This window comes from Gossypium arboreum, chromosome 1 (genome assembly GCF_025698485.1).
Source record: "Gossypium arboreum isolate Shixiya-1 chromosome 1, ASM2569848v2, whole genome shotgun sequence".
In the NCBI taxonomy this organism is placed as follows: Eukaryota; Viridiplantae; Streptophyta; class Magnoliopsida; order Malvales; family Malvaceae; genus Gossypium; species Gossypium arboreum.
The window spans coordinates 12996530-13068618 of NC_069070.1; the positions used below are offsets into that span (position 1 = coordinate 12996530).

The 72089-nt window shown below is 35.5% G+C and overlaps 1 protein-coding gene and 3 non-coding genes across 6 annotated transcripts in view; 2 read left to right on the forward strand and 2 right to left on the reverse strand.

Moving 5' to 3' along the window:
- LOC108486464 (uncharacterized) overlaps window positions 1-5686 on the reverse strand; it is a 14544-nt gene extending 8858 nt beyond the window's left edge. Inside the window, exons 1-4 of one of the 3 annotated variants that reach the window (XM_053027412.1) lie at window positions 5304-5679; window positions 4421-4799; window positions 4181-4337; window positions 3957-4001 (exon numbers count right to left, since the gene is read on the reverse strand). In XM_053027412.1, coding sequence (XP_052883372.1) covers window positions 3957-4001; window positions 4181-4337; window positions 4421-4799; window positions 5304-5486 — 764 coding nt within the window. In that variant the 5' untranslated portion in view covers window positions 5487-5679. Of the gene's footprint in view, window positions 1-3956; window positions 4002-4180; window positions 4338-4420; window positions 4800-5303 lie in introns of all 3 variants that reach the window. The other 2 variants (XM_017790523.2, XM_017790525.2) reach the window with 2 other exon arrangements.
- Window positions 5687-34349: 28663 nt separating this feature from the next.
- Window positions 34350-34455, forward strand: LOC128281574 (small nucleolar RNA R71). The gene has a single exon (XR_008271812.1). It is a non-coding gene; the product is annotated as a small nucleolar RNA R71 (small nucleolar RNA).
- Window positions 34456-46418: 11963 nt separating this feature from the next.
- Window positions 46419-46525, forward strand: LOC128281977 (small nucleolar RNA R71). The gene has a single exon (XR_008272287.1). It is a non-coding gene; the product is annotated as a small nucleolar RNA R71 (small nucleolar RNA).
- Window positions 46526-69576: 23051 nt separating this feature from the next.
- On the reverse strand, window positions 69577-69683 carry LOC128282571 (small nucleolar RNA R71). The gene has a single exon (XR_008272898.1). It is a non-coding gene; the product is annotated as a small nucleolar RNA R71 (small nucleolar RNA).
- Between the last annotated feature and the right edge of the window lie 2406 nt (window positions 69684-72089).

A 72089-nucleotide genomic window follows, 5' to 3' on the forward strand; every position in this document is an offset into this window, starting at 1 on the left:
TCCAAGAACCGTCTGGGTTACCTCCTAACCGCAAATGTAACCATCGTATAACTCTTAAACCAGGAACGGGACCCATTGTAGTCAGGCCTTATCGGTATCCACATTTTCAAAAGGATGAAATTGAGAAGCAGTGTGATCAAATGTTACAACAAGGAATCATTCGACCCAGTAGATCACCATTCTCTTCTCTTGTACTCTTGGTAAAGAAACATGACGGGTCATGGCGTTTTTGCATTGATTATCGAGAGCTTAATGCTTGCACTGTTAAAGACAAATATCCGATTCCTGTAGTTGATGAATTGTTGGACGAACTTCATGGGGCATAATATTTTACAAAATTGGATTTATGGTCAAGATATTTTCAAATTAGAATGGCAACTACAGATGTGGAAAAAGATAGCCTTCCGAACCCACCATGGACACTTTGAATTTCTTGTCATGCCATTCGGGCTTACCAATGCCCCTTCCACATATCAAAGTTTGATGAATGACATTTTTCGCCCTTACTTACGTAAGTTTGTTTTAGTCTTCTTTGATGACATTAATTTATAGCAAAACATGAATTGAACACATGCATCATGTAAGATTAGTTTTTGAACTCTTACGGGATAACATGTTGTTCTTAAAGAAATCCAAGTGTTTCTTTGGAGAGTCTCAGGTAACCTACCTCGGTCATGTCATCTATGGTAAAGGAGTCGAGGTTGATCACACTAAATCAAAGATGTCATCGATTGGCCAACTCCAAAAACTACCAAGGCTCTACGAGGCTTTCTTGGGCTGGGAGGATATTACAGAAAATTCATCAAGAATTATGGACAAGTGGCTGCACCCTTAACATCTCTTCTAAAGAAAAATGCTTTCACCTGGACTAAGGAAGTTATGTTGCTTTCACCCAATTAAAAACTTCTCTTTCAGCAGCCCCAGTCTTGCAATTACCCAACTTTGAGGAGGAATTTGTGGTAGAATGTGATGCTTCGGACAGCGGGTTTGGAGCCATACTGCAACAAAAGGGACACCCCATTGCCTTTTTCAGTTGCAAGATTGCAGATCGACACTCAAGTTGGCTGCCTACGAACGTGAATTAATTGGTTTGGCAAAGGCAGTGACTCATTGGCGGCCCTATCTTTGGGGAAGGCACTTCCTCATCCGTACTGATCACTTCAGTATTAAATACTTGTTAGACCAACAACTTATGACATCCCCACAACAGCATTGGGTTAGCAAGTTAATGGGGTTTGATTTCCGAGTGGAGTATAAAGCAGGAAAGTTGACTAGTGCTGCAGATGCTTTATCTAGAAAAAACGAAGACTTACCACACTTCATGACTGTTTCATTCCCTTAAGTTGAAATTCTTAAATCCATCAGACAAGAAATAGAAGCTTCCCTATAATTATCACAACTCCAACAACGAATTCTACAAGGAAAATTGGGGTCCGATTGGGTCGCACAAGATGGGTTGATTTTCTTCAAAGGGAGGTTGTACCTTTTACCTACCTCACCAATTATTCCCACTATTATTTCCTCTATACATGCTATGGCACATGAAGGGGAATTGAAAACATTGCATCGTCTTAGTCAAGATTTTTTTTGGAAAGGAATGAAGCTTGCAACCTCAGAATTTGTGCAACATTGTTTAGTATGCCAACGCCACAAATGGAAAAATTTACAGCCCACAAGTTTACTTCAACCTCTTCCAATACCACAACACGTTTGGGCTGATATCTCTATGGATTTCGTGGAGGGTCTACCCAAAGTAAAAGGGAAATCTATACTTATGGTGGTTGTGGATAGACTCTCAAAGTACGCTCATTTTTTACCTTTGTCCCATCCGTTTATTGCTATATCTGTTGCTACCGTCTTCCTTGCAGAGGTATTTCGACTTCATGGCTTGCCGGAATCAATAGTTTCGGACCGTGATAAAGTTTTCCTCAGCCTGTTTTTGAAGGAATTATTTCGTCAAAGTGGTTCTAAGCTCGCTTTTTCTTCAGCATACCACCCCCAATCTGATGGTCAGACAGAGGTAGTTAACCGAACAATAGAAATGTACCTACGATGCCTCTCTAGTTATCGTCCACGACAGTGGGTCGATTGGGCTCCATGGGCTGAGTATTGCTACAACACCTCATATCACACTGCCCTAAAAGCCACCCCTTTCCAATTAGTATACGGTAGGGATCCCCCTCGACGTCTCTCCTATTCAGCTGGTTCTACAAGGCTTGAAGCTGTGGATAAGGCTCTACAAGATAGGGATGCACTTTTACAAAATGCTCGGGAAAGACTCTTGCAAGCTCAACAACGAATGAAGAACACTTATGATTTGGGGCACAGAAAGTTGAATTTTAAAGTCGGGGATTGGGTTTGGTTACGGCTTCGACAATATCGACAATTGACGATAACTAAACAGAAGCATCACAAGTTGTTGCCAAAATATTTTGGTCTTTTTAAGGTCTTGAACAAAATAGGAACAGTGGCCTATCAGCTTGAATTACCTACAGGCAGCAGAATACATGATGTATTCCATGTTTCTTTCTTCAAAGAATACAAAGGACCTCAACCAGATGCGGTAGGAGACTTGCCCTTTGTATATGATGGCAAGGCTTTGCATACTCCACAAGCTATTCTTAATACCAGACTTAATCGAGGTCGACGGGAACTATTACTGCAATGGGCAAGATGTCCTCAAGAAGATGCCACTTGGGAACCAATTTATAGTTTTCGAGTAGCTTATCCTGAATTTGAGCTTGAGGACAAGCTCAACTCTGAGAAGGGGAGTAATGATATAGATGCTTTCATTGGAAAACAATATCAAAGAAGGAAGAGGAATTAGAGTTTTACATTTATTTAATTTCTTTAGGAGTTTTAGTTTTACTAGGTTTTTATAAACTTCAAATTAGGAATTCTATTAGAACTTTAAATTAAGAATTCTATTAGGACTTCAAATTAGGAATTAGATTAGGACTCCCGCTTTGTAATTAACAGCCTATAAAAAGGCTGCCAATATGAAATAAAGGAAGCAGTTTATTTTTATCACAAACGTTAGTTTGAGAAGGGGGTTCAGTCAAGGACGAATCTGCCTTTTGAGTAACCATAGGTCGAAGCAAGAATTCTTTCTCGTCTAGACCTGTGACTAGATCCTACGCCAAGGCACATAACAGAAACCTTTACAACTTGATTGACAGAAAGGGAGAAAAGACATGGTTCTGAATACTGCCAAGTAATACACAAATTTGCACTAAGCAACAATCACAACCTACTTTGACCCATCTCATCTTTAACAATGTTCTTGTAAATTCCATCCAAACAAAAGTACAAACAATGAAACGACATGAAACCCATGATGCTGCCTTAATCAAACTAGAACATGCATGAGAGAGAAAAAGGTTCAACGTTAAGAGATCACAAAACATACAAGTGAAAAACTTAAGAAGTGCTCAGAATAAAACCACTCCGATATTGCATTTTCTGTAGTGAGCCAGAAATTAAACCACACGTTTCAAAATAGTGCAGATAATCAAATTTTAACTTTTGACATCAACTGCTTCTTGCTATACCTAACACAATTAAACCTTAATCAACAAAATTTTGGCCAACCATGTATATCATTTTTCCTTCATTACTCATGTCTAAGCACATTAATCTTATCTTTATTGCTAAGTTTCTAAACAGACTTGCAAGGATCTTCTACACCACAAAATTGTCAAATTCCAGCAAGACAACCCTCCCCCTTTCTTTTCTAAAATTGCAGAATGAATGTCAGTTAAACAGCTCTAGGATTCTCTAAATTAGCTTTCTGCAAAAAGAATGTTCTTACACATCTATCACATGCGTCATATTCATAGTTCAGCATGGTGGCATATATCCTTATCAACTTCATACTATTATATTATTAGAAGCTCAATTATATAAAATTTTGCCTTGCAAATAGCAGCTCCAAACAAAAAAGAAACTGAACTTACCCTCTAGCCTGTATTTGCCACAAATTGACTAATCCATCCAAAGCACTGCAAATGATCCAAAACAGTAGCAGCAATGAGATCCTATAGAACATAAAGTAACTATAGAAATTGACATGCTAAATAGTTCAAACAATGAGTTACAAGGGGCCTTCCATCATGCCACCAAATGCAAATTCTCACATGATCAACGGCATAAGCTCCTCTTCACTTATCAAAGAGCATACCTGGTCACGAAGAGCTGGTCATTCACTGGACACACAGACAGACTTCTCAGCTTTCTTTTGTGCTGACTAGATATGTGATTGCTTGAGTACGAGCCAATTGTGGTCGGTGTCGAGCTGCTTCGTACCAAGGGAATCAACTCTTTGTGCTCTCTTTGTTCTGATACAATAGAAAATTTGAAAGGTTCATGTAATTCATCATGAAAAATAAGTAAATAACTCAGTTAGTGGTGATAATCATACCAAACTTCCTTTTAGCCCCTCTATCTTTCTTCTCAACAACCTCGGCATTGGAAGAATTTCTATGACATGTCTCAGCTTTTACTTTTACAGCTCTACTAGAGGCAGCATTTGCTTCAAGACCAATGGTAGTCTTTGCACTTGAACCTGCCGGTTTTATGGGTTGTGAAAACTTCGGATTGACAGAAGGGATTACAAGTTCAGTTCTTGGCTGCTGCTTTGTTTTAGAACCTCCATTTATACATTCGGGACTTATTGATTTCTGCTCCACCTTCACACTTTTAGTTGCCAGAGAAGCATTAGAAAATGCTGTATTATGTCGTCCTCGAAGGCGAGCCAATTTAGATTGTGAATCTTGCAGCCTCTTCTCTGCTTGATCAAGCTATGTATCAAATAAGCAGGAAGAACAAAAGAATCAAACAATGCGATTCGAATGAATGTGAAAGCCAAAGCTCAAACCTAGACTAAAACAAACCATCATATCAATACACTTTTTTAACAATATAAACAATTTTATTAGCATGCATTTGATTCGCCAATAGTGTACCTCTAGAACAACCTGATAACCCATATATCAATTAACAAAACAAGTGAAAGCAAAAGATTGTTCTAAAAAGTGGGTAATTTTATTGCTTCATGAGATTAAAAGATTGGGTTTTTCTTTTACACTTAAATACCACTTACTTGAACTTGTTATTCTCCAAAGATAGGCATTAAAAGCGAAATATTACAGTGAAAGAGGTGAAAAGAAGAAAATTTCTCAAATGAAAATATACAGATTTTTACAATAAAAATCCCTCAATCGGTGAAAAAGCGAAAAACCCAACAATAGAAAGAAAAAAAGAAGGAAGATATTCATGAGAAAAGGGGGAAAGGGTGGAAGAACCTGAGATTTGTAATAGGAGATACGTTGGCCAAGGTGTTCTACTTCTTTGGTGCGATGCTCGATCAAAGCCACCAATGCTTCTTCTTGCTCAGCTATGGAGTTATCGTCTTCTCCATTGGCTGTTTCTTCTTCTTCAACTGCTTCTTCCTTTATTTTCTTCGAAATCGTTGAACCCGCGCTCATTTCTTCTCCAGTTTTTCTCTTTTAGGCCACTCTTTCTCGGTTTTCTCCACCGCAAAGACATCGCCTTCTACATGATCATGTTAATTTTGTTTTTATATTTTTTATAATTAAATTTTAATTGCAAAAATTAGTATTCTAATCTAACCCAATGTAAGTCCAACCGCTGCCTTTAAAGTGGTTTATGTATAATGTACATGATTATGTAAGCCTAACCATTGAGAGTTTGGATAGACTTAGTTTACGATTTAACTTTTAGTATATTGAATTTTTTATTTTTTTCGTCTTAATTTGAAATTTAAAATATCAATTCCTTCTATTTTTCGGTTCATTTTATAACTTTTTTTTAAAGAAAATTATTAGACAATTTTGGCCAATGAAAAAATATCACATGACATGTTTTGACCAATAAAAAGTCACATAGCAATTAAATTTATTTAAAATAAAATATTAAATTAAAATTAAAATTATAAAAAATTATAATATTTAATATTTAATTATAAAAATTACTCTTGACTTTGATTGATCATTGACCAACATTGACCCACCATGTAACACTATTAGAACACGCCACGTGTCCTTTTGTTAAATATTATACATTATATTGATTAAAATATAAATAAAATTATTTATAATTTTAAAAATAAAATAATTTTTATAAAATTCTAAAATATATCGTTTTAAATTTTAAAAGTCAAAATAATATATTTTCAAAATTTCAATTTTATAACATTTTTCAATTTTATATATTATTTTCACTTTTAAAATTTATAATTATATATTTTAGAATTTTATAAAAATTATTTTAATTTTTTAAAAATTATATATATTATACATGATTCTTTTACATTTCTAATCGATATAATATATATTATTAAAAATAAAACAAATGATAACGTAGTGTGTTCTAATAGCACTATGTGACTGGTCAACGCTGATTAATAGTTGGTTAAAGTTAAAAATGCTTTTAATATTTAAATATTTAATATAATAATTTTTATTTTTTATTTAAATTTTATAACACTCCTTACCTGACCCGATTACTGAGTCCGAGCTACAAGATGCTATATTTATTATCGGAGCAACTATAGCAAATTTTAATATTTTAACCATTTCAGCATACTTACTAGAATAAATCACATTTCAATTTGATGCAAAATTAATTCTAGGTCATATATGAGCTTATGAAAGCTCTTTTACAAACCCTAGGTCGGTAAAGGATTTAATTGAAAATATTTCAAAACCTACAAGTTGAAGTCGCAACATTAGGGTTTTCACGTCATGACATCATCAGTCAGTGAGTTACGTCACAACTTCAGAATTCTCGATGTTGCGACGTCACTAACTGTCAATCTATGTTGCGACGTTTGGGACTTGTGTCGTGACGTCACCATTGTTTTGGCAAGAATCACATTTAGAGCATATTTCATACTTCTAACAAATACATTTCATTTCACCTATGCATATGCCAATGTTACCAATACAAAATCATGCCAGTCCATGCCAAATTAAGTCTATAACACCTTTGAAAACAATTATTCCAATGGCAAAAAAATTCATGACCAAAACACAACCATTTCAAACTGTAACACCCCTTACTCGGCCCAGACGTTATGACCAAATCCGACATGCCACATCGAAGCATTCAAAACATTTCCGATCCAGAAAGAAAACTTACTGAGTGTTTTAAAAGATGATTTCATTATAGGTTAAAGTGAATGGAAGTCATGCACCGGTAGGAAACCGTAAAGAGGTGGTGAGTCCATCTGATTGCTAAGTACCAAGCTCCTTCGGATCCAATCCTAGACATGCATACCGCCATTGCCACACCTTAACGTCATGGATATTTCTAGAAACCGATTTGATTAAGTCATTTTAGGAAAAGTGATTAATTTTGGAAAATACTTTTATTGCGGAAGCTTTGCTTGTTGTCGTGTTATTTTGAAATCAATTGTTGTTTTTGAAAACGCTACCTAAAACTATCCAATTTCAACAGTTAAAATAAGTAATACCTATCTTAGTAATACATATTAAAACCATCAAAATAATTAAGCGGCCATATTACATTTAAAACCTAAAACTTCAAACGTAAATAAAAGGATGTCCAGTTCACCGAAAGAAAATCAAACTTTCGAACGGTGGCCACTCAAATTCCCTCACGACTCTAAGCCCACTATGGTTGAGGATTACTGCGTGGATGAAAATAAAAGGGTGAGTTTGGGGAAACTCGAGTGTAACCCAACCATAGCCTATATCACTCAAACCACGAAATAGAATAAGTTGGCCTTATCCCGAGCGTAATTCGAATAAAGGCCATAGGTCCATAATGTAACGAACAAATATTATATGTTTATGCGAAACCCAACCCAGATTCATCCATAACACCCCACACCACTTTTACACCATGTGGGAGACTACTCGACCCACCCAACCGCTACACACCACGTAAATCGCAATGAGGTCGCGGATATTGTGACGAAGTCACCAGATCTGAATATTGTGGTAGAGCCACCGAAGATATATGTGGCGAGCCACCAGATCGATAATCGTGGCATAGCCACCAGAACAGATATATGTGGCAGAGCCACCAGATCGAATAATTGTGGCATAGCCACCAGACGCTTCCTCCATAATATAACCCATGTCCCCATGCAATAGGTATATAATCATGGCATACATCATACAGAATCAGATCGTCATGCTTTTCAGTCAAAATTAACCCTAGGGGTATAACGGTAATTTTCCATACATAGGGGTATAACAGTAATTTTCCATACATAGGGGTATTATAGTAATTTAGCTGCTTTTAGGGTTTTCATGTATATCCTAACTATTTACGTACTATCGAACACTTACCACAAGATACTTATCGAATTGGGCAGTTGGCCCATGAACCCGATCTTTGGCCCATTAAGCCCAAATTATCAAAATGTACGAAATCGCGCGTACTGTAGTCTATTACTTTAGATTACCACATATACAAACCCAACTATCTTACGAGCATTCGCACACTCGCAAATTCCCAAAATACCGACTTTTCGGCATTTCGGCTTTTCGACTTTTGCCAATCTAGTCTATGAGAGGGTGTCAGTTACACACCTATTTGCGACGATATGCTGACGTAGATCCACACACGAACCGCCTACAATTGGATTACTAACACGTTAATCTAACTATTCAAATACAAACTACGATTAACCCCTTATAATATTCGCCAACCACACCTACAGATCATAGTAAGCTTATAAGAAAACAATAAGCAACTCATTAACAAATTTTTGTCAATGTTTACCACATAATCATAATTTCACCGCAAGTCGTCTTCCCGAGCAATAGTCACTAAATTATTTATATCCGAGCTACGAAACTCCAAATCAAGTGCCGTTAATTTTCCTGAAAATAAACTCATATATCTTCTATCCATAAAATTTTCAGAATTTTGGTTTGGCCAATAAATACCAGATTTTTCTTAAAGTTTCCCATATTTCACTTGTTTGACTAATCGACCACTTTTCATTACGAATCAAATTTCTCATTGTACAAAATTCAAAATATGTTCTTGTTTATTTCATTTGAAACTAGACTTATTAAGATTTAATTACATAATTTATTCACCTTCTAACTTATCTCTCACAATTTATGGTGATTTTCCAAAGTCACGTTCTTCTGCTGTCCCAAGCATTTATTACCAAATCACTCTTTCACACATAACTTGCATGCATGTTATTTAAACATGTATATCACCAATCAATCATCACATATCTATGATTTTACTTAAGTATAATCTCCATTTCATCATTTTAAAGCACAACATGTTAGCCGATTTTTCCCCTTAGCATCTAAGGCACATGCATGCTCATTTGTTTGGCTCAACTTCACCTATCTTCCATTTTTCATCAAAAGAACATGAAATAACAACCATTTCCTTCATTTTAGTTCATGACTAAATGTTCACAACACAACTAAAAACCAAAATATGCTTCAAGAGTTAAGGTAGAATCAAGAAGAACTCATGAACATCAAGATAGAAGCAAACTACCATGAACTTACCTTCAATTTTCTTCCCCAAGTGACCGAACATTCAAGAGCTTTCTCCTCTCCTTTCTCTTCTCTAACTTTCGGCTATGATGAACAAAGATGGACAAAACTTTGTTCTTTTTACCCCTTTTTCTTTTAATAAAATTTCATATTTCATCCATTTAATTCTTTAATACAAAAGACATGAAATGCCCATCATGGAACATTTACCTAAACCATTATCATGGAACATTTACCTAACCCATTATCATGGAATATTTACCTAATCCATTATCATGGAACATTTACCTAACCCATTATCAATTTGTACCATGAATTATGGATATCAAGTGCTCATATTGTCTACAACAACATGATGGCTGGCCACTTCATGTAAAATGGGAGGTTTGTCATGCAAATCCTCCTATTTTGCACTTCTATTGCCACTTCAATTTAGCCTATAGCATTTTCAAACATTTTCACATAGGTTCTATTTCATAATTTCACCCCCTTTTTCTTATGGAACAAAAATTAATTAAAATTGCTGGGTTCTATCTTAAGCTTGGGCCTTCTAGTGGCCCACTAACATAATTAAACCTATGCCAACATTCACAGAATTCCCGAAAATTGGGGCGTTACACAAACCATTCACCAATTTATTTTGCCAAATTACTTCATTATGCAACCATTATTATATCTAACTTATGCAAGCTTAAAATCATGGCATCTAATGGCATCAAACATGACCCAAAACCATGCATCAGATAAGTTATATATCAAACTTATCATGCAAATTCAATGTTAGCCACAAATTCAACCATGACATCCACATCAAGAAAGTGACCATTTACATAACCAAATACTTTATATACATGCCACAATTCTAAAACTCAAAATGAGCATAATTATACCATTTCGATGATAGTTTGTGCTTCACACTAATCCGACTCTGTGAGTTCTACAAGTTGATGATCTACAAGTAGGAGAAACAACTAGAGTAAGCATTTTAATGCTTAGTAAGTTCAAATGGAAATTACATACTTACCTTGCTCAAAAGTGAGCATACTAGCTATGTTAGTTTTGACATACTTTTGGCTAGAACATGACACTCAAAATAACAACAAGGTAAGCATAATTGTTTATACACATTAAACATTATAAGCATAATTCACAACACCACCACTATGAACCAATTTCACATAACTCATCTCAATGTCATATTCTATCATCCATCCATAAATTTATACCATGTCAAGTGAATTACATATCAAATTAGTTTACCAAATCCAATTCATTACATTTCAAATTTCTAGATTCAATTATGATATTTCTCCCAATGGAACCCTAGTAAAACAAAATCGTATACATGGGTGAACTACACCACACTAGATAGCTCATAGGAGCTTAACTACACCACGTTGAGGCACCGAAGTACAAAGCCCGTAGGCATCAAATGTATAACATTTTCAATTACATCCCTCCAAATGTATAACATTTTCAATTACATCCCTCCACCACACCAAAGTCTCCATAGAGACGAATAATACTTGATGATCCACAACAAATGTTGGATCTTGATATAACCTTTCATGGTCTACGTACAATCACATATATCGAACAAGCATGCATATGACCCTATTAGCATGTCAATTGTATCCTAACCTTTTACTAAGTTCACATAGGCATCAATTATACATATATTCATTATCATTCCCTATAATCAATCATTTCTACATGTTTATACCCTGTAATTATCCATATTTACGTATCACACCCTGTAATCATTCATGTTTTCATATTTATACCCTATATCATGTCATAACAATCAATCACCACATTTCATTTCAATTCAACCTCTTACTAGCCTTGTATGCCAAATTCATTAATATTTCAAATTTATACTCAAACATATATATATATATATATATATATATATCAAAATAAACATAAGCAAACGTATAACACAAGATAAGATAGTAAGTTCCATATGAACTTACTTATTCAAAACACAAAATGGGTGGATTATTTAAGAAATAATCCACAATTTTAGCTTTTCCCATATTAGCTCCACTTTAATCCAATTATTGATCAATACAAATATTTTATATACCAATCAATACCGAAAATTATCACACATTTTCATGATATGCATGATTCCAAATAAATCCATTTTTTGATTTCTCATAAAATTTACATATTATTCAGTTTAGTCCTTAAAACTCGGGATATGCATAACTTTCGATTCCTAGATTTGGATTGAAATCTGATTTCACATGTAACAACCCATATTCAGTGAAATCGGAACAATGGTTTCGGGACCACAAATTCGAGTTGGAAAGAAAATTTATTTTTATATTTTTGCATGGTTAGTATTTTGATAGGAATGTCATAAGAAAATTCTGCTAAGAAAATTCTGATAAGAAAATTTTATTGATTTTGTGCTTAATTACGGATAGAGCCAAATTGCATAAAATGAAAAAGTTGGATTCTAGTAGCTAGAAGGATCAAATAGCTATGGAATTCAAAAATTGAGGTCCTTAAATGGTAATTAGACCATTAAAGAAAAGTTAGTAGATATTTTTGATGATTCATCCATGGAAAAATTAAAAAAGGGCAATGACTAAATTGGAAAAGAGAAAAATTAATGGATGATAAATAATTAATAAGAAAAAAAAATCATTTTATATCATCTTCTTCCCCAAATATTCCATGGAAACCCTAGGAAAGAGAAAAAAAGCTTTCTTGGCATAATTGGGTTAGTATTCAAGCCTCGTTTTTAGTAATTTTTATATTTTTGAAACCAGAACAATCTAATTCATCTATTTGGGGGATTAATTTGAAAAGTTATCAAAGTATAAAAGTTATGCCATGGATGAATATGTTAAAAATTTGAAATTTATGGTAGAAAATGAAATGTTGTTGATAGATAAATAACTTTTACAAAGTGAATTTTGATGAAATTGTGATTTAGGGACTAAACTGTAAAGTTGCAAAAATTGAAGAAAAATTCTAAATTTTATATAATAAATGTGTTGTAAATTTCTATTGAAATTTTGGTAAGGCTTGGAATAAGGAGTAAACTGCATGAATTTCATTTTCCGAGCCTAGGGACGAAATTGGAATTTATGAAAAGTTTAAGGGCAAAATGGTAATTTTAACTAGGGTATAAATTGAATTCAATAGAATATGAAATGTGAAAAATTGATGATTAAATTCATTTATATAGATTCGGATAACACAAATTCAAAGCTAAATCGAGGAAAAGAGAAAGTTTCGAATTAGTAGATTTTCTTGTACGAATTATTATCGAGGTAAGTTCGTGTAACTTATTTATGCATATTAACATGTTAAATTGATTGTTGAATATGATATATGTTTATGTGATTTATGGAATGTTATAAATACATGAAATGATTTCATGATTGGAAATGTATTTAAAATGTTAAGTTTCGTTGGAATAATGAAAATTGATAGATATGTATGATTTCCTGTATATAAATGTGAATCTGCATATGTTGCAGATGGGATTTAGCTCGGATGAGTAATCACGATATAGCCTCTCGAGCATACATATATATATATATAGTTCTTGCGAGTATCCTGATCAGTAGTGATCTTGCATTTGTTGCACATTACCGAGCTCTTTGTGAGCGTCCTGACATACGATCGGTTGTGGTCCTACATATAATGCGGACACAAACACAGCTCTTCATGAGTGTCCTATTAAGCTTGCTTGAACTCTCTATTACCTTATCTGAAGCTTCCTAATATTATCTCTTCGGAGATATCTGAAAGACTCTATGAGCTTAGCTTCTTGAGTAAAAACTCTTATGAGTTTCCTGATTAGCTTGGATAAGTGTCCTGTTACATGATTACATGGCTCGTTTTTAGTAATTCAACAGAAAAAATTCCTAACAAGAGAATTTTGAATGATTCTGAGTAATCTGATGAATTGTTTTATGATGAGCTTATCTATGCTTATTTGATATACATGAGACTTATGTAACTAATTTGTTTGATTGAGTGTATATGTTTAGGTAATTTGCCAAGTTGATGGAAAAACATGTTATTGTATGCTTAATTTTAATAAAAGAGATTGGTAAGTTTAATTCCTGTTATACGAACTTACTAAGCATATAATGCTTACTAGGTTTTATTTTCTTTGTTTTATAGTGCTCGGAAGCCCTCGAAGGTTGGAGATTGGTTGGAGCATCATCACACTATTCACTAACTTGTTTGGGTATAAAGAGTAAACATATTTTGGTATAATGGCATGTATAGGTAACTTGGTAATTGCTGGCATATAAATGTGGTTTGTAAACAAGCCATTAGGATGGCTAGTAATGAATTTTTTTGGTATATTTATAAGGATATAATATGACAAAAACCTATGTATTAAGTATATTAAATATGATTGTTCAAGTTAAGTTTAATATATATGTTAAACAAGGGTAAGAATATAAACATAAATGTATATGATAAATTATCATATTATATGTTAAAAGTGACTTGGATTTAATAGTTGAATTGGTTGTTATATACTTGTAAATTTTGGTATAGGTTATTGGCAAATTTGGGTGAGAAATAAAGCTAGGAAATGGTTTTATTTTGTCCACACGGGTAGACACACGAGTGTGTGTCATGACCGTGTGTGACACACGGCCTGGTACATGGGTGTATGGTTAGGCTGTGTGTCTCCTACATTTTAAATTTGATAAACAGAATGCTCAGAATTGAGCACAAGGGCAGAGACACGGGTGTGTGTCTCAGCTGCGTGTGCTACACGGGCGTGTGTCTTGGCCGTGTGAAACTTTCACATAATTTTGAAAATTTTAATTAACCACACGGGCTAGCACACGGGCGTGTGGCTGGCTGTGTGGCACAAGTCAAAAGAGCTACATGGTTTCGAACATGGCCTGTAGCACAAGAATGTCTTAAGGTCACACGGGTGTGTCCCCTGGACTACACGGGCGTGTGTGCCCTGCATCTAGGAAAATTTTAAAAATTTTGCAAAAAATTCTCTGAGTTCTCGATTTAGTCCCGACTCGATTCTAATACACATATTGGGCCTCGAGGGTCCATTTAAGGGATGTTATGAATAATCTCGGGAAAAGAATAATAAATGACATGAATAATCTGTAAATATTGTGAAAATTTTAATAATACTCTGTAACCCTGTTTTGGCTACAGATACGAGTTAGGGATGTTACATCACAAACTTTCATTAGGGACCTTATACTTTCCAATTCTAGCATAATTTCATGATAGATTTTACATTTATTCAATTTAGTCCTTAATGTTACAAAGTTATCAAATAAGCTAAATTAACTTTACAATTTAGTCCTTTTTATAATCTAAGCTCAATATCCATCTAATCCAAGCTTAATTCATCAATTTATAAACAATAGTAACTTTCTAAAACTTCAACAATTTATCAAATTCATATATAGGCAAGCTAAATCAAGCTATTATTATCACAATTCTATAAAAATTATAAGAAAAAAGCTTGGATTCCTCACCTAAATGGATGGCTGTATATGCAAGGGTTTGAAAGCTTTCATCTACTCCTTTCTATGGTGGACAACAAGAATGAGGAAGATTATGGTGAAATCCCGCTTATTTTTGGCTTTTATACTTTAATTAATTATTAATTAACCTAGTTTAGTTAATTAAATCATGGATTAAATAGTATAATTAATACTTAATCACATTTAGTGGAAAATGACATCATCATCCACTATCACCTATTAAAAACTATTTAATTACCATTTTGGACCTTTAGTTAATTTCTATTTAAGTCCTCAAGCATTTTTTAATTAAAATTCAATAGCGATTGGATTTTTACAATTTAGTCTCTGTGTTTTGATTGACTAATTAATCAAAAAATTACTCAACCATTCTTCAATTTTTTATTAACTTTATAAACATTCCTATTTTATTTTTATGGATTTGGTTTACAAAAATGGGGTTCTAAAACCACATTTTCTAGTACCACTAAAAATCGGGTCATTACAAATTTAATATTCTTATTTTAAATAAACCTAAATGAAAATTTTCACTTAAGCTATTGAACTATTCAAAAGCTTTTATTTAAGTCATTGAACTATTAAGTTTTTTTTTAAGTATTAGTTAAATTTTATTTAACTATTAGTAAGTTTACGTTTTGGTCACTCACATTTGCTCTTCTACATGACATGTATATCTAGACTTGACTCACAGGCTCGGTTTAATCCTAAAATTGAAATAATCTTAGCTTTGATACCACTAAATATAACACACATCACTCATCTCAGTGATCAGAACGAATGGGAGATGCTATGATGACATTTCCAAAACTTATACAAATTTGAACTTTTATAAAAGCAACCTTTTCACAATATAATTTTGTTGTTTAATTAAAACTTCACCACTTTTACAAAGCTTTAGATTCAATTAAAATTCATTAGATGCATATGGAAACATGTTCTTGGCACGAAACAAGTTTTCGAAGCTCATTGACTCAAATTGAGGTCATACAAGTTTAGAAAGATATGGTTTTTCAATAATTTAAAATTTTAAATAATTTAATAAAATTATAGAAATAAGATGAATCATTTTTATGGCTTTAAAAACATCCTAAACTCATTTAGAAACTTCTCATGAGTGACTAAGGGTGCTCAGGGTTAAATGCGAGTTATAGAGAGCTCAAAAAAGACCAAAATAGTGAATGGGAGTCTGTCCAGGGGCAAAGGACCGGTACCTATACCCAAAGTATTAATACCTTAACTTAGAACTATAGCATTTTGACTATTGTCAAATCATGTTTCAATTTTTATACATTAGGTAGTGTAACTTGGGTTCTTTAGGCAAAAATCAATCTAAAGACACTTTAAAACATCTCTAAACGACACCATAATGTACCAATAAATTAAGCCCCTATTTTATTTTTTTCACTCATTTGGGTACTTAAACTTTCAAAATCAATCAAAAAGGCCCTCAAACCTTTTTTTAAAAAAGAGAAATTAAGTTCCTACTTTTTTTTTTGCACTCAATTGAGTACTTGAACTTTCAAAATGCATCAAAAGACCCACAAACTTTTTTCAAAAAAGTAATTAAGCCCCGCTTTTATTAAAATTAGAAAAAAACTTATAAAAATTAAAATCAATAAAAGCTATAAATATTATTAAATTTTAATTAAAAATTTCAAATATTTAAAATTAGAAAAAATATAAAAATCGTAAAATTTTTAAAAAGTGTAAAATTTTATAAAAATCCTAAAAATTATAAAATATATAGAAATATAAAAAATTATAAAATTTTAGAAAGTCGTAAGAAAATTATACAAAATGTAAAGAAATATAAATTTCAGTAAATTTTTATAAAAATTATCGTACTAAAAGAAACATTTTATATTTTTTATAACTTTTATTAATTTTATTTTTATCAATTTTAAATCACATGTCACATTGTGTTATGACACGTGATTTACTTTAATTAAAAAAAAACTAGGAGTCGTTAATTTTTATGATTTTTATAAAATTTTACAATCTTTTTTATTTTTTACGGTTTTATAAAAATTCTAATTTTATATTTTTATTAGAATTTAATAATTTTTCTAAAATTTATTATTTTTATTATTTATAATTTTTTTCTAATTTTTAATAAAAGCAATGGCTTAATTTTTTTTGAAAAATTTTAAGGGTCTTTTTGATGCATTTTGAAAGTTGAAGTACCCAATTGAGTGAAAAAAAGCAGTGGCTTATTTACTTTTTTTGAAGAAGTTTGAGGGCATTTTTGATGCATTTTGAAAGTTCAAGTGCTCAATTGAATGCGAAAAAAAAAGAAAAAAAAAGAGAGGCTTAATTGCTCTTTTTGAAAAAGTTTGAGGGCTTTTGACACCCTTAGGCCATAATTTTAAAACACTTTTGAATGGTATATAACCCTATCTTCAACGTAATAACATGCTCAATAATTTTAAAAGTCAAAATATAACTTATAAAGCATCAAATCCAAATACATTTCTCATTTATTAACATAGAAAACATAATTACAAACTCTTAAAGGGCCTAAGCTTTTTTGTAAATGCCATGACACAAACATTGTAACACCCCAAAATTTTTTATACGGTAAGTGACATTGTTTCGAGGAAGCCGATTGATCCATCTCAGAAGCCGGATTCATCATCAAGACTGAAGATCTCTCCTTAATTTCCCTTTCAGGAGTTTTGGGTTTTCTTTATGTTTTGTATTCTTTATTATTTTGAGATGTTTTCTTATTTAGTTATGAACTAAAACCCCTAAATACCTAAGGGGAATGAAACCTAAGACGAATCTTGTTATTATTTTCTGAATTGTATGATAAATATTTAACTTGTTCTTAATTATGTGTTCTTAATTCTTGTTTTGATATCCTAGGATACTGATTCAAGATAAGCTCTTATTCAGAGGAGGAATAGACCCTGTCTAAGAGTACATTTATCATAATTAAGCGGAGTTGATTGCGCGCCTAGATATAGGGTGACAAGATTTTACCGGATTAGGGTGAAACCTAATAAGGGGATCCATAGATCGAGTTAATGCAACCTAGGGTGTTAATTAGAGAAAGGTCTCAATTATTCAATCTAGGGATTAGACGTTATTAGTCTTGAATAGGGATAATAACATAACTTAGGGATCTCTACGGAACAAGTTAAATGAATAAATCGTCCGATTTGGAGCCAGAATAACAAGTACAGTCTAGGTGGATTTTTCCTTAGGTATTGTTTTAATTCAATCGATTTTCCCCAAAGCAATTTCCCAATTCTATTCTCTGTGAGTTCTTAGTTTAGATAATTAGTTAGTTAAAACAAAACCTCTTTATTCTTAGGCTAGATAATAAAAAGACAGTCATAAATAGTACTTTTAGTTCCTTTGGGTTCGACAATCCAGTTTTGCTAAAACTATACTACTGTTCAATAGGTACACTTGTATACATTGCGATAATAGTTAGTTTCAAGAACGATTAATTATAAATATTTAAAACCTATCACGAAATCACGCGATCAAGTTTTTGGCGCCGTTGCCGGGGAACTAAGATATTAGGAACGCTCAATTTTTATTACTTTAGTCATTTATTTTTCTTGCAATTTAATTTAATTTTTTTTATTATTTATTAATTTACTTTTTCTTTCTCTTGGCAGGTTTTTATAGTTATAACTAGAAGAAACCCGTCAGGACCACTACTTTTTGACGAAGAAATCGATCGCACAGTTCGCAGACACTAAAGAGAAATAAAGCGAAGCTTAAGACACACAGAGAACGAGCAAGAGGACGATACTCAACCCCCAACCGAAGAGATGCTGAAAACCAAGACAATCAGCTACGTCCTGCAATTGTGGTTAATCAAAATCCTGCTCCACGCACTATGTATGATTATGCTAAACCTTCTTTAACAGGAACTGAATCGAGCATAGGTAGACCTGCTGTAGCTGCAAATACTTTTGAACTAAAACCTAACACTATTCAAATGACATACCAATTTGTTCAGTTTGATGGTTTGCAGGATGAAGATCCCAACGCTCACTTAGCAAACTTTTGGAATTATGCGATACATTTAAAATCAATGGCGTTTCTGATGATGCCATACGTCTTCTGTTGTTTCCCTTTTCATTGAGGAACAAAGCTAAATAGTGGTTGAACTCGTTACCACGAGGGCCAATCACTACTTGGGAACAAATGACTAAAAAAATTTTATTCAAATATTTTCCGCCGGCTAAAACGGCTAAATTACGTAATGATATCTCATTGTTTGTATAGATGGACTTAGAAAGTCTTTACGATGCATGGGAGAGATACAAAGACTTACTGAGAAGGTGCCCTGTAACACCCCAATCCCGTATCCGTCGCCGGAATAGGTAAAGGGGCATTACCGGACTTGAAACTCATATTAGAACAGTAAAAAAATTTTTTTTTTTGAAACATTCCTTTAGATAAGTACTAAAGACAGTCAGGGATACAATTTAAACTTCTATAAGTACACATTCAAAAGATGCCAATTTCGTATGGCTTATATACATTAACCAAAATATTCTTCGGCCACTGGTCTATTCTATACATGCCATAAAATAATTCTAAACATAACAAGAATAAGCGGTGGATAGTGATAGTGTGACTAGTTGTCGACGATCCCCGAGCCACTGTAGCTTCAAATGAGATCTATAAAACAGGGAAAACAAAGTAAACGGAGTAAGCACTACAATGCTTAGTAAGTTTTAAGTAGTGTCAACAGATAACAATCAAATTATAACATAGTTGTTCGTATTTTTATTTCACTCTTCCTTCGGGCATACCATCCCTTTACCGAATATGCACATCTCATCATATACAATAGGCAGATAAACTTTCACATAAAAGTGAACTTATGTGACATAGATATATTGTATAATTTCACATAACCTCTCACACTGATCCGATGTCACATAATCATAGGAATAGTCTCATAGATTGCTCTCGTATGCATCACATAACTACCTTATGATTTAGTTCAAATCAAGCTCACATATAAACTTGGAGTACATACTGCTTAACCTTTCGCATTGAATATATTTATAAGCAATTCTTATTACGAAGTCTTATAGCTTTAACCTCTACTCGGATTATCGGCGAGACCTTTAGCTCGATGAAATCTCCACACGGTTATCGGGTCTTACCGGACAAAATCTCCACACGTAGTCATCGGGTCTTACCCGGACATAATCTCCACACGTAGTCATCGGGTCTTACCTGGAATATATTTCCAAGTTTCATGTACATTTAATCACATGTTACAACATTCACATCGACTGTCATATTTGTAATTCATTCGCCTCATCAAATATCTAATAATACACACCTTTCACATTTGGTCATTCGGCCACAATATACACACATCGCCTACATATTTCACACTAGCCATTCGGCTTTACCACATATACATATCTCATATATATATTTTACATTGACCATTCGGCTTTACCACATATGCATATCTCATACATATTTCACATTAGCCATTTGGCTTTACCACATACATATCTCATATATATATATTTCACATTAACCATTCAAATTTTACCACATATACATATCTCATACATATTTCACATTAGCCATTCGACTTTACCACATATACATATCTCATACATATTTCACATTAGCCATTCGGCTTTACCACATATACATATCTCATACATATTTCACATTAGCCATTCGGCTTTACCACCTATACATATCTCATACATATTTCACATTAGCTTTACCACATATACATATCTCATACATATTTCACATTAGCCATTCGGCTTTACCGCATATACATATCTCATACATATTTCACATTAGCCATTCGGCTTTACCACATATACATATCTTATGCATCAATTTCAGCAATAGCTTATAAGCAACTCAAATAGTTTCATCAATGTTTACAACAAATTCACATATTCACTACAAGCTGTTTTTCCTGAGCAATAGTCACTAAATTATTTATAATTGGAGCTACAAAACTCAAACTCAATTGCCATAAATTTTCCCTGAATATAGACTCATATATCTTCCATCCATAAAATTTTCAGAATTTTAGGTTTGGTCAATTAATACCAGATTTTTCTTAAAGTTTCCCCTGTTTCACTGTTTGACTAATCTGACCACTCTTCACTAAGAATCAAATTTCTCATTGTACAGAATTCAAAATGTGTTATATTTGATTTCATTTGAAACTAGACTCATTAAGGAGTCTAAGAATATAAATTTTATCTTATAACCATTTTTGTACAAATTATAATGATTTTCTAAAAACCGAATAGGGGATTTCGGAGTCATTCTGACACCGTCTCACTCAACTTTAAATATCTCTTTATAGGAAATTTCTTTGCTCACATGGTCTCTTTTATAAGAAACTAGACTAATTAAGCTTTGATTACATATTTTATTCAACCTATAATTCCACACCATCAATTTATGGTGATTTTCTAAAATCACGTTACTGCTGATGTCCTAAGCAAAATATTACAATTTGCTCTTAAATTTCCAAGTCCAAACACTTATGAACTCACCATTTGAGTTCAAAACATATCATGGCCACATCATATCTTATTAAATCAACTCATTATGTCCTATTATGATTGAATTTACTCAACGTTTAATCACTTAAAACTTACCTCGAAGTGGTCGACGACTAGATATCCGTATTATTCGCTTACTTTCTCTTTCCCCTATCCGACTTTGATCCTCTTTGCTCTTAAGCTTAAGTAAAACGATAGATTTGCTTAAGTACTTAACTAATATTATTCACTTAACAATCACATTTGGCAATCACATATCATTTAATCTATACCTAAAACAATAGATTTCAATATGTATCATATTTAATAATTCATGCCATGACTCGATCTCAAGCTTATTTAATTTATATCTAATTCACATTCACAAGCAAAGAGCCACTTAATTTATCATGCTTCCTTATACATGAATTTAATCATATTGCCGAATATTACCCCAACATCACAAGCATAATCACCATGAAACTTGCCTTAATACACATTTTATCCCATTGCCGAATACATATATATATCATCAAACAAATATTTATTCACATAACAACAATTCATGCACATCAAAGCATAGTCGAATGTATCATTCTTCTTAAATTCAAATATAAATGCATGGGCTAACTTCAAAATCTATTTAACAACTCAACTTTATAAACACATATTCGGCTAGGAAGAAAGATTGATAATTTAACAACCTTAGCTTAACATATAATTTGTTGTAACTCATCTTTAAGCATTCTTTTATTCTATCAACTCAAAACACATTCATCACTCACAATAACTAAGTTCATATTCGGCAATGGCCTCCAATATAGTGACTGATTCTTCTCAACTAGCACCTAGTGTACACACATGATCATTTGTTTGATTCAAACACCTATCCACCAAAAATTCATCCAAATTAACAAGAACAACAACCACATTCCTTGTTATCTACCATGACCGAAACCCATATTCATTCACCAAATATAAAAAATTTAACATGGGTCCAATAAGGAACTTAGAAATTTACTAGGATTTAACTAATATTTCAAAATTAACCAAAACTTCTTACCTTAATATTGACCTTAGATGACCGAATGCTTCACTCCTTCTTCCTCTTTTCATTTCGCCAAGAAGAACCGATTTCTTCTCTTGTTTTCATCACACTTTCATTCTTTTCTTTCTTTTATTATCCTTAGTATTTCTTTTATTTATTTCCTTTCTTTTACATAAAATAATGACCATTTCATGAAGATTCACTACATATTCTAATATATGCACCATCATGGCCGGCCACTATGTATAAAAAAAGGAGTATTTGACATGCAAAACCATTGTTTTCACTACATGCTTTAATAGGTCCTTATAGATTAACCTATCACATTTCACAAGTGTCACACATAAATCCTATTAACTAAATTCACAAGCAATTAACTAAATCGAAGCTTAAAACTTTCACACATTCATATTCACATATTTTAGACAATAATTATCATATTCAAATAATTTGGTGACTCGGTTTAGCGGTCCCAAAACCGCTTTCCGACTAGGGTCACTTTGGGGCTGTCACATGCCCCCACCATGGGTTACCACTTTGGCTATAGGTTCAAACGTTCCATAATAGCCTAAATCCTTCGACTCGACAAATGGTTGACGCAGCTGCTGGCTGAACCATCAATAATAAAACACCTGAAGATGCCTATGAGTTTATAGAGGAGATGTCACTGAATAACTATCAGTGGCAAGTCATGAGGACTAAGCCAACTAAAATAGCAGGCGTTTATAACGTCGATTTAGTTACTATGCTGTCAAACCAGGTAGAACTTCTAAATAAAAAGATTGATGGTTCACTTGGTTCTACTCAGGTACATCCAGTAATAAGGTGCGAGACGAATGGAGGAGGACATGCACAGAGTATCAACCCTTCAACCCTAGCATCGAGGAGGAACAAGTCCAATATATGGGTAACAATAACTCTCGATCCCAAAATAGCCCATATAGTAACACTTACAATGCAGGTTGGAGGAACCATCCCAATTTCTCGTGGGGCGGTCAAGGAAATCAAAGACCACAACATCCTCTGGGTTTTCAACAACCACCTTATCAACAGGAAAAGAAGCCGAACCTTGAAGAGATGCTCTCAAAGTTTATATCAATGTCAGAAACCTATTTCAAAACACTGAGACAACACTTAAAAATCAACAAGCGTCGATCCAAGGGCTCGTAGCTAAGATAGGCCAGCTTTCCAAACTAATCTCCGAACGAACACAGGGTAGCTTGCCAAGTAATACTGAACCCAGCCCAAGGAAACAGCTCAATGCAATTAATACTCAAGATGACGAAGGAGTCATTGAGCCTAAACCAGAACCGAGGCAAGAAATTGTGGTAAGCAAATGTCAAGGTGAGGTAGGTCATAATAAAAACAAATCAGTGAATGTCGAATATAAACCTCGTGTGCCATACCCCAAAGCGACAAGGAAAGACCGCTCAGATAAACAATTTGGTAAATTCTTTAAACTCTTAAAAAAATTACACATTAACTTACCGTTTATTGAAGCTCTATTGCAGATGCCAAACGCAATGAAATTTTTAAAGGAGCTTTTAGCAGATAAGCGGAAGTTGGACGAGGCGTCGTATGTGGAGCTAAACGCAGTTTGCTCAGCTATTCTCCAAAATAAACTACCCAACAAACTAAAAGATCCAGGGAGTTTTATGATTCCTTGCTTAATTGGTAGTTTAGATGTTAATAATGCATTAGCTGATTTAGGGGCTAGTATCAAAGTCATGCCTTACAAAATGTTTAAGCAACTAGGTCTCGGGAAACCCAAACAGACTAGGATGAGCATTCAATTAGCAGATAAAACTATAAGATTCCCTAGGGGTATTATTGAAGATGTGCTAGTTAAAATCGAAAAATTTATATTTCCCATTGACTTCATTGTTCTAGACATAGAGGAGGATAGCAACACTCCTTTAATTCTAGCAAGGCCCTTTTTAACAACTGCTAAAACAATTATTGATGTTGGCACAGGTGAACTCACACTTCGTGTGGGAGACGAAACAATCACCCTTCAAGCTCGTAATTCTGGCAACATATCAGAAATTGAAGGTGATCGTTTAACCTATTCTACTAAAACTGACAATATGGTACAACCTACTTTGCAGGAAATGAGTCTGAAGAAAGTACATGAGCTATTCTCAAACAATAGTAGAGGACCTATTCATGAAGAACGAAGGCTACAAATCGAGGAGCTAGATGAATGGCGGACGCATAAACCAAGAACACACGATAAACCAAAACTATGCCAGGACGAGCTCAATACCTTTCCAAATCAACTTAAGGTTGGAGATAGAGTCTTATTAGATACTGTAGATCCCCACATTGTCATTACCACACCGAATGAAGAAATCCCTCTTACAATACTCGGTATTTTCCTATTCGGTACGATCGAGGTGAGTCATCCCAAGTTCGTCACTTTTAAGGTAAACAACACCCATTTAAAACCTTATTTTGATAGCAGAAATGAGGAGTATAAACTCCTCAAACCACCATGATCATTCAACGGAGAGGTAAGTCGAGCTTAGACTATAAATAAGCGCTTCTCAGGAGGCAACCCAAGCACTAACTCTATTAACTTCTTTAAAATTTAGTCTTCAACACCTAACTTACTAACAGAGCTCTTGAATACATGTTTTCCACAGAGACACAGCCAAGCACAAGGGTGTGCTTAGGGCCGTGTGAAAATAGGGCAAAGATTTCCCTAAACACGGGCTACGATAAAAAGCCACGGCTATGCAACATGGCTGTGGTCGAGCCTGGCAAAACAACACGGGTGTATGACATGCCCGTGTGGAAGAACCATGGGCAAACATGTTAAAACAGCATGGATGTGCGGCACGCTCGTGTCTAGCATCCGTGGTCGAACCTGTTAGATTGACACGGACGTGGGTCTACATATACAGATGTGGGAGAAGCGAACAATGCTAGACACGGCCGTGTACACCCACACGTCCAAGGAACACAGGCGTGTACTAAATGTCAGACGCACCCAAATTTAAAAATCGCGAATCACACGGGCTGAAATTAGGGAACATAGGCGTGTTACCTGGCTGTGTGCCCCAAAATCTATAAAAACCCTGCACTATTCATTGTCTTCCCCACCCAAAAACCCTAACCTTAGCCGCTGTAAGTCCACACGACCTCCCCGTTACGCTTGTGCGCCGCATCCAACTCTATTTTTACCGCTAATTCTCCCTTTTCTAGCGTTTGTTTCCTTTTTTCCCTTTAATTGCACTTATTTTTCATGTTAGTTATCATAGTACTATGCATTTTTCATGATTATTTTCATTTTTCTATCACTCACATTTTATTCATAGAACAAGTTATTATCTTCTTCATGTTCAAATTCTTACGCTTTATATGATTTCTCTACTTTATTTGATTAGTTAGAAGTAAATATTCATGATTAGAACAATAGACATACTCATGCCTTTAGTGTTAACATTTTTCATCCGTCATACATGTTGCATTCCATGAAATCTGTTGCCAGTTTTACGCCATACAATTGATTGCTTTGATTAACTTGTTAGTCGTAGTAGTTGCTGAAATTATGATTGTTATTTACAATTTTTCTTCATTTTACTTTGATCATTCCTCAAGATGAATTAATGATTTTGATTGCAGGTACCATGTTGTCTTCATGAGTAAAGAAAATCGTCGTACCTGCTTCCAAGAAATGAAAGGGAGCGTCATCTTCTGCGGGTCTAACCGCGAAAATTCGTCACCCTCTCTTACAGTTCCCCGGTGGGCCCTAGGAAGAAATTTTCCAAATACTTCGGGCCCAACCTTTAATTGTGGGCCACTGTATCGATTGGGCTGCCATAGAACAAATTCAGTTGGCTGATGCGATTCGGGCCCTCCTAACCACTAACCCTTGGGAGCTGTTCTTTGGGATCATCGAGGCAACATACTTCGAGCTCATGATAGAACTATGCTCAACGTTTCATCTTTAGACCGTAATAATGAACTACGATGATCCCGGCACGGTCTAATTTCGCCTAGATGGATTAATCCTCCAGCTAAACGTCCTAGAGTTTGGTGCTGTATTGAGCTTATATATGGAAGAGTTCAAGGAGGAGAATGAACTACATGCTCTCACTCACCACATACACTTCTCTCCCTCGAAGTGCTGGCACACTTTGGCTCCTGGCACGGCCTCCTACAATCCTAGCCACTCCAAGGCATCAGTTCTCGTACCATCTTTGATGTACCTACACACTAGTTTGGCTTACATGATTACAGGAAAGTGAGAGAGCACTGGCGTCGTTAACATTCACGACGCCTACTTTTTATGGTGTATGTTGCACGGGCATGTCATCGACCTTACCTATTTCATCGCCCTCGCGATTCAGCACCGGACGGAGTGGCATAGGAAGGGGGTCATCTCTATCGGCCTCTACGTCGCTCGGTTGGCTCGACACTTTGGGCTCCTTGACACCGCGGCCAAAGAATCATCCTTGACCCTCATTAGCCAGATGTCTCCACAAGGCATCTTGAGCATGCTTAGCATGAGGATGATCGAAAAGCGCCGAGGAACCTACCCTCCTCAATATCGACTCGCCCAAACTACCGAGGAGGAGGCCTACGAGGACATTCCTGATGATGTCACTCCACAACACGAGGACCTACCGACTCAACCACCACCACTCTCTCATTCAGTTCATACGGCGGCTTCATATGCTGACATCTATGAGCGTCTCACTTGATTCGAGCAGCAGTGTTTTTAATGATTTGACAACATTGATGCTACTCTACAGCAGATTTGTCAACACCTCCACATCTTATCGCCAGTCTCACCTCGCGAACCATCCAATGATGAAGATGTTTAAAAACATTTATTTATTATTTTATGTTTTTAATTTTTATTAAAATTAGTTTTTATTTTTTATTTTTATTAGATTTTAGAAATTTTTTTAATTATCAATTTTGGTTATTTCTTTATGAATAATTATTCTTCCTAATATCCCCTAAAAAGTTCCTGATTTTATCACAGTTATATAGAGCTCTTAAGCTTATCATCGCATAGGAACTAAAAACTCCACCGGGAAAGGTTCTCTACGACTACCATGTTCTGATCGACCACGACCATAGCTAGCACTAGATATAATATTCTTTTGGCGCAGGACTTATGGACTAATGAACCTCTACCACCGCCGGAGTATCCTCCTCCACTCTCCCACCGATTACTTTCCAAAACTCCAGTTCGAGGAATTCATCATACAAGAAGTTTCACTTCTCTCCCTATCTTATTTTTATATTCTAATATCTATCTTTGTACATTGAGGGCAATCTACATCTTAAGTGTGGGGGGGTATTTATTTCATTATCAAAAAAATCCCTGAATGACTGCCTTGTTCTCTTGAAAAGCTCTTATATCGTATTTAGGATAAATTTTGATTGATTTATGATTTGGATGGATATATCTTGAATTAAAATATAGGCATTTATCATTGATTGTTTAAACCTTAAGACATTAGAGAATCAAGCATGATAAGTTGATTTTTAGGAATTTAAAATTTTAGGTTGTTTCCCCAAAGTTTAGGTATTACTTCGAGTTGGAATCCACAAGTTTTAAACATTAAAAAGCCATAATTTTTGTGAGATTTTTGAGCCTTTTGAGCATCTATTAATTCTTTCATGCTCACTTTTATTATTGCTTTGAGTGCGTCAGTATTGAACTATTATTCTAGAACTTGCTTGATTATGCATGTCAAGACCACACTATTTGATTTGATATGTCAAAATGAGAAAGGAACTTAGGATTAAACCACTCATGCCATGAGAAGTCTACCTCCACGATTAACCCCTAGTAAACCCCCTTGAGCCTAACAAGTCATTTCAAACCCTTAACCCATTTTTTGTTGAAATCTCCTCAATTATTTTTTATCCCTATTTTTATCGAAATTTGAGTTGAATAAATTGCTTAGCTATGTCTTGTTCTTAATAGATAGTCTATGTTATTTAACTTGTTCTTAAAAAAAAATGTGTATACATCTTAATAGTAGTAATCATCTAAGCTAAAGAAGTTAAATTCCATTTTCTAAGAAAAAGCTTTGTTGTACGCAAGTGATGATTAAATCTTTTTCTAGTTAAGTAATTTTTCAACTCAACCTCGATTCTAACCCTTTCTTTCAGCTTATGACCACACCCCTTAACCAAGCCTCGTTACAACCCTTTAAAGACCTTTTGATTGATGTATCATTTTAAATTATAGTGGTGGAGATTTGATTTTCATGCAAGCCTATGGTAATTGATCGCATGATTTCGTGATAGGTTTTAAATATTTATAATTAATCATTCTTAAAACTAACTATTATCGCGATGTAGGCAAATGTACCTATCGAACAGTAGTATAATTTTAGCAAGACCGGATTGTCGAACCCAAAGGAACTAAAAGTACTAGTAATGACTGTCTTTTTATTATCTAGCCTAAGAATAATGGGGTTTTGTTTTAACTAACTAATTATCTAAACTAAGAACTTACAGAGAATAGAATTGGGGAATTGCTTTTGGGAAAATCGATTAAATTAAAACAATACCTAAGGAAAAATCCACCTAGACTGTACTTGTTATTTTGGCTCTGAATCGGACGATTTATTCATTTAACTTGTTTTGTAGAGATCCCTAAGTTATGTTATTATCCCTATTCAAGACTAATAACATCTAATCCCTAGATTGAATAATTGAGACCTTTCTCTAATTAACACCCTAGGGTTGCATTAACTCGATCTATGGATCCCCTTATTAGGTTTCACCCTAATCTGGCAAAATCTTGTCACCCTATGCAACTCCGCTTAATTATGAAAAATGTACTCTTAGACAGGGTCTATTCCTCCTCTGAATAAGAGCTTATCTTGAGTCAGTATCCTGGGATATCAAAACAAGAATTAAGAACACATTATTAAGAACAAGTTAAATATTTATCATACAATTCAGAAAATAATAACAAGATTCGTCTTAAGTTTCATTCCCTTTAGGTATTTAGGGAATTTAGTTCATAACTAAATAAGAAAACATCTCATAATAATAAAGAATACAAAACATAAAGAAAACCCAAAACTCCTTAAGGGTATTTGAGGAGAGATCTTCAGTCTTGATGATGAATCCAACTTCTAAGATGAATCAATCGGCTTCCTTGGAGTAATTCCTTACTCCCTATTCTGTGTGTCCTCTTTTCTCCTCTTCTAGGGTGTATTTATAGGCTTTGGAATGCCTATAAGCCCTTAAAAGTGGCCTGTTCCGAATTGGACTCAACTTGGGCTTGGCAGGGACACACCCGTGTAACACGCCCATGTGCGATTACTTCAGGCCGTGTTCAAGCATGTTAGAATGGCACAGGCATGTGTTATACTCGTGTGAGTCGTGCTTCGATTCTGCCAGATTGACACGGCCGTGTGGGCTACCCGTGTGTGGAAGTCCAAGCCGTGTTGAGTTCGTACTTTTGGCCATTTTCTCCGTTTTTGGCCCATTTCTCGTTCCTTTCGCTCTCCTATGCTCTCTTAAGTATAAAACATGAAAGTAAAGCATTAGGAGCATCAAATTCACTAATTCTAAGGAAAAATTATCCATAAAATGCATTAAGCATGGGGTAAAAATATGTATAAATTACAGTTTATCAGTAATGATTTTTCATTATTGACTACTGAGTGCTTCATTTATTGTCCTTAAACACCTCGAGTTATTTGAGTGAATCTTTAGTGAGGATGCGAAATGTTGTGATATTCTGAATCAAAGGTAATTACCTAGACAAAGGGAGACACCTATGTTTTCAGAATAAAATGCTCAACTTGGAGTGCTTGAAACTTTGATGTTTTTTGAGTTGAATTCTCAATATATGATTACATGTGGACTATTTTGAGATATTATCGATAGAAATTATAAGTTGAGAAGAATTTATTTTGATTATAAGTGGAGAATTTTGCTTGAGGACAAGCAAATGCTTAAGTGTGGGGGTATTTGATAAACCGTAATTTATACATATTTTTTCCCCATGTTTAACGCATTTTACGGATGATTTCCCATTAAAATTGGTGAATTCAATGCTCCTAATGCTTTAATTTCATGTTTTATACTTAGGAGAGCATAGGAGAGCAAAAGAAACGAGAAACGGGCCAAAAATAGAGAAAATGGGCCAAAGTACGAAATCAACACGGCCTGGACCTCCTAACACTGGCAGACCACACGGCCATGTCAATTTGGCAGGCTTGAGCACGGCCTGAAGTAATCACACACGGGCGTCTCACACGGGCGTGTCTCTGCTGAGCCCAAGTTGAGTCCAATTCGGAAAAGGCTAATTTTGAGGGCTCTTAGGCATTCCAAACCCTATAAATACACCCTAGAGGAGGAAGAAAAGGAGGTACATAGAATAGGGCGTAAGGAATTACTCCAAGAAAGTCGATTGATCAATCTCAGAAGCCGGATTCATCATCAAGGCTGAAGATCTCTCCTTAATTTCCCTTTCAGGAGTTTTGGGTTTTTTTTATGTTTTGTATTCTTTATTATTCTAAGATGTTTTCTTATTTAGTTATGAACTAAAACCCCTAAATACCTAAAGGGAATAAAACCTAAGACGAATCTTGTTATTATTTTCTGAATTGTATGATAAATATTTAACTTGTTCTTAATTATGTGTTCTTAATTCTTGTGTTGATATCCCAAGATACTGATTCAAGATAAGCTCTTATTCAGAGGAGGAATAGACCCTGTCTAAGAGTACATTTGTCATAATTAAGCGGAGTTGATTGCGCGCCTAGTTATCGGGTGACAAGATTTTACAAGATTAGGGTGAAAGCTAATAAGGGGATCTATAGATCGAGTTAATACAACCCTAGGGTGTTAATTAGAGAAAGGTCTCAATTATTCAATCTAGGATTAGACGTTATTAGTCTTGAATAGGATAATAACATAACTTAGGATCTCTACGTATAAGTTAAATGAATAAATTGTCCGATTCGGAGCCAGAATAACAAGTACAGTCTAGGTGGATTTTTCCTTAGGTATTGTCTTAATTCAATCAATTTTCCCAAAAGTAATTCCCCAATTCTATTATCTGTGAGTTCTTAGTTTAGATAATTAGTTAGTTAAAACAAAACCTCTTTATTCTTAGGCTAGATAATAAAAAACAGTCATTACTAGTACTTTTAGTTCTTTTGGGTTTGATAATCCTGTCTTACTAAAACTATTCTACTGTTCGATAGGTACACTTGCCTACATCGCGATAATAATTAGCTTCAAGAACGATTAATTATAAATATTTAAAACCTATCAAGAAATCACGCGATTAGGGTGCCTCTGACAATTGATTCATACCCGTGTTCCTTGGGCGTGTGGGTGTACACGGCCGTGTCGCACGATCGTGCCTGACTTCGTGCGCTTCTCCCATGCCCATGTGTGTAGGCCCATGCCCATGGTAATTTAACAGGTTCGACCACGGATGCTAGATACGGACGTGTCGCACGCCTATGTGAATTTGACAGTTTCGACCCCGGTTTCAAGGTACGGGCGTGTCGCATGCCCGTGTTGTTTTGGCATTTTGCCCACGACCATGTCACACGACCGTGGCTATTTATTGTAGCCTGTTTTGTAGAAATCCTTACCCTATTTTCACACGGCCCTAAGCACGCCCGTGTTTGTGGCCGTGTCTGTGTGGTTAACTTGTATTCAAGAGCTCTGTTAGTAAGTTAGGTGTTAAACACTAAAATTGAAAGAAGCTAATACAGTTAGTACTCGGGTTGCCTCTCAAGAAGCGCTTATTTATAGTCTAAGCTCGACTTAACTCTCCATTGAATGGTCATGGTGGTTCAAGGAGTTTATACTCCTCATTCCTACTATCATTCTCATTAAAATAAGGTTTTAGACGGGTGTTGTTTACCTTAAAAGTGCCGAACTTGGGATGACTTACCTCGACTGTACCGAATCAAAAATTGCTAAGTACCGTAAGAGAGATTTCTTCATTCGGTTTGGTAGTGACAATGTGAGGATATGCAGCATCTAATAATACTTTATCTCTAACCTTAAGTTGATTTGGGAAGGTATTGAGCTTGTTCTGGTGTAGTTTTGGTTTATCGTGTGTTCTAGGTTTATGCGTCTGCCATTCATCTAGCTCCTCGATTTGTAGCCGTCGATCTTCATAATAGGTCATCTACTACTGCTTGAGAATGACTTATGTACTTCCTTCAGACCCATTTCCTGCAAAGTAGGTTACACCATATTGTCAGTTTTAGTAGAATGGTTTAGACGATCACCTTCAATTTCCGATGTGTTGTTAGAATTGCGAGCTTGAAGGGTGATTGTTTTGTCTCCCACACGCAGTGTGAGCTCACCTGTGCCAACATCAATAATAGTTTTAGTAGTTGCTAAAAAGGGCCATCCCAAAATCAAAGGAGTGTTGCTATCTTCCTCTATGTCTAGAACAATGAAGTCAACGAGAAATATAAATTTATCAATTTTAACTAGCACATCTTCAATAATACCCCTAGGAAATCTTATAGTTTTATCTACTAATTGAATGCTCATCCTATTCTGTTTGGGTTTCCCAAGACCTAATTGTTTGAACATTTTGTAGGGCATGACGTTAATATTAGCCCCTAAATCAGCTAATGCATTATTAACATCTAAACTACCAATTAAGCAGGGAATCGTAAAACTCCCTGGATCTTTTAGTTTGTTGGGTAGTTTATTCTGTAGAATAGCTGAGCAAACTGCGTTTAGCTCCACATGCGACGCCTTATCAACTTCTGCTTATTTGCTAAAGCTCCTTTAAAAATTTCATTGCGTTTGGCATCTGCGATAAAGTTTCAATAAACGGTAAGTTAATATGTATTTTTTTAAGAGTTTAATGAATTTACCAAATTTTTCATCTGAGCGGTCTTTCCTTGTCATGTTGGGATATGGCACACGAGGTTTATATTCGACATTCGCTGATTTGTTTTTATTATGACCTACCTCACCTTGACATCTGCTTACCATAGTTTCTTGCCTCGGTTCTGGCTCAGGCTCAATGAATCCTTCTTCATCTTGAACATTAATCCTGTTGAGTTCTTCCCTTGGGTTGGGTTCAGTATTACTTGGCAAGCTACCTTGTGGTCATTCAGAGATTAGTTTTGAAAGCTGACCTATCTGAGTTTTGAGCCCTTGGATCGACGCTTGTTGATTTTTAAGTGCTGTTTCGGTGTTCTGAAAACGGGTTTTTGACACCGAGATAAACTTTGACAGCATCTCTTCAAGGTCCGGCTTCTCCTCTTGTTGGTAGGGTGGTTGTTGGAAGCCTGGAGGATTCTGTGGCCTTTGATCTTGACCTCTCCATGAGAAATTGGGATGGTTCCTCCAACCTGCATTATAAGTGTTACTATATGGGTTATTTTGGGATCTAGAGTTATTGTTACCCATATATTGAACTTGTTCCTCCTTGATGCTAGGGTTGAAGGGTTGATACTCTGTGCATGCTCCTCCTTCATTCGTCTCGCACCTCATTATTGGATGTACCTGAGTAGAACCAAGTAAACCATTAATCTTTTTATTTAGAAGGTCTACCTGGTTTGACAGCATAGTAACCGAATTGACGTTATAAACACTTGCTATTTTAGTTGGCTTAGTCCTTATGACTTGCCACTGATAGTTATTCAGTGACATCTCTTCAATAAATTTGTAAGCTTTTTCAGGTGTTTTGTTGTTGATGGTTCCTCCGGCTATTGCATCAATCATTTGCCTTGTTGAGGGGTTCACACCATTGTAGAATGTTTGAACTTGCAACCATAGAGGTAATCCATGGTGAGGACACCTTCCCAGTAGGTCTTTGTATCTCTCCCATGCACCGTAAAGAGTTTCTAAGTTCATCTGCATAAACGAAGAGATATCATTACGTAATTTGGCTGTTTTAGCCGGCGAAAAATATTGTAATAAAAAATTTTCGGTCATTTGTTCCGAAGTAGTAATTGACCCTCGTGGTAACGAGTTCAACCACTGTTTGGCTTTGTTCCTCAATGAAAAATGGAATAACCGAAGACGAATGGCATCGTCAGAAACGCCATTAATTTTAAATGTATCACAGAATTCCAGGAAATTTTCCAAGTGAGTGTTTGGATCCTCATCCTGCAAACCATCAAACTGAACAAATTGCTGTATCATTTGAATAGTGTTAGGTTTTAGTTCAAAATTATTCGCAGCAATAACAGGCCTAACTATACTTGACTCAGTTCCTGTTAAAGTAGGTTTAGCATAATCATACATAGTACGAGGAGTAGGATTTTGATTTGCTAGTTCAACGGGTATCGCAGGAGGTAGCTGATTGTCTTGGTTTTCAGCCATCTCCTCGGTTGGGGTTTGAGTATCGTCCTCTTGCTCGTTCTCTGTATATCTTAAGCTTCGCCTTATTTCTCTTTGGTATCTATGAACTGCGCGATCAATTTCTTCATCAAAAAGTAGTGGTCCTGATGGGTTTCTTTTAGTCATAAACTATAAAAACCTGCCAAGATAAAGAAAAAGTAAATTAATAAATAATAAAAATTAAATTAAATTAAATTGCAAGAAAAATAAATGGCTAAAGGAAAAAAATTGAGCGTTCCTAATATCTTAGTTCCCCGACAACGGCGCCAAAAACTTGATCGTGATTTTCGTGACATGTTTTAAATATTTATAATGAATAGTTCTTGAAACTAACTGTTATTACGATGTTGACAAGTGTACCTATCGAACAGTAGTATAGTTTTAACAAGACCGGATTGTCGAACCCAAAGGAACTAAAAGTACTAGTAATGACTGTCTTTTTATTATCTAGCCTAAAAATAAGGGGGTTTTGTTTTAACTAACTAATTATCTAAACTAAGAATTCACAGAAAATAGAATTGGGGAATTACTTTTAGAAAATGATTGATTTAAGACAATACCTAAGGAAGACTCCACCTAGACTTTACTTGTTATTTTGGCTCCGAATCGGACGATTTATTCATTTAACTTGTTCCGTAGATATCCCTAAGTTATGTTATTATCCCTATTCAAGACTAATAACGTCTAATCCCTAGATTGAATAATTGATAATTTTCTCTAATTAACACCCTAGGGTTGCATTAACTCGATCTATGGATCCCCTTATTAGGTTTCACCCTAATCCGGCAAAATCTTGTCACCCTATGCAACTCCGCTTAATTATGACAAATGTACTCTTAGACAGTGTCTATTCCTTCTCTAAATAAGAGCTTATCTTGAATTAGTATCCTGGGATATCAAAACAAGAATTAAGAACACATCATTAAGAACAAGTTAAATATTTATCATATAATTTAGAAAATAATAACAAGATTCGTCTTAGGTTTCATTCCCCTTAGCTATTTTGGGGATTTAGTTCATAACTAAAAAGGAAAACATCTCAAAAGAATAATGAATACAAAACATAAAGGAAACCCAAAATTAGTGAAGGGAAATTGAGGGGAGATCTTCAATCTTGATGGTGAATCCGACTTCTGAGATGGATCAATCGGCTTCCCTTGAGCAGTTCCCTGCGTCCTTTTCTTCGTGTCTCTTTTCTTCCTTTTCTAGGGTGTATTTATAGGCTTTGGAATGCCTAAGAACCCTCGAAATTAGCCTTTTTTGAATTAGACTCAGCTTGGAATGCCCGTGTGTGTTATGCTTCGATTTTACCAAATTGACATGGCCCTGTGGTCTGCCCATGTGAGGAAGTCCAGGCTGTGTTGATTTTGTACTTTGGCCCATTTTCTCCGTTTTTGGCCCGTTTCTCGTTCCTTTCGCTCTCCTAAGCATAAAACATGAAATTAAAGTATTAGGAGCATCGAATTCACCAATTTTAAGGAAAAATCATCCATAAAATGTGTTAAGCATGGGGTAAAAATATGTATAAATTACGGTTTATCACCGTTTCTAGCTCTTTTTGCCCTCCTATGCTCACCTAAGTATAAAACATAAAATTAAAGAACTAGGAGCATTGAATTCACCAAATCTAAGGAGAAATCATCCATAAATGTGCTAAGCATGGGAGAAAAATATGTATAAATTACGGTTTATTAGCGTCCAATCAACTCCTCTTAATTATGTTAGATCTACTCTTAGACAGAGACTTTTGCTTCTCTGAATAAGCACATCAATACTTGAATCAATATCCTTGATAAATCGTAATTTATATATATTTTTACCCCATGTTTAACGCATTTTATGGATGATTTCCTATTAGATTTGGTGAATTTGATCCTCTTAATGCTTTAATTTCGTGTTTTATACTTAAGAGAGCATAGGAGAGTGAAAGGAATGAGAAATGGGCAAAAAACAGAGAAAATAGGCCAAAGTACGAACTCAACACGGCCTGGACTTCCTCACACGAGTAGCCCACACGGCCGTGCCAATCTGACAGAATCGAAGCACGACTCACACGGGTACAACACATGCCCGCAGCATTCTAATGTGCTCGAACACGGCTGATCGCACACGCCTGCGTCCAGGTACACACGGGCGTGTCCCTGCCGAGCCCAAGTTGAGTCCAATTCGGAAAAGGCCACTTTTAAGGGCTCATAGGCATTCCAAAGCCTATAAATACACCCTAGAAGAGGAGAAAAGGGGACACACAGAATAGGGAGTAAAAAATGAAGCCGATTGATTCATCTCAGAAGCCGGATTCATCATCAAGACTGAAGATCTCTCTTCAATTCCCCTTTAGGAGTTTTGGGTTTTCTTTATGTTTTGTATTCTTTATTATTCTGAGATGTTTTCTTATTTAGTTATGAACTAAATTCCCTAAATACCTAAGGAGAATGAAACCTAAGACGAATCTTGTTATTATTCTCTGAATTGTATGATAAATATTTAACTTGTTCTTAATTCTTGTTTTGATATTCCAGGATACTGACTGAAGATAAGCTCTTATTCAAAGGAGGAATAGACCCTGTTTAAGAGTACATTTGTCATAATTAAGTGGAGTTGATTGCGCGCCTAGACATAGGGTGACTAGATTTTGCCGGATTAGGGTGAAACCTAATAAGGGGATCCATTGATCGAGTTAATGCAACCCTAGGGTGTTAATTAGAGAAAGGTCTCAATTATTCAATCTAGAGATTAGACGTTATTAGTCTTGAATAGGGACAATAACATAACTTAAGGATCTCTATGGAACAAGTTAAATGAATAAATCATCCGATACGGAGCCAGAATAACAAGTACAGTCTAAGTGGATTTTTCCTTAGGTATTGTCTTCATTTAATCAATTTTCCCAAAAGCAATTCCCCAATTCTATTCTCTTTAAGTTCTTAGTTTAGATAATTAGTTAGTTAAAACAAAACCCCATTATTCTTAGGCTTGATAACAAAAAGACAGTCATTACTAGTACTTTTAGTTCCTTTGGGTTCGACAATCTGGTCTTGCTAAAACTATACTACTATTCGATAGGTACACTTGCCTACATCGCGATAATAGTTATTTTCAAGAACGATTAATTATAAATATTTAAAACCTATCATGAAATCACGCGATCAAGTTTTTGGCGGCATTGCCGGGGAACTAAAGTATTAGGAACACTCAATTTTTATTACTTTAGCCATTTATTTTTCTTGTAATATAATTTTATTTTTAATTTTATTCTAATTTACTCATTTTCTTTTTTTTTTTCTGGCAGGTTTTTATAGTTTATAACTAGAAGAAACTCGTCAGGGCCTTGACGAAGAAATCGATCGCACAGTTCGCAGAAACCAAAAAAAAATAAGGCGAAGCTTAAGATACACAGAGAACGAGCAAGAGGACGATACTCAACCCCCAAATGAAGAGATGACTAAAAACCAAGGCAATTAGCTACCTCCTGCAATTGCGGCTAATCAAAATCTTACTCCACGCACTATGTATGATTATGCTAAACCTTCTTTAATAAGAACTGAATCGAGCATAGTTAGACCTGCTGTAGCTGCAAATACTTTTGAACTGAAACCTAATACAATTCAAATGATACAACAGTTTGTTCAGTTTGATGGTTTGCAGGATGAAGATCCCAACGCTCACTTAGCAAACTTTTTGGAACTATCCGATACATTTAAAATCAATGGCGTTTCTGATGATGCCATACGTTTTCGGTTGTTTCCCTTTTCATTAAGGAACAAGGCTAAGCAATGGTTGAACTCGTTACCACAAGGATCAATTACTACTTGGGAACAAATATTTTCTACAAATATTTACTCGTTACCGAAAAGTTTTTACTAAAATATTTTTCGTCGGCTAAAACGGCTAAATTACGTTATGATATCTCTTCTTTTGTGCAGATGGATTTAGAAACACTCTACGATACATGAGAGAGATACAAGGACCTTTTGAGAAGGTGCCCCCACTATGGGTTACCGCATTGGCTTCAGGTTCAAACATTCCATAACGACCTGAATCCTTCGACTCAGAAAATGGTTGACATAGCTGCTGGCGGAACCATCAATAATAAAACACTTGAAGATGCTTATGAGTTCATAAAAGAGATGTCACTAAATAACTATTAGTGGCAAGTAATGAGGATAAAACCAACGAAAACAACCGATGTTTATAACATTGATTTGGTTACCATGCTCTCTAATCAGGTAGAACTCTTGAATAAAAAATTTATGGGTTTCTTAGTTCTTCACAGGTTCACCCAGTAATGCAGTGCGAAGCAAGTGGAGTTGGAACAAGCTATTCGGAATACCAACCTTATGGCCATAACATGGATACCGAGCAGTTAAATTACTTGGGTAATAACCCTCAACCACAAAACAATCCATATAGTAACACTTATAATGCAGGTTGGAGGAACCACCCCAATTTCTCATGGGGAGGCCAAGGAAATCAGTGACACCCTCCGGGCTACCAACAACCACCCTATCAACAGAAAAAGAAGCCGAACCTTGAAGAGATGCTCACAAAGTTTATCTCAGTGTCAAACAAAATTTCAGAACACCGAAATAGCACTTAAAAATCACAAGCGTTAATCCAAGGGCTCGAAACTCAGATAGGCCAGCTTTCTAAACTAATCTCCAGACGACCACAAGGTGGCTTGCCAAGTAATACTGAACCTAACGTAAGGGAACCGCTCAATGTGATTAATGTTCAAAATGAAGAAGGATTTATTGAGCCCGAGCCAGAACCAAGGTAAGAAACGGTGGTAAGCAAAGGTAAATGTGAGGTAGATTATAATAAAAACAAACCAGTGACTGTTGAATATAAACCTCACGTGCCATACCCCAACGCGACAAGGAAAGACCGCTCAGATGAACAATTTGGTAAATTCCTTACACTCTTAAAAAAATTACATATTAACTTACCGTTTATTGAAGCTCTATCACAGATGCCAAATGCAATGAAATTTTTAAAGGAACTTTTAGCAAATAAGCGGAAGTTGGACGAGGCGTTGCATGTGGACCTAAACGCAGTTTGCTCAACTATCCTCTAAAATAAACTACCCAAAAAACTAAAAGATCCAGGGAGTTTTATGATTCCTTGCTTAATTGGTAGTTTAGATGTTAATAATGCATTAGCTGATCTAGGGGCTAATATCAATGTCATGCCTTACAAAATGTTTAAACAACTAGGTCTCGAGAAACCCAAACAGACTAGGATGAACATTCAATTAGAAGATAAAACTATAAGATTCCCTAGGGATATTATTGAAAATGTGTTAGTTAAAATCGATAAATTTATATTTCCAGTTGACTTCATTGTTCTAGACATAAAAGAGGATAGTAACACTCCCTTAATTCTAGGAAGGCCCTTTTTAGCAACTGCTAAAACAATCATTGATGTTGGCACAGGTGAACTCACACTCCGGGTGGGAGACGAAACAATTACCTTTCAAGCTCGTAATTCTAGCAACACATCAGAAATTGAAGGTGATCGTTTAAGCCATTCTACCAAAACTAACAATATGGTGCAACCTACCTTGCAGGAAACGAGTCTGAAGGAAGCACATGAGTCATTCTCAAGCAATAGTAGAGGACCGATTCACGAAGAACGAAGACTACAAATAGAGGAGCTAGATGAATGGAAAACGCATAAACCAAGAACACATGATAAACCAAAATTGCGCCTGAACGAGCTAGATACCTTTCCAAATCAACTTAAGGTTGGCGATAAAGTCTTATTAGATGTCGTAGATCCTCACATTGTCACTGCCAGACCGAATGAAGAAATCCCTCTTACGGTACTTAGTATTTTTCCATTCGGTAAGGTCGAGGTGAGTCATCCCAAATTTGGCAATTTTAAGGTAAACAACACTCGTTTAAAACCCTATTTTGATGAGATTGATAGCAAGAATGAGGAGTATAAACTCCTCGAACCACCATAATCATTCAATGGAGAGGTAAGTCGAGCTTAGACTATAAATAAGCGCTTCTCGGGAGGCAACCCGAGCATTAACACTATTAATTTCTTTAAATTTTAGTATTTAACACCTAACTTACTAATAGAAATCTTGAATATAGGTTTTTCCACAAAGACACGGCCATGCACACGGGTGTGCTTAGGGCCGTGTGAAAACAGGGCAAAAGATTTCCCCAACACGGGCTACGATAACACGCCACGGCCGTGTGACATGGCCGTAGTCGAACCTGCCAAAACAGCACGGGCATGCGACACGCCCGTGTGGAAGAACCATGGGTGAACCTGTTAAAACAGCAATGGTGTGTGACACGCCCGTGTCTAGTGCCCATGGTCGAACCTATTAAATTAACATGGGAGTGCGACCTGGCCGTGATCAAATCTACCAAATGCACACGGGCGTGCGACACGCCCATGTCTACCACCCGTGGACAATACTGACAAAAGAACACGGGCATGTGTAGAGCTACAAGACCGTGGGAGAAGTGAACCACAAAACACACGGTCGTGTAACATGATTATATAGCCACACGGCCTAGATACACGGGCGTGTGAACTGGCTGCTCCACTTGAGAAAAAATTAAATTATCTATCTTCATTTATTTTCCTTTTATTAATTTTTTTTAAAATTCTTTTGTTTTTTATCTTTATGATTACTACCAAATTATTCCCCCAATTCTCCTTTTGTTCTTCAGAATCATGTTTGTCCTCCAGCTTTATTTCCGACAACTCGCTCTCGCTAATCCAGGAATTTCATCCATTTTTCATACAAGAAGTTTAACTTCTCTCCCTATCTTATTTTTGTATTATAAATATCTATCTTTGTACATTTAGGGCAATGTACATCTTAAATGTTCGGGGGCATTCATTTCATTATCAGAAAAATCCCTGAATGATCACCTTGTTCTCTTGAAAAGCTCTCATATCATATTTAGGATAAATTTTAATTGTTTTATGATTTTGATTGATATATCTTGAATTAAAACATAGGAATTTATGCATTGATTGTTTAAAGTTTAAGACATTAGAGAATCAAGCATGATAAGTTGATTTTTAAGAATTTAAAATTATAGGTTGTTTCCCCAAGTCTAGGTATTACTTTGAATTGGAATTCACGAGTCTATAAATATCAGAAGAGAGAGGGAGAGAAGTGAAACTTCTTGAATATTGAATGGAATCCTTGAATTGGAGGTATGAAGAATAATCGGCCAAGGCAATGATAAGATTGGAGGAGGATACTCCGGTGGTCGTAGAAGTTGGGTTCCACAACCACAGTGTCCAGCGAAGAGGTTATCGTGGTGGTCAGGCAGGACATGGCAGTTGTGGAGAACCTTTTCCAGTGGAGTTTCAAGTTCCTAAGTGATGGTGAGCTTTGAAGCTCTTTATAACTGTGATAAAATCAAGAACCCTTTAGGAAATATAAAGAAGCATAATTACTCGTAATGAAATAGACAAAACTATAAATTGTTCAATAAAAAATTATAAAACTTAAAAATGAAATAGTATTAGATGAAAATAAAATAAAAAGTACTTTAAGAAGATAAATAAAGATAAAAGTGAAAATAAAAATAATAAATAAAAAGTCTTTAAACATCGTCATCGCCGAATGTTTCGCGAGGTGGTGGTAGTGATGAGATGTGAAGGTGCTGACAAATCTGATGTAGAGTAGCATCAATGTGATCAAAGCACTGAAAACACTGTTGCTCAAATCGAGTAAGGCGTTCAGAGATGTCAGAGTATGAAGCCGCCGAATAAACTGGACGATAGATGGGTGGTACCTGAGACGACGTAGAGGGACATCATTAGTAATGTCCTCTGGGTCCTCCTCCTCTGTGGACTGGAGCAGGCGGTACTGGGGAAGGTCAACTCCACGTCGTCGCTCGATCATCCTCATATATAGCATACTCGAGATGCCCTGTGAGGATATCTGACAAATGAGGGTGAGGGAAGATGCTTGCGCTGCCGTGTTGAGAAGGCCTAAATACCTTTCCAGGCGAGTCACATAAGGGCCGATGGATATGACTCCCTTCCTATGCTACTACGTCTGATGGCGAATGGCGAAGGCAATGAAATAGGCAAGGTCAAAGACGTGCTCGTTCGCCATACTCCATAAAAAGTAGACGTCGTGAGTGTTGACAACACCGGTGCTCTCTTGTCGCCCTGTCAGAGTGTGGGCCGAGATGGTGTGTAAGTACCTCAGGGATGGGGCAAGGGCCGATGCCTTAGAGTGGCTGGGGTTATAGGTGGCCGAGTCAGGGACTAAAGCACTCCAACACTTCGAAAGAGAATAGTAGATATGGGGATGAAGGGTGTCGAGTTTGTTGTCATCCATGAACTCCTCTGTATACATCCTTAGTGTAATTCCGAACTCAGGTATGCTCAACTGGTACACTAAACCGCCAAGATAGAACTAGACCGTTCCAGGATCATCAAACTGTGTCATGACGAGTTGAAGGTGGAAGGTCGAGTAGAGTTCGAGTGTGAGCTCGACGTACATTGGCTCGATGATTTCGAAAAAGAGGCCCAATGGGTCAATCGTCAGAAGGGCTCGGATTGCGTCAACCAGTTGGATTTGTTCAAGTGCTGCCCAATTAATGCAGTGACCGTAATATCTAAAAATGTTCCTCTTGTGGTCCTGAGGGAAACTAAAGGAATGGATGCCTGATTTTTGCGGTAGGACCTGACGATGATGCTGCTCCTTTCCTCTTCTTCGAGGTGGGGACGACAGTTTTTTGCCACGTGGATTTGACATGGTATTCAATAGCTTGGTAGAGGGAGGACCTTGGGTCATCGATGGTGGTGCTGTGGTCGGTGCACAGGCATGGCAGGGAGGATGTGTGAAAGGATTCCGGTGGCTAGGGTTTGATATTTGGGGAAGGGGATGATGAATAGTGGGAGGTTTATATAGATTTTGGGGCACACGGCCGTGGGACACGCCCATGTGTCCTAATTTTAGCCCGTGTGTTTTGTGATTTTCAAATTTGGGCGCGTCGAAAATTTGGCCCACGCCCGTGTTCTTTGGGTGTGTTGATGCCCACGGTCGTGTTGCACGGCCATGTTCTGTTTTGTTCGCTTCTCCCATGCCTGTGTATGTATGTACACACCCATGTTATTTTGTCAGTCTTGACCACGAGTAGTGAGCATGGGCATGTCGCACACCCGTGTTGTTTTCTCAGTTTCAACCACGGCCTCTAGACATGGGCGTGTCGCACACCCATGTTATTTTGACAGATTCACCCACGGCCATGTCGCACGGTTGTGGCAACTTATCGACTCCCATGTTAGGGAAAAAATTTTGCCCTATTTTCACACGGTCGTATTGTACGGCTGTGTTGCCTTCCGTGGTATGGGCGCAGCCTAAGGCACGCCCGTGTGCCTGGCCGTGTGGTTCTGAAAAACCTATGTTCAGTGACTTAGTTAGTGAATTAAATGTTAAAAACTAAAATTTAAAGAAGTTAACACCGTTAGTGCTCGAGTTGCCTCTCGAGAAGCACTTATTTATAATTTAAGCTCGACTTACCTCTCTGTTGCGTGGTCATGGTGGTACGAGGAGTTTACACTCCTCATCCCAGCTATCAATTTTATCAAAATAAGGTTTTAGACGAGTAATATTTACCTTGAACGTACCGAATTTGGGATGAATTACCTCGATTGTGCCGTATGGGAAAATGCTAAGTACCATAAAAGGGATTTCTCTATTAGGTTCAGAGGTGGCAATCCGAGGGTCTGTTGCATCTAATAGTACTTTGTCTCCAGCCTTAAGTTGATTTGGTGAATATTGAGCTCGTCATGGCATGGTTTTGGTTTATCGTGTGATCTCAGTTTCTGATCCTCCATTCATCTAGTTCCTCGACCTGTAGCCTTCGTTCTTCATAGATGGGTCTTTGGTCGTTACTTGAACATGGCTGAGGTGTGTTCTTTAAAGGTGTTTCCTGCAAAGAAGGTTTCACCATATGATCAGTATTAGTAGTACAATTTGTATAATCACCCTCGATATTTGATGTGTTACTTGAATTATGAGCTTGAAGAGTGATTTTTTCCTCATCCGCACGAAGTGTGAGTTCACCTGTACTAACATCAATTATAGTTCTAGCAGTTGCTAAAAAGGGCCTTCCTAAAATTAAAGGCACGTCACTATCCGCTTCTATGTCTAGAACAAAAAAATCGATTGGGAATATAAATTTGTCAATTTTAACGAGTACTTCTTCAATAATGCCCCTAGGAAATCTAATTGTTTTATCTGCTAACTGAATGCTCATCCTAGTTTGTTTGGGTTTCCCAAAACCTAGTTGTTTAAACATTTTTTAGGGTATGACATTAATACTGGCCCCTAAATCAGCCAAAGCATTACTAACGTCTAAGCTACCAATTAAACAAGGAATCGTAAAACTTCCTGGATCTTTTAATTTGTTGGCTAGCTTATTCTGTAGAATGACTGAGCAAACTGCATTCATCTCCACATGGGACGCCTCATCCAACTTCTGCTTATTTGCTAAAAGCTCATTTAAAAATTTAACTACGTTTGCCATCTGCGAAAGAGCTTTGATAAATGGTAAGTTAATATGCAATTTCTTTAATAGTTTAAGGAATTTACCGAATTGTTCATCTGTGCAGTCTTTCCTTGTCGCATTAGGGTATGGCACCCGTGATTTGTACTATTTACTTACCGGTTGTTGCTCACTTTGGACTACCTCACCTTACCTTTACTTACCACCATTCCTTGCCTTGGTTCTGGTTCAGGTTCAACTAACCCTTCCTCGCCTTGAGTGGTAATCACGTTGAGTTGTTCCCTTGGGTTAGATTCAATATTACTTGGCAAGCTACCTTGTGGTCGTTCAAAAATTAGTTTGGCGAGTTGTCCTATCTGAGTTTCGAGCCCTTGGATCGATGCTTGTTGATTCTTAAGTGCTGCTTCGGTGTTCTAAAAGTGACTTTCTGACACCGAGATAAGCTTTGTTAGCATCTCCTCAAGGTTTGGCTTCTTTTCCTGTTGGTAAGGTGGTTGTTGAAAACCTGGAGGATGCTATGGCCTTTGATTCCCTTGACCACCCCACGAGAAATTGGGATGGTTCCTCCAACCTGTATTATAAGATTACTGTATGGGTTATTTTGAGGTCTAGAATTATTGTTACCCATATATTGAACTTGTTCCTCCTCGGTGCTGGGGTTGAAGGATTGATATTCTGTGTGTACTCCTGCTTCATTTGAATCGCACCTCATCACTGGATATACCTGAGTAGAGCCACACAAACCATCAATCTTTTTATTTAAAAGTTCTACCTGATTTGATAGCATAGTGACCGCGTCGAGGTGGAAAACACCGGCGGCTTTTGTCGGCTTTGTTCTCATGACTTGCTACTGATAGTTATTCAGTGATATCTCTTCAATAAATTCGTAAGCCACTTCAGGTGTTTTGTTATTGATAGTCCCACCAGCAGCTGCGTCGATAAGTTACCTTGTTGAGAGGTTCACACCGTTGTAAAATGTTTGAACTTACAACCATAGTGGTAACCCATGGTGAAGGTACCTTCTCAATAGATCCTTTTATCTCTCCCATGCATCATATAGTGTTTCTAGATCCATCTGTATAAAAGAAGAGATATCATTCCTCAACTTAGCCGTTTTAGCTGACGAAAAATATTTAAGGAAAAATTTTTCGGTCATTTGTTCCCAAGTAGTGATTGACCCTCGTGGTAACAAGTTCAACCACTGTTTAGCTTTGTTTTCCAACGAGAAGGGAAACAACCGAAGGTGAATGACATCATCAGAAAATCCATTGATCTTAAAAGTGTCGCAAAACTCTAAGAAATTCACCAAATGAGTGTTTGGGTCCTCGTCCTGCAAACCATCAAACTGAACAAACTGTTGGATCATTTGAATTGTGTTAGGTTTCAGTTCAAAATTATTTACAGCAACAGCAGGCCTAACTATACTTGACTCAGTTCCTATTAAAGTAGGTTTAGCATAATCATACATAGTGCATGGAGCAGTATTCTGATTTACTGGATCAGTAGCAATTGCAGAAGGTAGCGGGTTTTCCTAATTTTCAGCCATCTCCTCGACTGTGGTGTGAATATCTTCCTCTTGCCCTTCTTCTATGTATCTTAAGCTTCGCCTTATTTCTCTTCAGTTTCTGCGAGCTGTATGTTCAATCTCACTATCAAAAAGTAATGGCCTTGACGGGTTTCTTCTAATCATAAACTATAAAAACATGTTAGAAGGAAAAAGAAAATTTAGTAACAAAAATCAAAATAAAATTTAAATTGCAATAAAATAAATGGCTAAAGTAATAAAAATCGAGTGTTCCTAATATCTTAGTTCCCCAGTGATGGCACCAGAAACTTGGTCGTGTGATATGAATCGTGATAAGTTTTATAATTTATGAATGTCCGTTCTTGAAAACTAACTATTATCACAACAAAGGCAAGTGCACCTTATCGAATAGTAGTATAGCTTATGGCAAGACAGGAATGTCAAACCCAAAAGAACTAAAAGTACTAGTATTAACTTTCTTTTTATTATCTAGCCTAAAAATAAAGAGGTTTGTTTTATCTAAACTAATTACTAAACTAAGAATGCACAGAAAGTAAATTGGAGAAATAACTTTTGGGAAAACTGAATGATTTGGACAATATCTAAGGGAAAAATCCACCTAGACTTCACTTGTTATTGACTCTGAATCAGACGATTTATTCACTTGACTTGATCCGTAGAAATCCCTAAGTTATATTATTATCTCTCTCGAGACTAAAAAAATCTAACCCTAGGTTGATTAATTGAAATCTCTTTCTAATTAAAACCCCTAGTGTTGCATTCACTCGATCTATGGATTCCCTTATTAGGTTTCACCTTAATCCGACAAAATTATGTCAACCTATCTCTAGGCGTGCAATCAACTCCGCTTAATTATGTTAGATCTACTCTTAGACAGGGATTTTGCTCCTATAAATAAGCACATCAATACTTGAATCAATATCCTGGAATATTAAAGCAAGAATTAAAAACTCATAATTAAGAACAAGTCAAATATTTATCATATAATTCAGATAATAATAACAAGGTTCATCTTAGGTTTCATTCCCCTTAGGTATTTAGGGGGTTTAGTTCATATTTATGAAAGAAAACATCTCAAAAGAATAATGATAACAAAACATAAAGAAAACCCAAGAACTCTTGAAGGGAATTGAAGGGAGATCTTTAGTCTTGAAGGTGAATTCAGCTTCTGAGATGGATCAATCGACTTTCTTCGAGTAATTCCTTGCCTCGTACTCCGTGTGTGTCTTTTTGGTACCTCCTGGGGTGTTTATATAGGCTTTAGAATGCTTCTAAACCCTTAAGAGTGGCATTTTCTGAATAGGACTAGACTTGGGCTCGACAGGGACATGCCTGTGTGCGATTACTTCAAACTGTGTTCTAGTCTGTTGAATGGACACGGGCGTGTGAACTACCCATGTGAGGAAGTCGAGGCCGTGTTGATTTCCCATGTTGACCCATTTTCTCCGTTTTTGGCTCGTTTTTCGCTCTTTTTACTCTCCTATGCTCTCCTAAGTATAAAACATGAAATTAAAGGATTAGAAGCATCGAATTCACCAATTCTAAGGATAATTCATCCAAAATTATGCTAAGCATGGGATAAAAATATGTATAAATTACAGTTTATCACTGTGAGAATAAGGCAATATGGTAGATTTTTAACTGATTCATGTTATGATGTTTTGGATGTTTACATGACTTTATTGCTATTAGGATTTATGGATATCAAACTTGATATGTTGATTCTTGCTCAGACATATTTTCGATGTTTACACAATCATACTATCATGCTATAGACCTCAATATAATAATAAAATAAATATTTCGACCACGGATTTGTGGTCCCGTGACGTTGCAATAGAACCTTCACTAAAGCTATACTTTTATTTCTCAATTCTTTAATCTCAGGAGCCAGAATTTTGATTGGTTCTTTGTTTTATGTCATATCAGGCAATTTTAATCTCTATTGGAGAAATGATATGCGATAATGATATGCGATGGATCTTATCGATACCGTCATAACATCGACACATAAAATACATTGTGGATCTTTTCTAATTCTGACAGTAAAGCTAGTCGATATGCCACTGGCCCTATTCACTCGATAATCTCATACGGCCCGATAAATCGTGGACTCAATTTTCCTTTACAACCAAACCGAAAAATCTTCTTTCACAGAGATACTTTCAAAAATACTCTGTCGCCGATTTGAAATTCAATGTCTTTGCATTTCAAATCCGCATACGATTTATGTCAATCTGAAGTTGCTTTCAAACTATCGCAAATTATTTTCACTTTCTCTTTGGTCTCTCTAACCAAATCAACCCTGTGAATTTTTTTCTCACTTAGCTCGGTCCAGTACAATGGAGTTTGGCATTTGCGACCATACAAAGCTTCATACGGTTCCATCTTTATGCTCGATTGAAAACTATTGTTATACACGAATTCAACTAACGGTAAATATTTTTCCTAGTTGCCTTCAAACTCTAAAACACAGCAATGAAGCATATCTTTAAGAATCTGAATTACTCTCTCAGACTAACCGTCGGTTTGCGGATGAAATACAGTACTAAAGTACAACCGCGTACCTAAAGCTTCTTACAATTTCTTCCAAAATCGCAACTTAAACCTCGGATCTCTATCCGAAATAATAGTAATTAGCACTCCGTGCAATCTGACAATCTCAAAGATGTACAAATTAGCTAATTTATCAAGTGAAAAGTCCGTATGTACCAGAATGAAATGTGTCAATTTCGTCAGTCTATCAACAAGAACCTAGATAGCATCTTTCTTTTTCGGACATAGGGGTAATCCCGATACAAAATCCATCGTAACTCTATCACATTTCCACTCTGGTATCATCACTGGATGTAGTAGTCCCGAAGTCACTTTATGTTCAGCTTTGACTTGTTCACAAATCAAGCATCTTGACACAAATTCTGAAATGCCTCATTTTATGCCCGACCACCAGTACAACTATTTCAAATCATTGTACATCTTAGTACTCCCTGGACGAACAGATAAACAACCGTTGTGTGCTTTGTGTAGAATTTTTTGAATAAGCTTGGAATTCTTTGGTACACAAATTCTACCTCGAAACATTAAACAATCATCGGATCCGATCTGATAGTCTGAATCAGTAGTCGACTCACATTGTACTCTTTTATCTTACAATTCGTTGTCACACTTCTGAGCTTCACAAATTTACTGTAAAAATAACAATTTAGCTCTTAACTCAGCTAAAATCGAACCATTATCAGACAAAAGTAACTGTGTGTTCATCTCCCGCAAAGTAAACAAAGATTTTCTACTCAATGCATCTGTGTCTACATTCACTTTCCCCGGATAATAATCAATTATTAATTCATAATTTTCAACAACTTGAGTCATCTTTATTGTCGCAAATTCAAATCTTTCTAGGACATTAGATATTTCAAGCTCTTGTGATCAGTAAAAATAAAACACTTCTCATCGAATAAATGATGTCACCAAATTTTCAATGCAAATACAATAGCAGCCAACTCTAAGTCGTGCGTCAAATAATTCTTTTCATGCGATTTCAATTGTCTGGAAGCATTAGCTATCACTTTGCCCTTCTGCATAAAAACACATCCCAAAGCATTTAATGAAGCGTCACTGAAAATCACAAATTCTTTACCTGACTCATGTTGAACTAAAACTGGTGCTTCAGTTAACAGTGCTTTCAACTTTTCAAAACTCTGTTGGCATTTCTCAGACCACTCGAACTTCACATCTTTCTATAGTAATCGAGTCATCGGTGTAGCAATCATCGAGAACCCTTTTACAAAATGCCGATAGTAGCCAACTAATACCAGAAAGCTTACCAGAAAGCTTCTGACTTCGGACACATTTGTTGGTGGTTTCCATACAACAACTGCTGAAATTTTACTTGAATTAACTTGGATGCCTTCCACTGATACAATATGTCCCAAAAATCCATCTTCTTAGAGCCAAAACTCGCATTTGCCAAATTTAGCAAACAGTTGCTTACCTTTCAATGTTTGTAACACAATTCTCAAATGTTCAGCATGCTCAGATTCATTTTGAGAATAGATCAAAATGTCGTCAATGAATACAAAAAAAAATCTGTCCAAATACGGTCTAAAGATTCGATTAATCAAATCTATAAAAACTGAAGAAGCGTTAGTTTATCCGAATGGCATAACAAGAAATTCATAATGCCCGTACCTTGTTCTAAATGCAGTTTTTGGCACATCCGAATCTTTAACTTGCAACTGATAATAGCTAGATCTCAGATCAAACTTTGAAATACTGTTGCTCCTTTCAACTGATCAAACAAATCTTCAATTCTCGACAAAGGATACTTATTCTTAATCATAAGCTTGTTAAGCTGGTGATAGTCGATACATAGTCTCATCGATCCATCTTTCTTTTTTACAAACAGAACTGGTGCACCCCAGGGTGAAAAACTAGGTTGCACAAAACCTCTGTCTATTATCTCTTGCAACTGAGCTTTTAACTCTTTCAATTCTATCGGAGCCATTTTGTACGGAGCTATTGATATCAGTAATGTTCTCGGTACTAATTCAATAGCAAACTCGACTTCTCTGATTGGTGGCAACCCAAGAAACTCTTCTGGAAACACATCCAGATATTCACAAACCACTGGTATTGATTCAATATTTGATTCAGACACTTCTGTATCTAGCACATACGCAAGGTAAGCATTGCAACCCTTTCTCACATATTTTTGAGCTAACATTGTCAATACCACAATAGACAACTCACTCAACTCATCAGATTCAATTTGAAGGATCTCATTGTTATGTGATCGCGAGGTTTCATGGTAGGTTTTAAATATTTATAATTACTCATTCTTGGACTAACTATTATCGCGATGTAGGCAAGTGTACCTATCGAACAGTAGTATAGTTTTAGCAAGACCAGATTGTCGAACCCAAAGGAACTAAAAGTACTAGTGATGACTGTCTTTTTATTATCTAGCCTAAGAATAAAAAGGTTTTGTTTTAATTAACTAATTATATAAACTAAGAACTCACAGAAAAAAGAATTGGGGAATTGCTTTTGGGAAAATCTACTGAAAGAGGACAATACCTAAGGAAAAATCCACCTAGACTTTACTTGTTATTCTGGCTTCGAATCAGACGATTTATTCATTCAACTTGTTCCGTAGAGATCCCTAAGTTATGTTATTATCCCTATTCAAGACTAATAACGTCTAATCCCTAGATTGAATAACCGAGACTTTTCTCTAATTAACACTCTAGGGTTGCATTAACTCGATCTATGGATCCCTTATTAGGTTTCACCCTAATCCGCAAAATCTTGTCACTCTATTTCGGCGCAATCAACTCCACTTAATTATGACAAAAGTACTCTTAGACAGGGTCTATTCCTCCTCTGAATAAGAGCATGTCTTGAATCAGTATCCTGGGATAACAAAACAAGAATTAAGAACGCATAATTTAGAACAAGTTAATATTTATCATACGATTTAGAAAATAATAACAAGATTCATCTTAGGTTTCATTCCCCTTAGGTATTTAGGGGTTTTAATTCATAACTAAATAAGAAAACATCTCAGAAGAATAAAGAATACAAAACATAAAGAAAACCCAAAACTCCTGAAGGGAAATTGAGGAGAGATCTTCAGTCTTGATGATGACTCTAGCTTTTGAGATGGATCAATCGGCTTTCTTGGAGTAATTCCTTACCCCCTATTCTCCGTCTCCCATTTCTTCCTCCTCTAGGGTGTATTTATAGGCTTTGGAATGCCTCATAGCCCTCAAAATTAGCCTTTTCCGAATTGGACTCAACTTGGGCTTGGTAGGGACACGCCCGTGTTTGACTACTTCAGGCCGTGTTTGAGCCTACCAATTTGACACGACCGTGTGGTCTGCCCGTGTGAATCGTGTTTCAATTCTGCCAAATTGACACGACTATGTGGTCTGACCGTGTGAGGAAGTCCAGGTCGTGTTGAGTTCATACTTTGGCCCATTTTCTCTATTTTTGGCCCGTTTCTCGTTCCTTTCGCCCTTCTAAGCTCTCCTAAGTATAAAACATGAAATTAAAGCATTAGGACCATCGAATTCACCAATTCTAATGGAAAATCATCCATAAAATGCATTAAATATAGGGTAAAAATATGTATAATTTACGGTTTATCATTATGACATCTCAACTCAATAGTCTTTCGTCTACAATTCACAACAGCATCATCCAGAGTCAACCAATCCATACCCAAAATCACATCGAATTCATCAAATGGTAAAAGCATCAAATCAGCCAGAAAACAGTAACCCCGAGTCATCAAAGGACAATTCTTTCAAACTTTATCAACTAGGACATACTTGCCTAAGGGGCTCGATACTTCAATCACAAATTCGGTAGACTCAATAGGAAAACTCTTACTAGACACTAAATTCATACAGATATATGAATGAGTCAATCCAGGATCAATCAAGGAAATTACATTAGTGTCATAGAGAGAAAATGCACTAGTGATAACATCTGGTGATGACGCATCTTCGCGAGCACGAATAGCGTAAGCTTTGGCTGGTGCTCTATCATCGAATCTCACAGTAAAATCATTTGTCATTCCTTTACTACAAGTCATAATTCCTGTATTTCTAGGTGGCCTCCCTCTAGCAGCTGTATTACTTGGTCTTGCATTCTGATATTTATGTTTCTCGGGTAACTCAGGACAATTATTGAATAAAATGATCTTGCGAGCCACATTTGAAACAAGCTTTATTATTCATCTAGCAGTCTCCAAAATGTTGTCTCCCATACTGTTGACACTTGGGTTTGTTGGTTTTAACACTACCAACGTTCGACACTGAAGTGGTTTGAGCTTTAGGACTCGTATATTGCTTCCCACGATCTCTATTAGAATACCCCACTGAAGCATTCGAACGATTATATGAATCCTGTGATTTCTTTGACGAAGAGTGATAAGCTTTACTCATTGACCTCTTTCTCAAATCTCTAGCTTCAGAATTAGCTTTTCTCTATTCTTTGCCAAGTTCCTCAGCTTTGCAAGCTTTGTCGACTAACTTGCAAGCTTTGTCGACTAACACAACAAATTCTTTCAATTCTAGAATCCCAACTAGAAGTCTAATGTATTTGTTCAACCTGTCTTTGAATCGTTTACACATAATTGCCTCAGTGGAGAGACATTTTCGAGCATATTTACTAAGTCATACAAATTGTCTTTCGTACTCGGTCATAGACATACGACCCTGTTTCAGTTCTAGAAATTCTTTGTGCTATTGGTCGATGAACCGTTGGCTTATGTATTTTTTTCTAAACTCGGTTTGAAAGAATTCCCACATGACTCTTTATCTTAGCACCACTGATATCAAAGTATTCCACCACTGATATCAAATTATTCCACAAAGTATTCCACAAAGTATTCCACCACTGATATGCAGTATCTCACAGAAGTGATACAACACATTTTACACATTCAACTGGTGTGCAAAATAGTTTATCAAATACCCGGATCATATTCTCAAGCCAAAACTTGGCTCTCTCAGGATCATCATCAACTATAGTTCTAAACTTTTTAGCCTCGTATTTTCAGATTTTATCAATAGCCAGCTTACTCAAACGTAAAGGTTCCAAACCTTGAGGAGCTACAGGGACAGGTTGGAGAATAGATGGGGTGGAGGCTGCTGAGCAGACGGATTAGTTCGGACAAAATCAGTGAACCATTCGTTCATCATTTGGAAGAAGGCTTCTTTGGCCTCTCCTCCTTGACTCCTAGATACGGGTCTCAACTCAAATTACGCTACTTCGTGAATGGAGGTTGGCGCATTACTTTCAACATCATCAGCCACTACTCGATTAGGATCTATTACTATATAAAAATAAGATTTAAAACTGTCAGGAGATACCACACTATCGCAGGTTATATATGGCATGTATAGCTAGACTCACATACGCTACATTAGTTTGAGAATCGACTAAACCATAGCTCTGATATCAATAAATGTAAGACCCTTAACCAGTATCTGTCACTGGAATAGGGTTACGAAGCATTATCGAACTTTTTCATAAATAATCGTACAATTCACATATAATTTCCATTTCCAAATATAAATCATTCATGATCAATCATATTGTCCCTAATACGAACCTATGAGGCCCAAATCATGCATTAGAAGTGGTTTGGGACTAAACTGAAAACTCAAGATATTTTTGGAATTTTTTTTCAAAATATAGGAGATACAAGCCCGTGTAGACACACGACCAAAGACACACACGTGCCACAGGCCGTGTGGACATTTGAAATGGGATCACATAGCCATGTCCCAGCCTGTGTCTAACCCCATCTAACTCTCTGACTTGGGTCACACAGCTAACCACATGCTCGTGTGTCAGGCCGTGTGCTAGGTCGTGCCAAACTGTAGGGTATACTGACTTATACCACATGGCCAAGTCACACACCTGTGTGTTGGGCCGTGTGGAGCATACTGACTTGATTTCTAATTAAGCACCAGGGGACACACGGCCGTGTCAGCTGACCATATGTCACACATGGTTGAGACACACGCCCGTGTGGAAAAAAATAGGCTATTTACCAAGCCATCTTGCTCACACAAATTTGCATTCACCTGCACAATTCAAATGGCATATAACATGGCATAATTAGGCAATCAAACCAATCTCAACCAAGCCTAATTCATGCTAATTCCATACCATCAACCAGAAGACACACAAGTATTCATAATAAGCCATTCCATTTCATACTAATTTCACATCTCAAAATCACCTAATTGATCACTTTCAATTAAGTATTATTTTACCTAAAACCACAAACATACCAATCTCAAATTTCAACCATTTGGTACTCAAAATACCAATTCACAACAGGCATTAACTTAACCATTATACACAACATACCAAAATACCATTTGCGATATATATATCTATATAATCACCAAACATGCCAAAATAAGCCAAATTACATGGCTATACATATAACCAAGCATTTAACATTTACAAGCCAAATCAAATGGCTAAATCCATTACCAAACTATGGATCAAATTCACCACAACTCCTATACATGCCATATAACCAAATACATAAGTTCAAAAGTACCAAAATGATAGTGTGATAGTGTGATGAGATCTCCAACGACTCCCAAATCCGAGCAAGCTTCGATATTCATTATAAAACACGGAAAAATAAACAGAGTAAGCAATAAAGCTTAGTAAGCTCGTATGCTAAGTAAGTAAAACTTACCATTCAACAATTCAATAACATAAACATCACATAATGCAATTCAAATTTAATCCAAAACTTAACACATATATTCAATCCAAGATTAAACATGAATTCCACTAATTTCTTCAATTCAATGATTTTATAGTTCACGTACATACCTGTACTGATACTTATTTATCTCTCACCATTTCATATCTTTGGTATACCCATTGGACCATTTGGAATAATATCGGATACTCATGAATCTCGCACCCTAAGTACCAATACATAGTCGAAGCTATTTCTATCTCATATATCATATAATGCTCACTCTCGACCTATCAACGGGTCTACTCACACAAGCTGACGGTTAAGACGTGGCTACATGGTGCTGCTCACACAAGATGACGAGAATCCACAACATATGTCAGGTAAATCAGCCACCGGTAAAACGTATGGACCAACACCCAAAACACATAACCCCTAATGACATGTCATTTATATCCTAATCTATTTCTAAGGTTCAACCGGGATTTCACATTGTCGAATCTTTTTCAAACATATCCATAAGGTCATATTCACAATTAATTCAATAATAAAGAATTTAAAACACAATTATATTAATGCTTATTAATATAGGAACTTACCTCGATTCACAAAAATGACGAAATAAATCGACTAGTCTAATACTTTGTTTTTCCCCTGATCTAGATCTGAACTTCGTTTTTCTAGATCTTTATAATATCAAATTTAAATTATTCAATTATCATTCTATTCAATTTAGCCAAAAAATCACATTATGGAAAAATTACACTTTTCCCCTAATATTTCAACATTTTTCCAAATTAGTCCTTAGCTCATAAAAATAAAAATTCATGCAATTAGGTTTCTACCCATGCTAGAAAAATTACCTTTATTAACATAGTAGCCCATATTTTTCATTTATTTCACATTTCTACCACAAAATTTTCATATTTCACAAATAAATCCCTAATTGACAATTTTATCAAAAATCACTTAACAAATTTATTTATCTAACAACAACTATTCATTTTCTATCATCAAACATCAAAATACACACATATTCATCAATGGAAAACCCTTAACCTTTAAAAATTTTGCAAAATAGTCCCTGGGCTAGTTAGATTAGGTTACAACGATCTCAAAAACATAGAAATTATTAAAAACGAGACAAAAATCATACCTAATTGCAAGAAATGAAGATGGTCAAATGAAAAACCCTAAAATGGCTTCTTCTCATGTTAATTTTGGTTGGAAATAGGTAATAGAAGATGATCATTTTTGTTTTATTTTAAGTAACCTTAATTTGTTAATTTACTTAATTATCCTTAAAACTTAATCAAAATTTCAATAATGCCAAGCCATTATCAACCACTATCTAATTAATGGGCTAATTACCACATAAATACCTCTACTTTAAAGTTCCATAGGTATTAGACACCTCTAGCTAATAGAACACAACTTTTACACATTACGCGATTTAGTCCTTTTTATCAAATTAAGCAAACAAACGATAAAATTTCTTAACAAAATTTCATTCATAATAATAAATATTTCCACCTCATATTTGTGGTCCCAAAACCACTGTTCTGATTTGACTAAAAATAGGTTGTTACAACAACGACACATATCAAAACAATTAACATCTTTAAATCATTCATTTATTAATTTAAATAACAATAATCAAATCCAAATTTCATTCATAGCATAATTACATTTACGGATCTTAAAATGAGCATTGAGGCCTTAAAAATAATTTGGGGACAATTAGAGAATAATTTGAAACAAAAAAGAAAAATATGGAAAAACTTGAAAATTTTGGAAATAAGAGTCACACGATCGTGTGACAGAGCCCAGATCGTGTACATTTGGAAATATGGGTCACACGGTCGTGTTTTAGCCGGTGTGCAAATTGAAATAAGGTCACACAGTTGTGTCGCAAATCGCGTGAGTATTTGAAATAGGGTCACACGATTGTGTCTCCAGGTCGTGTGGAAAATCCTGCACTTAAAATCAAAATGACACATGGTCGTATGGTGTGATTGTATGTGGCACACAACTGTGTGACAACCCATGTCCCAAGTCGTGTGCACCTAAAACAACTTGGAAAATAGTTATCAAGCCTAACAAAATTCCTTAGGTAAAACAGTTATCAATGTGAAACAACACCAATTCCTTAGGTGCCAAGCCAAAACCAAACCAACCATAAACATGCTATCAAAGCACATATAATCAAGCCTAAAACATACCAAAACATCCCAACCTAAGTGCCTAATCAATATGCCCTCATTGGTACCACATATAAACAATAATTGTCAACCAAATCAATTTATCCATTCAAACCATCTAACTATCAATAAACATACCAAACTTGTTACCAAATAGTCATCCACAAATACCAGTAAACATACCTTAAATACACATTACCAAGATGTCAAACATGCCATATATATATATATGTACTAACTTTGCACTAAAGTATATTTACAACCAAAGTACTAAAACATGCCTAAACATTTGAATAATGTGCATCCTATATACATGCCATGGTTAACCACATTTCAAGATTTCAAAATCTACCGATGTTAGATGATGATAGGTGTGGGCTCTGCTAATCCGATCAAAAAACTCCACGTATTCAAAATCTATAGAAAATAATAACAGAAGTAAGTATAAGAAATACTTAGTAGGTTCATGTGTTTCAATTCATTAACTTACCATGCACATTTAATAGCTAATTGCATATGACCATTCAAGTAAAAACCTTATCACAACAGGAATCAACAACTTCAATTCAGTAACCAATAAATATACAGATACTCGGAATTCAAATCATGTTCATTTTTATAAAACCATTTAACACTATATACTTAGTAGTTTTCCAATGGAACTTTGTAAAAGATTTCAATATACAAGTCCAAAAAATAGATAACACTCGTATGAGCTAATCTGGTACAGAGATATATGTGTCAGGTTACCCGTCCGGGCTAAAACAATGACAACACATAAGAAATATAGCCTGACCAGGGTTATGTATACATGTAAGGTTATTAGTTCAGGCTAAACCTTTAAAACGACAACAAATTACCAGTCCAGGCTAAATCTGTGTCACATGTACATCCGAGTCTGCAACAAATGCTGGAGCTCGATCCGGAACGAGAATCATTTAGAAACTTTGTATATGATACTTTTAGTCATTCCATTGGAAATATTTCGGAAATCCAATTTATTATTATAGAGTCCAATTTTCCATTTCAACAATTTATATATAAATAACAATATTTAATAACAAATTGTATCCTTAGAAGGTAGTATGAACTCACTTGTCAGGTGATTCAACTATCAGAGACTAATCATCAATTTTCCCTTTTCCTCAAACGTCATCCACTCGTTCAGATTCTTGATCTAAAATATAATTTAGTTTAATTAAATCAATTTAAACCAAATAAACACTCAATTTATACATTTAATTCTATTTAGTCACAATTACAAATTTGCCCCTAAACTTTACCCTTTCATACATCTAACATCTAGATTTTTGGCCTAATCGAAATAATGGTTTTGAAATCACTATTCCGAGGCCAGAGAAATTATTTTTAATATTATTTTATGTGTTATAGAATGATTATATGAGTGAATGAAAATTTTGGTGAATTAATTTTAGCATTTATGAGCTTAATTTCGAAAAAGGACTAAATCTCAGAAAGGGAAAAATTTTTGTTTTACTAGCCAAAGGTGTTAAATTGCTAGAGAACCAAAATTGGAGGTGTTTAAAGTGCAAGTAGGCCCTTAAAATAAGCTTGGCCAGCCATAGGGACAAGATTTGACCAAGTTGTCAATGTTAGGTGTGTTGGTGACTTAAAATTGAATAAGAGAGAAATAAAAGAGAGAGAAAAAGATATCATCATTTTCCTCCTCTTCTCCCCACTGAAATTATCAGAAAAGAAGAGGCTATGAATACTAAAAAATATCAGCAATTATTATCCCTTGCAAGTAAGTAATTTAGATGCTTATTTTTGATAATTTTTGTATTTTTGGAACCCTTGTAGCTTAATTTAGCTAATGGGGGGATTATTTTACAAAATGTTTGAAAGTATAGGGTTTTACCATTAGAATATTCATGTTGTTTGCTGCATTTTTATGGAAGAAAATGAATCTTAGTTGTGAAATAAACAACTTTTGTGAAAGGTGTTAGCATGAAACACCTAAAAGTACCATTTTATAAAGGTTGTAAAATAGAGAGTAAATGTGTGTAATAATTGAAATTATGAGTTGCTATAGTTATAAAAAGAATTTTTATAGGCTTGGTAAAGGATAAAATTCAAAAAAAATCGATTTACGAGCTTAAGAGCAAAATCATAATTTTTGTAAAGTCTAAGGGCAAAACGATCATTTTGCCATATTGTGAATTTTAGAATGTTTTAATTAATTTAATGATTAAATGAGTGAATTTGATCATGATAGATCAAGAAAATTGAGATTTGGGCTAAAACGGAGTAATTAGCCGAAATTGCATTCAAGGTAAGTCCGTGTGACAAATTTAAGCATGTTATCCATATTATTGCTAATATATTTGAATCTTATCTTTCTAAGATTGAATTGAGTTATATGTTGGTGATATTGTGTATGAGAAAGTGATGTCGAACGTTAATGTTTTGATAATATGAGTATTGATATGTTTTATTGTTATCAAAAGCATACATATATGCTTATTTTATTATTATGAAAGTATGAAATGTATGTTGATAGTGTAAATGAAATTACGAGTAAGTGCGACAATAATGTGTTAAGCAAGAAATCCCGTTTGAACCTTAGGAATAGTCTAGGATACACGTGTTATGTTATGTGAAACAATGTGATCTGAACACATGAGTTGTGGTCTGAGTTCATAAGATAAGTGATATATGTAATGTGGGTCCGGGTACTAATTTTGTGATCAGACTCGTGAGTAGCTTAATGAGCGGGCATTGCATGATAATGCTTTGGGGTCCGGGTGCTAACTCTATGTATAGATTCTTGAGTAGCTCAAATACAGGCACTACATAATATGTGGTAGATTCGGCTACATACTTGGCTCGCTATGAGTTGATTCTAGCTACGTATATGACACTTATGTATAATGTTTCTGTGTATCCAATAGTATTCTGAGTGTTCAATGGGTAATTCGAGGTATGATTTGATGACGGTCCCATTAAGGTAAGTCAATGGTGAGAATAGTTGTAAGTTATGTTTCATGTCGTACAGGTATGTAGACTAAACTCATGTGTAATGGCCTTGATACATGTTTATGGCAAGAATGAGAATATGTGAAGAGTAAGTTAAGGAGGTTTGATTGATATGTAAATTCATGTTTATTATGTCATGTTACGATAACCTTGAGATTATGGATTCATGCTTATGTATAAATATGTATTTTTACCATGATGGTAGAAATGATTTGGCAAGGTGTTATTACCTTAGTGATCCTTATATTGCACTAAAACAGTTTTAGACAGCAACAACAGTCCAATTTTGAAAATCTACCAAAAATGGTAAAAAGTGAGTTAGAGATTTATTAAATATAGAATTTAAGCTTATCGAGTCTATTTTCTTATAAAGGAAACGATGTGAGTAAAAGGATTTCATACTACGAGATATTTAAATTGTTGTGAGACAGAGTCAGAATGAATTTCGAAATCCCATTTTTTGATTTGAGAAAATCATTAAAAATTATAAAAAAATAGTTATGGGTTATAATTTATATGCTTAGAATTCTTAATGAGTCTATTTTCAAGAGAAATAGACGATAACATCATTCGAGTTTTTTATTATAATAAAATTAATTTATAGTGAGGAAGGGTCAGAACTATCGAATAGCAAAAAAGGGGTGACTTTGAAGAATAAACTGTACTAATTGGCTGAACCAAAAATTTTAAAAATTTTATAGTAAGAAGTTATGTTAGTATAGTTTGTGGGAAAATTAGAAGATCTTAATTTGGAGTTCCATAACTCTAAATATAAATAATCTAGTTACTATGACTCGAGAAAATAACTTGACCAAAACATAGGTAAAAAAGCAATTATGATGGTATTACCTTAAGAACATGTTGTAAGAATTTGTGAAAGCATATTGATAAATTGCTTATTATTTTTCATATGGACTTACTAAGCGTGAAGCTTACTCCCTTCCTTTCCTTTTTTTTTTAGTGTTGTCAGGTGAGCTTGTGGTTGGAGATCGTTGGAGGCAACATCACACTATCAAGTCCCTACCCTTGGAATAATAAAGCATATATTAGAAATTTCAAGTGAGTGGCATGTATAGGGATCTAGTTTATTGACAAGTGTCATTATGCTTTAGTCATATGTATTGTTTTATAATGAGTTATATGTATATGGCCATGGGATGTGGCTCAGATTGATTACGGCTTGTAAACCTAGCTATTCATGTCATGTATAATGTTTATGATATGATTATGTTTGTTTGTCATGCTTGGTGGGTAATATGACATGTGTGTTGGATGTATGCTATATAACCAATTGAGGTGGTCATAGCCATGTAGAAATTTCACGATAAGTAGGTAACCATAACATAATGGTAAAAGTGATCATCAAAATGACAAGTCTTATGAATGTGAATTAAGGAATCTAGACTTGGTATTGCATGAGTAGATGCATTACATATAAGAGGACATGTTAATGTAGTGAATATTTCTTAATTTAATTATTAAAATGATGCTATGATATGTGTCTTTAAAGTGGTTAAGTTTGTGAAAGATTAAGGAACAAAAAGGCTTGGAAAATAGCTTAAGTGCTAGCCACACGGGCAGAGACACGACCATGTGTCTCAGCCGTGTGGAGGACACGGCCTAGCACATTGGCATGTGGCCTAGCCGTTTGGTTCAATTTTTTTGCTGATGTCATAAATAGAGAGTTAGACGGCCTGAGGACACGGGCATCTTGAAGACACACGGGCATGTCCCTGTGTCCACACTAGCGTGTGACCCTGATTCCTGAAAATTTTTCTAGGCTTTTCCAAAACTTTCCAAAGTTTTCTGTTTAGTCCCAAACCGACGTTAATGCATGTTTAGAGCCTCGGTAGCTCGTGTAAGGGACATTATGCATGTGTATGAAAAGTTTTAATACGAATGAAATTTTATGGCCCGATTTATGAAATGGTATACGTTTAAGTCCGGTAACGGCTTGAACCCTGTCCCGGCATCGAATACGGGTAAGGGGTGTTACATTTAGTGGTATCAGAGCTATGGTTTAGTCGGTTCTTGGACTAACCTAATACGTGTAAGAGTCTAGCTATACATGTCATAGATCCGTGATAGTGTGATGTCTCCCGACACGAATGAGAACTATCTTGCTTAGACAAAGATACTCTCCAATCGAGCTACACCCAACCATATTGATAATGATACCAAAGTATTTAAATGGAGTGTCGTGATGATTAGTTGAACTCGAAAAGGTACGAACAAGATTCATAATATCATGCTATGGATAAAATGACATTGTTCTGATTGGACATTAAAATTTTGATGGATTGCAATGGTTTCTTGAAATAAGATAAAGGACTATATTGTAATGAGTTTATTTATGTTTAGTTGATGGTTCTATGATATATATGGCCGATTTACTCAGGTGAAAGTATGTGTTTAGATAACTTATCAAAAATATCGATGAAATGAATGTTCATGTATACTTTTTTGAATGAATATGGTTGGCAAGTTCACATAGTCTGAGTATAAGTGTTAAATTGCTTGGATTGATTTACATGTTTGTAATGATATGCATACGATGATGTGTGAGATGAAAGTATAAATTGGAATATACTTATCCATGTTTGTTAGCTCTCGTATGATGTTATGTACATGACTTGTTTGATTAAGTGAATGGGATAAGTAAAGTACTCAGAATTCATAAAGTGCATGCATAAGTGTACTTGTCTAAATGAGATAACTGGAAAGTTGGAATAAAGTGAATATGAATGTCAGTTTGTCTGAAATGAATGATATGATTTGATGATGTTGCTATGATGATGAAAGTTGTGTCACATGTGTATGTATATGAAAGTCGAGTCAGAGGCCCCACGACCTCACCCCCTTACTAAAGTGGTGTTCTGTAATGGAATTTCATGATATTTGTGTTGAATAAACTCACAAGTGTGAAGACCAAAGAGTTCAGTGGAGAAATATCTATAAACATGATTAGAGATTAAGAGTGTGATGATAAGTAAAGCCGGAGCTAGAAACGTATCAGGTTGACATAAAGATTATGTGAATTATGCACTGTCACAGTTAGAGAATAAATTCACCTTGGTAAATCGAATTGCTCAGGTACGAGGTCGAGAGAATGTAATGATTGTGACCTTCTCAGAATTGATTTTCTTTAGTGAAAGAAATAATATGGGATTTGTGATGACAACAAATAATATGGGATTTGTGATGATAGAAATAATTAGAGGAATAATATTTGTAATATGAGATGTCTGCGCATGGAAATTACAGTGAACAAATGATGACTGCCTCTCTTGATATATTCTAAAAGATCATTATTCTCGAAAGAACTATAGTAACTACTTATCTTTTGATGAAATTCTTATTATATAAGAATGCTATCTGATCTAAATGTCAGACGAAGGCATTTTCGGTCTGACCGAGTTATAATCTGTTTTGCTCTATTTTTATCTGGTATTTAGTTATATTCAGTTTGTTGGGAACTTATGAGAAAATACAAATGATGTTATAATTCTGTTTCCCTTAATTGTTGCATTTGATTCTAGTGGGATGAAATGATGTTTTCTTCTGGACTTTTTTTCTCTGAGGAATTATTGAGGTCTTTCATATTTCCTTAAGAGTTTGTTTTCGGTCTTTCGACATAGTATCGTATCTTAGGATTTCTCTAATTTACATATAAGGATTTGACATCATCAAAGGCATAAATGGTGAAAAGTTTGAATTTCAATTGGTATGATAGATCTCTTTTCTCAAGTAAGTTACTCAAAGCTAATGTCTTCAGTTGAGATATATTGGTTATTTGAGTTAATGCAAGTGAAATGGTCTTTGATTAGCATGATGAGTGAATTCTGAATGATTGTATGATAAAATTTTCATCTTATGAAAGTCTAATAGATTAATCCATGATTAGCAAAACTTGGACAGATTAGAATATTATTAACTGAAGCATTTAAACTGGTCTAGTGTGCACTTGGGCAGAGACTTTTTAATTTTCAGTGATGCACTGTTGTATGAATTGTGATGTTTTCAAAGACAATAAGATAATGTGATAGCTTAGAGCATTCGATATCACAGAAAGATTTGAGTTGTTAACAAGGTTAGAGCCGGACATTAGGTTTTGCCGGAACTATCTTCTCCAGTGCTAATATTAGAATAGAAATGAGAAAGGATTATTCTCGAGGTCCTATCAGAAATATTTCTGTCTTGGAAAGAGGGAAAAAATGTGATGTAGCTTATTGTTATATGTTTGGTGAGATCTGTAAATCATGTCAATATGTACTGAATTCCCACTCATCAGATTGATGAGACTTCGTGTCTTTATGATTGTCGGATTTCTCGGAATACTAGTCTCTGTTAATCGGATTGTGTGAAATTAGAGAGTGTAAGGCTAAGATGAACTGACTAGTTTATTATTCGAATTTGAAAGGATTGAAGTATGTGTGTATATGTGACATGATGGCGTAGATGGGACCTTTATATATATGAACTCTCAGGTAGATGTTGAAATTCAACCGAGGTATGGTATAGTAATGAATCACTTATGATACTGATATGGAAAAGTTAAGGATAAGTATTAGGGAAACAGTCGAGTGAAAGTTCTTTAAAAATGATTATGGGAAAGAGAAGTTTATGTGAATACCAAAACCACTTTTCTGGTATGATTTTCGAGGACAAAAATCCCTAAAGGGGGGAGAGTTGTAGCATCCCGATTTTGGGCCAAATTAGAATAGTGGTTTCAAAATCACTATTTCAAGGCCGAAGAAATTATTTTTAATATTTTTTTATGTGTTATAGCATGATTATATGGGTGCATGAAAATTTTGGTGAATTAATTTTAGAAACATGAGCTTAATTTTGAAAAATGACTAAATCGCAAAAAGGGCAAAAGTTTTGTTTTACTAGCCAAAGGTGTTAAATTGCTATATAACCAAAATTGGAGGTGTTTAAAGTACAATTAGGCCCTTAAAAGAAGCTTGGCCGGCCATAGGGACAAGATTTGACCAAGTTGTCAATGTTAGGTGTGTTGGTGATTTAAAATTGAATAAAATAGAAATAAAAGAGAGAGAAAAAGATATCATCTTTTTCCTCATCTTCTCCTCACCAAAATTACCAGCAAAGAAGAGGTTTTGAATATTCAAGAAGATCAACCATTATTATCCCTTGCAAGTAAGTGATTTAGACGCTTATTTTTGATAAATTTTTGTATTTTTGGAACCCTTGTAGCCCAATTTAACTAATAGGGGTATTATTTTACAAAATGGTTGAAAGTATAGGGTTTTACCATGAGAATATTAATGTTGTTTACTGCATTTTTATGGAAGAAAATGAATCTTAGTTGTGAAATAAACAACTATTGTGAAAGGTGTTAGCATGAAAACACCTAAAAGTACCATTTTATAAAGGTTGTAAAATAGAGAGTAAATGTATGTAATAATTGAAATTATGAGTTGCTATAGTTATAAAAAGAATTCGGCTAGGTTTGGTAAAGGATAAAAATTGATAAAAATTGATTTACAAGTCTAAGGGAAAAATCGTAATTTTTGTAAAGTCTAAGGGCAAAACGATTATTTTGCCAAATTGTGAATTTTAGAATGCTTTAATTAATGTAATGATTAAATGAGTGAATTTCATCATGATAGATCAAGAAAATCGAGATTTGGGCTTATATCAGAAAGTACAAGGTTATGGACAAAAACAACGTAATTAGCCGAAATTGCATTCAAGGTAAGTTCGTGTGACAAATTTAAGCATGCTATCCATATTATTGCTAATATATTTGAAACTTATCTTTCTAAGATTGAATTGAGTTATATGTTGGTGATATTGTGTATGAGAAAGTGATGCCAAACGTTAATGTTTTGATAATATGAGTATTAATATGTTTTATTGTTATCAAGAGCATACATATATGCTTATTTGATTATTATAAAAGTATGAAATGTATGTTGGTAGTGTAAATGACATTACGAGTAAGTGCGACGACAATGTGTCAAGCAAGAAATCCCGTTTGAACCTTAGGAATAGTCTAGGATACACGTGATATGTCATATGAAACAATGTGATCTGAACTCATGAGTTGTGGTCTAAGTTCATTAGATAAGTGATATATGTAATTGATAAACCGTAATTTATACATATTTTTATCCCATGCTTAGCACATTTTATGGATGATTTTTCCTTAAAATTGGTGAATTCGATGCTCCTAATTCCCCAATTTCATGTTTTATACTTAGGTGAGCATAGGAGAGTGAAAGGAATGAGAAACAGGCCAAAAACGGAGAAAATGGGCCAACGTACGAAATCAACACGGCCTAGACTTCCTCACACGGGCAGACCACACGGCCGTGTCCCTTTGGCAAGGTCAAAGCATGATTTACACGGGTAGATCACACGCCCGTGCCCATTTAACAACCTTGACCACGGCCTTAAGCAATCGCATACGGGTATGTTACACGGGCGTGTCCCTGTCGAGCCCAAGTTTAGTCCAATTTTGAGGGCTCTTAGGTATTCCAAAGCCTATTTAAACATCTGAACGGAGAGGAGGAAGCAAGGAATTGCTTAAGGAAAGCCAATTGATCCATCTCAGAAGCCAGATTCACCATCAAGACTGAAGATCTCCCTTCAAATTCACTCAGGAGTTTTGGGTTTTTTTATGTTTTTTTTTTTATTCTTTTGAGATGTTTTCTTTCATTAATATGAACTAAAACCCCTAAATACCTAAGGAGGATGAAACCTAAGACGGATCTTGTTATTATTAACTGAATTGTATGATAAATATTTAACTTGTTCTTAATTATGTGTTCTTAATTCTTGTTTTGATTTTCCAGGATATTGATTCAAGTTAAGCTCTTATTCAGAGGAGGAATAGACATTGTCTAAGAGTAAATTTGTCATAATTAAGCGGAGTTGATTGCGCTCCTAGAGATAGGGTGACAAGATTTTGCCGGATTAGGGTGAAACCTAATAAGGGGATTCATAGATCGAGTTAATGCAACCCTAGGGCGTTAATTAGAAAGAGATTTCAATTATTCAATCTAGGGTTAGACGTTGTTAGTCTCGAGAGAGATAATAATATAACTTAGGGATCTTTACGGAACAAGTTGAATGAATAAATCGTCTGATTCAGAGTCAAATAACAAGTGAAGTCTAGATGGATTTTTGCTTAGGTATTGTCTTAATCAATCGAGTTTTTCAAAAAGTATTTTCCCCAAATTTCTTTTCTGTGATTTCTTAGTTTAGTTAATTAGTTAGATAAACAAAACCCTTTTATTTTTTTTAGGCTAGATAATAAAAAGAAAGTTGATACTAGTACTTTTAGTTTGGTTTCGATAATCCGATCTTGCTAAAGCTATACTACTGTTCGATAGGTACACTTGCCTTCATCGTGATAATAGTTAGTTTCAAGAACGATTCATTATAAATATTTAAAACCTGTCACGAATATCACGTATCAAGTTTTTGGCATCGTTGCCGGGGAACTAAGATATTAGGAACACTCGATTTTTATTACTTTAGCCATTTTACTTTTATTGCAATTTAAATTTTTATTTTATTTTCTAATTCTTCATTTATTTTCTTCTGACAAGTTTTTCAAGTTTATGACCAGAAGAAACCCGTCAGGACCACTACTTTTTGACGGTGAGATCGACCGCCCAGTTCGTAGGAACCGGAGAGAAATAAGGCAAAGCCTAAGATACACAGAGGATGAGCAAGAGGACGATACTTCAACCACAACCGAGGAGATGGCTGAAAACCAAGAAAATTCGCTACCTTCTGCGATTGCTGCTGCTCCAGTAAATCAGAATCCTGCTCCACGCACTATGTATGATTATGCTAAACCTAATTTAACAGGAACTGAGTCAAGTATAGTTAGACCTGCTATTGCTGCAAATAATTTTAAACTGAAACCTAACACAATTCAAATGATACAACAGTTTATTCAGTTTGATGGTTTGCAAGACGAGGATCCCAATGCTCACTTGGAAAATTTCATAGAATTTTATGATACCTTTAAAATTAATGGCATTTCTGATGACGCCATCCGTCTTCGGTTGTTTCCCTTTTCGTTAAGGAATAAGGCTAAACAATGGTTGAACTCGTTACCACGAGGGTCAATCACTACTTGGGAACAAATGACCGAAAAGTTTTTATTAAAATATTTTCCGCTGGCTAAAACAACTAAATTACGTAATGATATCTCTTCTATTGTGCAGATGGATTTAGAAACACTCTACGATGCATGGGAGAGATACAAAGACCTTTTGAGAAGGTGCCCTCACCATAGGTTAGCACTCTAGTTATAGGTTCAAACTTTTCATACTGGCCTGAATCCTTCGACTCGACAAATGGTTGACACAGCTGCTGGCGAAACCATCAATAATAAAATACCTGAAGATGCCTATGAATTTATAGAGGAGATGTCACTGAATAACTATCAGTGGCAAGTCATGAGGGTAAAGCCAAAAAAGACAGCTGGTGTTTATAACGTCGATTCGGTCACCATGCTCTCTAATCAGGTAGAACTTTTGAACAAGAAAATTGATGGTTTTCTTAGTTCTTCACAGGTTCACCCAGTAATACAGTGCGAAGCAAATGGAGATGGATCGAGCAATTCAGAATACCCACCTTATAGCCATAACATGGAGAACGAGCAGTTAAATTACATGGGTAATAATCCTCGATCTCAAAACAATCCTTATAGCAATACTTACAATACAGGTTGGAGGAATCACCCAAATTTTTCATGGGGAGGCCAAGGAAATCAGAAACCACTACCCCCTCCAGGCTTTCAGCAACCACCATACCAACAGGAGAAAAAGCCGAACCTTGAGGAGATGCTAACCAAATTCATCTCGGTGTCAGAGACTCATTTTCAGAATATCGAGACGGCACTCAAAAATCAACAAGCATCGATCCAAGGGCTCGAAACTCAAATTGGACAGCTGGCTAAGATGATTTCAGAAAGAACACCAGGAAATCTACCTAGTAACATCGAACCCAATCCAAAAGCACATGTGAAAGTAGTTACATTGGGGAGTGGGAAAGTGTTAGCTGAAACGGAAAAGAAGCCATAACAAGAAGCTGATAGAAGCAAATGAGAGGAGGTAAAACCCGAAAGTAATGACAATCCAATGCCAAAAGAATATAAACCACCAATTCTATACACAGAAAAATTGAAGAAAAACCGCATGGATGCACAATTTGGTAAATTCCTTGAACTTTTTAAAGAACTGCATATTAACTTACCTTTTGTTGAAGCTATATTGCATATGCCTACATAAGCAAAATTTTTAAAGGAGCTTCTAACAGACAAAAGGAAGTTTGAAGAGTTATCTACAGTGGAACTTAACGAGGAATGCTCGGCTATACTCCAAAACAAACTGCCAACCAAACTAAAAGATCTAGGAAGTTTTACTATACCCTGCTTAATTGGTAGTTTTAACGTTGATAAGGCACTAGCTGATTTAGGTGCTAGCATTAATTTGATTCCATATAAAATGTTTAAACAACTTGGTCTTGGGGAACCTAAACCCACTAGGATGAGTATTCAACTAGCTGATAGATCTGTTAAATACTTTAGGGGTATTATAGAGGACATACTTGTAAAAGTGGATAAATTTATATTCCCTGTTGACTTCGTTGTGCTTGATATGGATGAAGATGTTGAAGTGCTTTTAATCTTAGGGCATCCATTTTTAGCCACTACTAGGGCTGTTATTGATGTGGGTGATGGTAAAATGGTACTAAGAGTAACGAAGAAATTGTTTTTAAAATTTATGATGCCATGAGATTTTCTAGGGAACAGGATGACTCATGTTATTTTATTGACTCTATTGATCATGCTGCTCAAGACATTTTTCAGGAAATCATACATAAGGACACGTTAGAAATGTGCCATGCCCAAGGAGAGGAGATAAATGACGATGATTCTGAGACAGGTAAAATAAAAGCTAAACTGAACTTCAATGAATCTTCCCAAAGATAAGCAGAATATGAGGACATTAAAGGGAACGATGATTTTAAGCAAAAACCCTCTATTGAAGAACCTCCCAAACTGGAACTCAAACAATTACCAAATCACTTGGAATACAAATTCTTTGGAAATAATTCTACATTACCAATTATTATTGCGTCTAACTTGCAACCCAAGGAGAAAGAGGAATTAATCCAAGTATTAAAAGAACATAAGAAGGCCATAGCTTGGAAAATTTCTGACATTAAAGGGATTAGCCCTTCTTTTTGCACCCACAAAATTTTAATGGAAGATGAATATAAACCATGTGTGCAAGCTCAAAGATGACTGAACCCCAACATGAAGGAAGTTGTTAAAGCCGAGGTAATTAAACTTTTAGATGCTGGAATTATTTATCCTATTTCTGACAGTTCTTGGGTAAGTCCAGTGCAGGTTGTTCCTAAGAAAGGAGGCATGACTGTGGTAGCCAATTAGAAGAATGAACTAATTCCAACTAGGATAGTCACAGGTTGGAGAGTTTGCATTGACTATAGAAAGCTACATAATGCCACGAGAAATGATCACTTCCCCTTGCCATTCATTGACCAAATGTTGGAAAGACTATCAGGGCACATGTACTACTGCTTCTTAGACGGACTATCTGGCTATTTCCAAATCCCAATAGCTCCTAAAGATCAGGAAAAAATGACATTCACATGTCCATATGGTACATTTGCTTAT